This window comes from Serinus canaria, chromosome 1A, assembly GCF_022539315.1.
Source record: "Serinus canaria isolate serCan28SL12 chromosome 1A, serCan2020, whole genome shotgun sequence".
NCBI classification, from domain to species: domain Eukaryota; kingdom Metazoa; phylum Chordata; class Aves; order Passeriformes; family Fringillidae; genus Serinus; species Serinus canaria.
This window is the reverse complement of record NC_066314.1, coordinates 21106308-21178396: the sequence shown is the minus strand read 5'-3', so window position 1 is coordinate 21178396 and position 72089 is coordinate 21106308. Positions and strand designations below refer to the sequence as shown.

The window sequence follows — 72089 nt, the reverse complement described above, 5'->3', positions numbered from 1 at the left end:
ACAAGTTCTTTACACTGAGATGTAATAGTTTACCAGCCTGTGGTTTCTTCTTTTTTTTTTTTTTTTCCATGAATTTACAATAAATATGGTTTGAAGCTTTCAGACACATAGTCCTGCATTTCTGTGAGTGAAAACCCACCAGATGTTTGCACCAAGTTCATGAGCATTTGGGAAGTCTCCTGGGAAAGAACCTGAGATCTTTCTCAGCTGCACCTGAGCATATGTGGAGGACAGTACCTGAGCCCACATGATAGTGCAGTTTCATATTTGCATTGGAAAAAGTGGTTTATAAGGCCATTAAACCTAAGCTATGGGTTGTGTCAGGTCATCAGTATGGCACAGCAGGTCCTGAACCTTGCCCTAAAGAACTGGAAGATGAACAGAGCTGTAGTTCACCTTGACTTACAGGCTGATAGTTAACGTCAATATTTTAAGGGTGCAGCAGAGTTATTCAAGTGAGATCCCTTCAGTGCAAGTCCTGTCTGTAATCAGAACTAACCCCAGTGCAGACATCCAGTCAGACAGAGAAACTTGAAAAGCAGCCTACCAACCAGGTGGAAAAAGGCTTTCCTATGGTATCAGTTGAACAACAAGCAGGGTGTGAACTGTCAATATGATACAGTGGAAGCAGAGCCAATGTCACTTGGAGATGCACAACTGGAGATATCACATCACAGGCAATGGCATGAATAACCCTTCTTCATGTAGCACTAGACATCTCCCTCTGTCAAATTAGTTATGGTTCTGGGTGCTTCAGCTAGTGTGAAGGCAGTGATAACATGAAGAAAACTGAGTAGTGGCCAAAATGTTGAAAGGCAAGAAGAGAGACATGTCCAGAAGCACTACTAAGTGTTAATTAGTTTACTCATTGCAACTATAAATAACAGAATTAGTATTTCTTTTCTATAAAGCCAAATCGAAGAGAATTACTTAGGGTTACCCAGCAGTGGTACTGAAAAAATATGGGTAAGCTTGTACCTGCAAATATTAATGAGACTGATTTTCCCAGAAATAAGAACAAGTTACTGGGGAGAAATTAGGCCTAATGGAGAGAGGGGTCTTTGAATGAATTGTCAGAAATGTTACTGCCATGGCAAGAAACCAGTGAAGATGCCTTCTTTTGTTCTTATTGACCAAAATGTACCAAAAGCAGTTTATAACTAACTGAAACACATTGCAACAATTTTCTTCTTGCTCAGGATCACAGCTACTCATGAATATTTCTAGATCCAGTATTACAGTATGATTGGTCTTTTATAAAGCCTATGCCCTTATAATTGCATAGGCTCCCCTAGCATAAAAACTGACTTATGGTCAATCTCCCAAATGGAAGCTGGGCTTGGGGTCTTCTGAGGATGGAAGCAATAGTGGAATGCAGACTACATTCAGGAGTAGACCTGTGGCCCCAGACCTTGTACACAGAAGTTTGAGAAGGATGAGAAACATCCTGGATGTTTAATCAAGTGGCAAAAGCAGCTAAGCAGCTTCAATGGAAAATAAAAGGCAATGAGGAAACTCAGGGAAAGCATGATGGAGAGGATTTGGACAAGACAAGTAAACATTTTTAAAAAACAATACCATGCTTTTGAGAAAAGAAGTAGAGTGACAAGTGAGGGAACTGTATGAGAGGAGAAAAATTATCTAGAAAAAGGAGATTATAAAGAAGAAAACGACTAATGAAAAGTGTCAGATGATAGAAGAGAAAAATGTGAACAGAGAAAAAGCCTAGAAAAAAAGGAAGAGAGAAGAATTCATTTTTCAGGTTGGTAAGAGCTGCTGGAATTCCCCTTTTGCAGGAGAGGACAATGGGCACAGCTCCTATGAAGCCTTGTCCAGAGCTACTGCCAGTGGTGGTGCCAAGTGGCCATGAGCCCTGTCAGGGGTGAGCCCTGCTCCGAGGTGCTGCTCTGCACAGGAGCAGCACCACGCGCGGCTGGGGAAGCTCTGTGGCACGCTCCCTCCCCAGGTGTCAGGTGCTGTGCCTTAGCCAAAGTCCAGTCTGGGCAATTTCCTTCTGCCTGCACACAGTTCCCAGCAGTTTCCCTTGGAGGCATTTCAAGGCATGGCTCCTATTTGCAGAGCCACCAGGCATCCCCAAACACCTTGTTAAGGTTTTGATGCCCCACTGGAAGGAAAGCCAGTCCCCTTCCCTCCGGGGTGTCAGCTCTGCTGCTGGGGGTGCTGAGCTCCCTCACAGATGAGTCCAAGAAGCAATCTCTTCTCCATTCAAACAGGCAAGCAAGCACCCTATGACAAAGCACCCCAACCCCTCTGGGAGCTACTCTGTTGCCTTCCTGGACAGTAATATGGTTTAGCAGGAGCCAAGAGGTGCCCAGATGTGTTTCTGTCTTGGGAACAGGCACCTCTGGGGCCCAGGTCCTGCCTGTAAGCTCAGTTCATTTCTTTCTGCTCAAAAAGAGACAACTGATCTCTGCTGGAGGGCTGACTGCCTCTTGTTTGACCTGCAGGAAAGGTGTCAGCCCCGGCACATCCTGTGCTATGCTTCCATCAGTCGGACACGGGAGCCCCAGTCTGCAGGTTTGCTCCTCATTTGGACTCACGAGGCTCCTGCAGTGGGTGCCCATCCATTTTCTCTGAAAGACCAGTCAGAGAAAGAAACACATCAAAATCCATCATCTGCATGTTCTGTGTGTAACAGAGCACAATTCAGCACTGTGGGGCAGCACCTCAGCTCCTGTAGACCTCACTGCAGAAGGACACTGAGGGGCTGGATCGTGTCCAGAGGGGGACAACAACAGAGCTGGTGAAGAGTCTGGAGAGTGAGTCATATCAGGAGTGTCTGAGGGAGCTGGGTGTGCTCAGCCTGGGGACAAGGGAGGCCTTGTGGCTCTCTGGAACCATCTGGCAGAAGGCTGTAACCAGGTTGGGGTCAGGCTCCTCTCCCAGACAAAAAGTGACAGAACAAGAGGAAACACCCTCAAATTTCACCAGGGGAAGTTTAGACTGGTTATTAAAAAAACACTCTAGATAAATAATAAATAATAAATTTTCTTCAGCAAAATGGTGATCAAGTAATAGAATAGGCTGCCTAGGGAAGTGGTGGAAATGTCCCTGGAAGTGTAGGTGTGGTGCTTAGAGACCTGGTTTAGAGGTGAATCTGGCAGTGCTGGATTAAGAGTTAGACTCTATGATCTTAGAGGTTTTTTCCAACCTTAACAATTCTGTACTTCTACAAAAGAGCTGAAAGAACCAGAAATACCAGAGCCTGACTGCAACCTGTAAATCCAGTATGTCATCCCTTTAGGTCATGCCTCACCACCTAGGGAAATGGCTGAAATTATGGAAAGAAAAGGCATTCCTAAAAGAGCAAGGAATTATATTTTCACATCTTCTGGAAGTTTTGCTGCTTCCTTCTGAGTTCCCTGTGGATGTTCTGGACAGTGACCCACCTTGCTAGGGCTTGGATGAGCAGAGGGGATTCTTGCCCTGCAGAGGTGATTCCTTCCCACCAAACAGGGCAGGTGGCCATGGGGGCTCCTGCCAGGTGAATCCACATCCATTTCTGGAGGCCAAGTCTGTGCTGCACACAAGTGGGGAGCCAGAAGAGCTAGTGTGGGACAGTCCCTGCATGGCCTGGTGGGAGAATGGGTGTCCTGAGAGGCTGTGAGGCAGAGGAGTGGGAAGCTCCAAGGGCTCTCCCTTGCCCACATGGCAGCACAGCACAGTTATAGCTCTTGCAGAGCCCAGCAGAGGCTGTGAGCATTGCAGACTTCCATGCCACCACTCATGCATCTTTCTTGGATGTTTATCAGTTCAGGGGAAGTAATGATTAAGGCAGAGCAGCTCCACAGCCAAATTAGAGAGGGCTTGTCTGCAGGCTGTTTGGAGAGTGACACAAATGACCCCCATGAGTTAGCCATGAAGGGGGTACTTGCAATGCCTGGATGTAAGGGGAGAGGTAACTCCAAACTCCATTTTCACAGGTGCAGGCCCAAGTGAAACAGCATCTGGAAGGGTGTGTACAATTTCAGTAACTAACAGCCAGGAAAAATTGTTTTGAATTGGAAGCGAGACAGAAAATGGCTGGGATAATTGGGGAACTGAAGAGGCTGTCCTGTGAGAGAGATGAGAACAGGTGGTGGGATCAATCTAGCCAAACAAAGGCTCAAAGGGATTTCAGCTCATGTCTATAAATACTGCAACGTGGAAGGAGCTATGGGACATAGTTAGCAGTAGAAAAAAAAACCACCAGAAACTGTGCATGATTGCATTTGGATCAGAAATTAGAAGATATGTCCAACCTCTTAGAACAAGAAGGTGCTTGGAACAGACTTCCCATTAAAAAAGAATGGGCAAATTCTTACTGTTAAAATAATGCAAGAAGCTTATGAAAATAGTAGTATGGTTTGGTGTTTTCAGAAGCAGAAGCCTGAAACTGGTGACACAGAAGCTCTGCCATTATTAAATTAATGCTCTTAGATGTGATAACTCCGCAGGATCTGCAACCTGGAGTAGCACTGAAAGTTGTAAAAATCTACCACAATCTGTAGTAAGATGCTCTATTTTAAAATCCATGCAAGTAAGATGTTACTTTAGACAAAGACTATCACATAGAAACCAAAGTCTTCTGCTAGATTCTGGCTTAATACCATCCACACTTGTTGCCAGCAGGAAACCAATAATTTACTAGAGGGAGTAGAATTTTGTTCACATATTGATAAGCCCAGCACTGTGTGTACACTCTTTAGTTATGACAGATCTGTTTGTCCAATGCTGCACTTATGGCAGAATTAATTTTTTATTTATTCCTCAAAAGTTATAAAACAAGTTTACTTTGATTTACCAGTTCTATTACTGGATTTTGAATTTTAATTTCTTAAATAGGATAGTGATAATTTTGCCATGCACATAAGGAGATATACTGCATTCAGGAAAGAAAGCCTTACTTAGAAAAAATAATTGTGTGCCTGTATCATGGCTCTTTAGAATCCCCTGGGGATTTGTGGTGGCCCCTTTTATATAAGTAGCATGAGATGTTTTTCTTTTCACACATGTGAAATATCTGTCCACTCACAGTGTTTCAAGTTGGGCACTAAATGAATTTTCTGTTTGGGACTGTGATTTTTGCAGTATTTTAGAAATTTTATTTTATCTGACAGTTCTTTTGCTCTGGGAAGTACAGAGGACTCACGTTTAAGAGCTGATACTCAGAAAACACCATTATCAAGGGAAAACAGCTCAATATTCTACCTCTTGGTGGGACTCGAGCTTCCCAGTCCTCAGCCTCACCCTGAGCTGCCAAGAGCTGGAGCCAGAAAGGAGGAGGATTGGGGACAGGGGGTGCTGTCACAGCTTGGGTGGGCAAAGGGAAGGTGTGAATCTGGGCAAAGCAAGTGGGTGACTGGTAAGGATGGGGGAGCTCCCAGCATGGACTGACCATTTCACCCAGCTCCAGGCTGCTCCCTGCCTTGCCAGAGCTGTCCTGCAAGGGCAGCATGGGCTGCTGGGGGGGTGCAACCTTGTGCTGAAACTGGAAGGCAAAGGAGAGGGCACAACATTTGAGGGCTTTCTTTCTGTGTAGAGAGTGGAAAAATGGGGCAGTGTCATTGACGGGCTGCAGGGTAGCTGGGGCACTGTCAGGTCCAGATGTAACTGTTCTGTGTCAAAAGGATGTCCAAAAGAAGTCCAAAATAAAAATGGAGATATGAAAAAATTCTGTCATTGTGGAAAGAAAGAAAACAGTCTATCTGCCAAATGTATTCATTTCTATCTGTAAACTTTGACTACTTTTACCTTCAAATGAATATGAATTTTATGAAGCGTTTTTAATGGCAAAAAAAAATTAGTTATTTTCTATAACACAGGGAAAGATGCTTTTCTTTTATTAAAATACAGTCACAGTGAAAATTCTTATTGAGTGTATGGTAAGAGCCCAGACATGTTTCTCAAAGCCAAGACTGAGGGTTATATCCTGGGCTGTTTGTGTACTCTGGGGTATATTTTTTAATTTGTTATGTCTCTACTTTGCCTTGGAGACATCAGTACTGGTCCATCTCACAGTACTGCAAGGTTATGTTCACATAGACTGAAGTGTGCCCCAAGATCCTCAGGCATCAAGTGCTGTAGGATTCATTATTACTATATTTTTGCTAAGAGGAATAATTTAACTGGTGGAATATAAGTGAATATTTCTATATGGTCTATTTCTAAATGGTGAGAGAAGGACAGCCCATGATCCAATGCAGGAAATTTTTTAAATGCAGATGAGGCAAGCCATGAGGACAGGAGTCTCACAGCTGACCTGGCTGTGAAAGAATGCCTGTGAAAAGGAAGACACGCCATTTCTGCCATTCCCTCACTTGAGAAACAAGCATCTAAGGAACTGATAGTCAGAAATGCTTATGCACTCTGGGGAGGATAAATTTGGGATGATTCCCAGGAGTGGCCTAGAAGACATTTCACCAGACTAACCCAGTATAGCCTCCATGTATGAAGGTTATTTTTCTTGTGTGTATGCATAGCTGTATTTTTTAATTATCACACTCATCAATGTTCTTGAGGGCTGCCAATGAGCTACAGTTAGAGCAGTGAGTTTTGCAGGCACCTGAAGGAAGTGTTTATGTGTACACAGTGTGGGGTCACCCCTGTTGCTTGGTCTCAGCTTACTGCTCTCTAAATCTGCGACCCATGCATGTGTTGCTGTGTTTCACAAACAAGTTGGAAGGCAACAGTGCTCAGGTTTCATGTGCTCCTAATCACTTCTGCCAAATTCCAGCCCTTTGTTTTCCTCTTCACCAAGTGTGCCCAGGCTGTGGCAGGTCAGTCTCAGCTGTGAGGGTGGGCAGGTACAAGCAAACTCTGCCCATATTGTGAGTGGTGAGACAGGCACCAGCACCAGCACCAGCCCAGGTTTGTGACTGCACAGGCAGCACCCAGACAAATACTCCAGGGCAAATACTCCTGCCTTTCATCCCAGTTTAGCATGGTTTTGGGTGTGCCACAAGCCCTTGTTAGAAGATTTATGTCATCCCATGCCAGGATTATCTTCTGTCTAGCCACTCATGAGCTAAACTTTTCAGTCTCTGCTATAGTTTAAAGTGACTAAGATCAGTTTGAGATCCAATCACTCCAAGCATCCCAGTAGCTGGATTTTAGGTGCAACACCAGCTGGTGCAGCTTCAGGACAGTTTTTCAGCTCTGGATGTGCACTGCAGAAACAAAAAAAAAAAAAAATCAACCAACAAAAGGAAGACTGTTCCAGTTTGCTTCCCTAGACCTCTCACTGCAGCTTCAGAGCTGTGTTGCTGGTGCAAAGGACATGCTGGGAACCTCATAACTAGGAACAGAGGGAGGACAGTATTGGGCAGCATGGATTTAGCTTGGATATAGTTTTTCTGGATCAGTACCCTAAGCTCTTAGTGATACAGAGCCACAGATGTTGATAGTTGATAGGCCAGCACAGCTGAGCAGCCTGAATAGCCCCACCGTGCCACTGGCTCCCACTCTTGAATTCCCACTGCAGAGAATCCCACAGGTCACACGGAGAACTGAGCTCCCAGCTGGGTGTCAGACAGTCCTGAGCCCTAATCCTGCTCTGACAGCTCCCTGTTACAGGACATGGTGTTACCTCAAGGGCACTGAGCACGTTTCGTCAGCTTCCTGTCTGTAGAGCAGAAAAACTCCTCCAGACTGGCCTTTGCTCCAAGAAAACATCAAACATAATTAAACTGGCTCCTAAAAATACATAGGAGATGGGCCTCAAAGTCTCCCTAAACAATATCCATTGGGAAGTCTTATTTAGTTCTTTGTCATCTTCTTAGGTGAAAAGTAAGGTCATTGATATCAACCAGCTGGGCATGGAGGACCATTCACACTGGATAGCTCTTATTTGACTACCTCAGAGTGGCAATGAATGCCCTTATCTGTGAGTGACACAACAGCATGTCAATACTACAGCTTGCTGTGTCTCCTTCTAATGCCTTATTAAATGCAAGGTGAGCAGACCTGATCAAGGCAGGGGGCACTAGGTCCTCAGACAGCTGCCCTCAGGGCCCTCAGCTTCCTGCCCTGTCAGCCAGCTGTGATCCCACTACAGGCTGAGCCTGAAGCAGCCACACTGATCCTGGGGCAGTCACACTGATCCTGAAGCAGTCACACTGATCCTGGGGCAGTCACAATGATCCTGGGGCAGTCACAATGATCCTGGGGCAGTCACACTGATCCTGAAGCAGCCACACTGATCCTGGGGCAGTCACACTGATCCTGGAGCAGTCACACTGATCCTGGAGCAGTCACACTGATCCTGGGGCAGTCACAATGATCCTGGAGCAGTCACACTGATCCTGGGGCAGTCACAATGATCCTGGGGCAGTCACAATGATCCTGGGGCAGTCACAATGATCCTGAAGCAGCCACACTGATCCTGGAGCAGTCACACTGATCCTGGGGCAGTCACACTGATCCTGAGGCAGTCACACTGATCCTGGAGCAGTCACACTGATCCTGGAGCAGTCACACTGATCCTGAAGCAGCCACACTGATCCTGGGGCAGTCACACTGATCCTGGGGCAGTCACACTGATCCTGTGGCAGTCACACTGATCCTGAAGCAGTCACAATGATCCTGGAGCAGTCACACTGATCCTGGAGCAGCCACACTGATCCTGGGGCAGTCACAATGATCCTGGAGCAGTCACAATGATCCTGGAGCAGTCACACTGATCCTGGGGCAGTCACACTGATCCTGGGGCAGTCACAATGATCCTGGAGCAGTCACACTGATCCTGGAGCAGTCACACTGATCCTGGAGCAGTCACACTGATCCTGGAGCAGTCACAATGATCCTGGAGCAGTCACACTGATCCTGGGGCAGTCACACTGATCCTGGAGCAGTCACAATGATCCTGGAGCAGTCACACTGATCCTGGGGCAGTCAGCTTTCCCCCCTGCAGTGCCTTTCTCCTCAGCTTTGTTCCCCACCAGAGGAGATGTGGTGCTGAGTAACTGGGAATGTGTGGTCCTTATCCCATTTGGGGTTCTGCATGACCCAAGACTGCTCTCCCATCACCTGCTCTGCCTGTGGATTTTCTGGTACTGTCTCATCATTGCACTGACGTTAGCAGTGCCACCTGGGATAAAGTGGCAATGGGCTGATAGAGGCAGAGGTTTTTTCATCAGAGATGGGTCAGTTCATTACTTCCATTGTGGAATTTCTGGGGCTCCAGTGCTGCTGTTGGGGTGAGACTCACATACCTGAGATGGCTCAAAGCAAAGACCTGAATTTCACTGCCATAATTCAATGAATGTTTAAACACCTGCTTTCCAAATCAGCTTCTTTCCAAGATGATAAATATTTAACCCCTCCTCCAAATGGAGCAGTGCCCTCAAAAGATTTTCAATTTGACTATGGCTTTGTTTATAGGATATTTTCTTCTTTGAAATTCAAGGTTAATGAATCTCTTGGGCAGACTCAGGGTCTCTCATTTGATTTGAAATTAAGAAGTCTGGAGAGTTCATTACTTCTGGGGCAAATGGTAAAACTGCTCAGTTCTTCAACAAGCCATGAGGTGGAAAATTGCAGGGCCATTTGTTTCTATTGCTGGGTCTGGGGGAGCTGCAATGATCTGTGAAAAGAAGATTCAAATGTGTTCACCTTGCTCCAGTATTGGTCAGCAAAAGATGCAGCCTGCTGTCCTGAGGTCATGGGAGGTTTCCAGGGCCCTTCCTGGCATTTAAAAGCAAGCAGTGGGCTTGAGTAGTTATTTCTGACACAGAACACCATACTTTACAGCAGAACATCTGGTTTAGTTGAAACCAGCTGGGGATGACCTGAAGGCAAATCAGGAGCTGCATAGTTACACTTACCTTCTGAGTGAAATTAGGGATTTAGTCTGGAAATTCTGTTGAAGCTCTTGCTCTACTCTGATCTCCTGCCCCTTACACCAGTTACATTATAATCCTTCAAAATTCAAACACTGAGCTAACCAGTGCTGGCAGAATTTCCTTCACAGTATCTGTACAGCTGTTTTTGAGTTACACCCACACTGTGCTGCAGAGGGGAAGGCTGCATTCAAATAGGAGGAAGAAAAGGTGCTACACCCCAGCACAGTAAGGACATCTACCTTGAAATGAGTCCAGATGAGGCCATCAAGTTGATTAGAGGGATGGAGCACCTTTTCTATGTGAAAAGGCTAAGAGAAATGGGATTGTACAGCCTGGAATAAAGGTGGCTCGAGGTGACCTAATTGCACCCTTCCAGTACATGAAGGGAGCCTACAAGAAGGTCGGAGGGGACTTTTATAGATTAGGTAGTGACAGAACAAGAGGAATGGCTTCAAACTGAAAGACAGCAGATTTAGATTAGATATTAGGAATGGATTCTTTACTTTGAGGGTGTTGAAACACTGAACAGGTTGCTCAGAGAATTTGTGGATGTCCCATCCCTATAAATCTTTAAGGCCAGGTTGGATGGAGCTCTGAGAAACCTGGTCCAGTGCAAGGTGTCCCTGTCCATGCCAGGGGGCTGGAACTGAATGATCTTTAAGGTCCCTTCCAGTTGAGGCTCTATGACTCCATGGTTTTATTTGCCTTTCCCCCAAGTGGTGTGTGAAGGATCACCTTGCTGTGGGGCAGAGGTGAGCACCATTCTGCCAGTGATCTGACTTCTCACTTAAAGGGCTTTCTCACCAGCTTGGCCTCCATCCTGCATAGCACCAAAAAAGCTTGACTATGGCCAGTTTTTCCTTTTTATTTCCATATCTCTTGCCATTCCTCCAACAAACACTTTCAAAATATGGAGGAATGTGCTCCATCCCTTCCATTTTCTTCTGCTGACCCTTCCCTTCATTGCAGTGTTTGCATAGAAGGGGCTTGATTTTTTCCATGTTTGCTTTGGGTCTGTTTAATAACTCTCTCGGAGACAAAATCAGTGTGATTCAAATGTTATCAGCTCGGGCTCAGGGGCTCTCATCAGTGTCAATCCTTTCCTCACATCTCTCTCTGCTGAAGTCCACATTTTTATGTCAAAAGACACCCTGCAAATTTTTTTTCCCTCTTTAATCCTCACCTGGCATTGCTTGGGTAATGGGAGATGAAAGCACCTGAGGTAAGGAAAAGCCAAACCTAACCCATGAAGACAGTCTGAATCAAAGCTTCATCAAGCTGCTTTTTCCTTCCCACTGGCTCTGAACCAGAACAAAGAAGACATCTTTTCATCTTATGAAGAACATTCTCTCCTAGTAGATATCACACAATCCCTCGATTGACATCCCTCACTGTGTTTCAGGTAAAGGGTCATATCCTTGTGGTTATGATCTCAAGCCCCTCGAGATCTGAGCCCCCCAAAATTTGAATCAAACTGAAATTTTTTTGGTTGTTAATCAGTAGTTAGAGCTCGACAGTTGTGATTAAGCAATTGCGTTGTGAACATTGTGTGCTTGACTACTCAATCTTTCAAGGGAAAGGGAAGACAGTCCCAAGCTGAATGGGCTGTTTGGACAAGAGCCACCAGGAGTGAAGTCAGCAGAACTGAGCAGTAACTGGGGGAAAGGTACTTCCAGCAGTGGGAGATCCTGACCACCAGCCCACTGACCACCTCCTCAAAATGAGCCCAACTCAAATGGAGGGAAGAACTGTGCATGCAGACTAACAAGCATGAGAATGAGAGGTAAAACTTGGCAATAGGAGTTTCAGTATAATTAATGAAAAAGTTATGTAATCTATAACAAATGAATGCTGATGCCTTTGTTAAAATGTATAAATATGTTTTGATGATTGAAGAGCCAGCCTTTTTTGAGTTATGTCCCAGCTCCCTACTTTACACAAACTAAAATAAAAAATAGAAATCACACCTCATCTTGGTGTGAATTGGTGCTGTGCACCCGATAACAAGCCTGTGTTTGGGACAACAGCTGGAAATGTGATAAACATAAGTGAGAGACTTCCTTGGTATATAAAGATAAAACTGAAACTTCCACTGTGAATCTAAATAAATGTTCTTCATCATAAATTTCTCAAAAGCAAAAAATTCACAAAGCATTTTTAATATAGATTTGCTTCTATTCTGTATTCTAAAAATCTTTTTTACAATTTTATTGGAAAGCAGTTACATAATCACCGGCACCACATATAAAATATGTAATTGTATCTTGGAGGACAAAATAGGCTTGTTCTGGTAATAAAAATTGTCTATCAGAATTTTATAAATACAGTGCAGCATGCAGAATCAGCCTTTTTTTAAAAAGCCTTCTCCAGTACCACAGAGCTATGTCCTTTATATAGTCCCAGTCTCTGGTCAGCCCAACAATGACCCTGTTACTAACGCCAAATGCTTTGCCAGTTGTGGGAACTCAGCGCATCACCTCGGATGCTCTGAGTCCCAGGGAGACCCCTTGGGGGGCTCAGAAGTCCTGGAATGTAGCCAAGGGCACCTGGTGGCTTGATTTTGACCCTTCAAGGGTCGTGCTATCAAAGCATGAGGATATGGAAGTTTCAGAGGTTTGAATGGTGTAGGGCAGGTGTTTTTATAGAATAGAATATAGGTTTTAAGGTTTTGGTACAGGGGGGTCTAATGGAGGCAAGATGGAGGATTCAGGCCCGACCTCGTGGCTTTTCTCCTTCTTCTTGTCATCCATCTTCTCTGTGATGTGTGCATTTTAGATTGGTTCATACTAAAGGTGCACTGTTTAATAAAGGTGATGGGTATTGGAGAAAAATTGTAAATATCACATACGCAATTATCAGTATAAGAATGTGCGACCGCCCTAAAGGGGCAGAGAGTGCTTGTGGCTGCCTTGCTGGTCAGATCTCGGCTGGGCAGAACAAAAACCTTAGAGATAAGCTTTAATAAACAACCTGAAGACTGAACTATAGAGGAGTCCAGACTCGTCTGTTCATCGCGGGCTGCCTGCGAACCGTCCCACGCGAACCACCCCACGCATGTCCGACAGAGACACACAGCCGATCGGACAGCCAGTTTGCAAGAACCACCAAAACCGTAGCAGGAACTGTTGATACAACCTAGTACACACCAATATCCTTCTGTGCAATGGGGCACTGCTTCAGATAGCCTAGCAAACCCCTTCTGAACTCTGTAAACCCAGTCTTTGTCTCGCCCTGTGCATTCTGCCATACCCTCACATGCCACAGCAGAGAGAAGGGGGCTTTCTACACACTGCAGATTGCTTCAGATGCTCCCATCTGCAGTGTAAGCTTGTGTCTTGTGTATCAGCTACGTGCTTCTCTGAGCTAGCATGCACTTCAGAGGAGAAACAGTGATGAAACACAGACACAACCTCATGGCACAAGTCACCAGCAGGTACCTAGGGCACAGAAGAGCTGCTCAGTGGCCATTATGTAAACTAATCCTACAGAGACTCTCTCTCTGCAGACTAATAATTCCATTCCCGTGTTTGAAGTACCACACCAATTAAACACCTCTTCTCTGGGACTGAGACTGTTGCTAGGGCAGTACAACTGTACCTCTGCACCTGCTGCTGCAGAGCTCCCATCTTGGCTGTTTCCAGGACATCCCAACAGCATGGACATGCATGCACAGGACAACCAATATTTAAGCTAAGTGAAAAATTTGGTGTAAGTACCTCTATGAGCTTCTGCTCAGCAAGACCTTAAGAAATTGTGTAGGGCAGAAACATTTTGCCAGTTTCACTCAAGTTAGCAAGACAAAGGACAAAGGTTTTGTTCATTTTTTCCTTCTTTAATGCAACAATATAGATGCTGCTAAATAAGCACCCATCTTCATAGTCGTAAAACAGGAAGTCAGATTTTAAGAGCTGTGCTTGCCCTTGTGTTTCTTAGAAGCCTTCTCTGTCTCCATGTTGACAGTGCAGCTGTTAACTGAAAATTATGCAGAAAGATTAATAAAATCTTAGCTGGAATCTAAAAACGTATGGCAAGTCCAAAAGTTTTTTAAGCAAGCATGGATCATGTTCAGATGCAATAGCTGACACATTTTTACCTTATGGCTGTAGTAGTTATCAAATGCAAATTGCAAAAAAAAAGAATTTAGTAGAGGAAAGTAAATCAATCTGACTTCAGCCATATTCTGTCACAATTTCTCCTAATGTTCCATGATGATCCAAGAGGCTGGGAAATATAGTGTGACCACCATCCAGCAGCAAAAATATTATCACACACTTCAAAGCAACTGGCTGCCTTTCCTCTAACAAAGTCAGAGCTCTAACACGCACCCTGATGAAAACAGGATGGCCCCTTTCAAACTGAGATGACAGGGACAGACGAGGCAGTAAGATGAAACCAGCAGAAGCCAGCACACACAGAGCTGCAGTAAATCTAAGCCATAAACAGAATGCCTCCTGCACTTCAAATCCTCCAAGGGCCCTGCACTTTCTGAAAGCACAGCAGTAGCACTGCTGCACCTCTGACCTTGCAGACCTACAGGCACTCAGAGAAGCAGTGGTTCTGGTGATTTTAAAATGCCTCACACCCATGAAACTGCCGCTTTTCACAGGTTTGGGGGGACTGTGTGGCTGTCGGTGGGCAGGTGGGAGGCAGCCTGGTGCAGCCCAGGCACAGCCATACGATAGGGCTGCCCACACACTGCTGCAGCACTCCCTGTTCGGGATCAGTTAAGCTTCTGACACTGTCACTCACAGTGAAGTGCTCCTGATGGGAGCTGTGCTGCAAACCTGGCTTGTAAACCAGGGGATTAGCAACTAGGCTGTAGGTCCCAAACCTCATGTCTTTCACATAGTGTATTAAAACATTTTTAGTTTATTAAAACTAAATCCATGGGGAACTGCATGCTGTGGCTGGGTTTCCAAAATATTAAATCAAAAACCAGTTTGATGCAACACTAGAGCAATACCCAATATTGGCACACACAAGTAATCAAACTGCTCAGATTAACTGCTGTACAGACATGACTCATGTTGCTTTGGTTTTCATTTTAAGAGCTTAAAAATGGCTACTGATTCTGAAAACTAGACCTTGTAGAAATGAAGAAGTCTTACCTAATGTTCTTGTTCTGAGAACTGAGATAACTAAATTTGAACAAGGAAAACCACATTTAAAAATATTTTAAGTGTCACATGTCTGGACTGCAGTACATGTCTGGACTAGATGTATTTATATGCATTATGCTATTAGCACCATTAGACAAATGAGCAACTGAGGCACAGGGCAAAACAGATTTAGTTTCAGTTAAAACACCTGCATCTAAGTGTCTGAAGTGCAAGATGGCATCTGGTCAGTGTCTACACGCTGGTTACAGGGGGTAGAGATGAGCAAGGGTCAGAAGAGTGACTGAGTTGGACAAATGCAGGATTCCCCTTTGCTCCCTGATTGCTCAGTTACACATCACATATTTCTGAGAGAGCACAGCTACCCCTCCTGAAGGCAGGGCCACGGGCCTGGTGCATGGGACACAACCCCCACGCTGTTCTACTTTCTGTACACACCGCTGACATACCCTGTGCAGACAATCTGCCCTGATGGCCTGGAGACTCTTTGAAGTCACCTTCAAAAGAGCACCAACAGAGAGCCTGCTTGAGGTTAGACAAGATGCTTCTGTCACACACAGCAGCAGTTTCATTCAGGGCTCTGTCCTCCTGCTAACAACCTGAATTTGTTTCATGGCAAAGAATGGACAAGACAGCAAATGTACAGATAGCTTGACTTTTCTCTGTCTTTCAGAAGGCACTAGTTCTATCTAGGCAGAGGACTATTTGAAGAATGGGCCAAAGGCTAAGAGGCTTAGTGCTGAAAATGGCTTGGGGAAGGACAGAGGAAAGCATATAACCTAGTTTTGGTGGAAAGTCAGGAACTACAAAGATCTGTAATAGTTTCTTACTGTAATGATTTCATATTGCATCACTCTTCTGGAAGATTTTAGGACCAAGAGAAAGGCTGTTGTGACTGAACACACAAGAGTTGGAACTAACAACTTGATCTGTCACAGCATTTGATTTCAGTCAGGAGGTTGAAATTACAGCCTTTCAGAAAACAAAGATACCTTGTGTCTATAAGTAATACTGTGACAATTCACTTCTGCATGGCAGAATACACAGGTCTCACTAAATCTTCCCCACTGCAGGGTAGCTGAAGGTAACTCAGGTCAAACCTGTCATCCAGGGCACAAAGTACAAGGAATCTGCTCTGAACTGCCAATCCAGGTATCATCTCTAGAGTGCACAGGCAGCTTGACTGAAGATCCTATATATATGAAATGTCAGAATGATGATGATCAGCCTGTAGGGTTGCTGCCCAAGGTGTGCATGGTTTCCTGAGGTTCATAGCCAGCAGACTGAACACAAACAATGAACCAGGCAATGTGCCCACTACCAAAGAAAGACTGTAGTATTTTTTTGTTTTCTATGTCAGCAGTGATCTATGTTGGGTTGATTCCTGGAAGAATGCTTCTTGAATTACATCTATCCTTTAATCGGCCACCCACCTCTCACAGTGCTCTTGAGAGCAATCAGCATGATGTTTTCCCAACGGGTCATTTAGGATCTCTGTTGCTTTTCACTTTGATACATGAGTAAGACATTATTTTCCCAAAGAAAAATCCACTATAGGACAACCTCAGTTTCTTTGAAATGTGCTGAACAACAGCTGTGTGCTGTAAGCTGCTGAAGGTATTTGTGCTAACTGTATTTCTACCAGGAGGTTTAGGGGCATTGTTAGTGAAGACAAGAATGGCCAAGTAGTAAGGGCTGAGATGTGGTAACATCTGAATTATCCAGGACATTAGTGTAGTAAGAGTCAGAAGAATATCCCAGCTCCTGTAAGGCAAAGATAGAAGATACTACAGTACAAAAGTGATCCTTTAACATTACAAAATGATTTCATACTGTTTTTCTTCTATCAACTGCAGGCCTGAGCACTGTAAACACAACTGAGAGCAGAGAGGTTTGCTCTCCAAAAACTCCTACACTTCTTTCCTGACACAGCAGGTGCGTTTCACTAACATATTCTCTAGGGATTAAATACTAGTAGCTACTAGAGGTGAAAAAGACTACCACTAACTAGCAGATTTCTGCTTTAGCCTTTCTCATTCATACACAAGAGATAAAAACCACGTTTTATGTTAATTGGGTGTAGTCTGCTTTGTCCATTTCACTTTGAACTTAAGAATAAAGCCAGATTCTCTGCTGACAGTTGGAGAGCAGTAATTCTGAGTGACTTTATTCTGAGGATTACTTCTTCTCTTCATTATTAAATAAGCACTGCTTTGGTCCAAAGGACTACTACTCTGTAGTATTAGCCAGAAAAAAAATAGAACAGAAAATGTGCAAGCTTCTCAACAGTTTGTCAGTCCATGCTCCTTAAATCCCAAGCATCTGGAAATGACCCATCTACCAACAAAGTGCTCCAAATCCAGCTCAGATGCTCCAGCAGTTCCTTGATTTTGGCACCAACGTCCAGAAAGAGCCAATTCCCAATTCTCTGTTCCTGCCAATGTCATTTAAGCAAATACTTTGTGTCTGATAAATGATACAACCATTATCCTATTTCTTAAGCTTTAAACATCAGATTTCGTTGTGTTTCCAAAGTGGTACATACAAAAATGTAGTGGCTAGTAATGGCTGTTTTTAAGCAAAAACCCCAGATGGTAATGGCTGTTTTTCAAGCAAAACTTGCACTCTCTCATCTAGTCCTTAAGTAATAAATTCAGAATTCATACTGCACAAGTAACCAAACTCAAGATGATTAAGCTTCAGGGAGGAAAAAGCACACACATGAAGTAATGGCTCAAGAATTTCACTCTAGAGAAACTCCAAAAACCCTTTAGAACACAAGGAAAAAGGCCTTAAAGTATATTTGTTGATAATAATAGATCAAATTAAAAAAAACCAAAAAAAATCCAACCCCACAATAAATATAACATATAAAACTTCCTAATTTCAGGCACTGTTTATAAATGGGAAAGTCTTGCAGTTATTACTTAAAAGTATGTTAGAGAAAAATTTGAGTAACTGATAAATTACTAGTCTAATTTCTTTCAGCAGGTTACACCTGCAAATACTGTAAAATTCAGCATAAAATAAAATTTGTTAGAAAAACATCCCACTAATTATATTTGGGCAATTATACTATTCCTCAACATTTATCTGAATTGTTTACAAACCTGTGATTTCAAACAACCAATGTTTTATTTTTTTTCAAGCACAATGTAACAGACAAGCCATAGCAATTTGGCAATCAAAAAAAAAAAAAAAAAAAAAAACACCAAACCAAAAAGGCTCCTTCACAACGGGACAAACATCCTCAAACTTTCAAAGACTGTCAGACTTGTCAGGGTAGAGTCACTGACAAGGTAGTTAAAACAAAGTATTAAAGCTCCCCAGCTTACATTCTAGTTCTTACTACCCCAGCCTTTCCATCTTCTCACTCACAAGAAAATTCCAGGCAGGAAACAAATACATAGCAACAGGAGTCCTTACTGCAGTGCTCGAGGATAACACTGATCCTTTGAGAGACAAAGGCTGAGTATTGTCTAAGCTTCCCTAAACCATTTTCACTTTTCTATAAATAAAACTGCTTATCACTGTACTTAAGCTTCAGGAACTTTAATTAGACCAAGAATTCCTCTAATGATTAGATAAAGGCTGTTGCAGTGGACTGGTAACAGTCTTAAAAGCAATAGGATCTTTCCTCCCTTTTCCTCCTGACAAGAATCTTACTTGGGAAAGTAGCCACTATCAAATTTAAAAAAGCCTCCTTTCAAAAGCATATTTTATCCTTCAGCTTATGAAGTGGAAAAGAAATTATTACATACTTCAGCTCATCCCACAACGAACAAATCCAACTTTGCCCTGCACTTAATGCTGAGAAATCAGATATGCACTAAACCCCAAAACAAAGTGTACACCAGGTAACAGTTTGAAATGCTGGACTCTTCAGATGCTTTTGGAGAGAGAGGCAAACTTTTGAAGAATCCTGAACTCAGACTCTATAACATGCAGGACAAAGATTTACATCTGCATAATCCACTGAGAAGAGTTAATTATTTAGAACTTCTTCCAGAATGTTTATTAATGATCCCATGTTTGTTTGACCTTGAAATGTTGCTGGTTTATTGCACTTGCCTGCAGCAGTAACTGTTTCCAACGAGGCTGCTCAGCAGCGGTGAGATCTGCCAGGAGGACGGGGTGTCACATTCTTACTCATTGTGTTTACTCAACAGCACAATCCAACTTGCCAGAGACATGAAACTACTGCGATCTGACAGTGGCTATTTACTGCTTTGTGAACTTGGCCAGGTGGCCAAAGTCACTTTTAAAGTGTGTAATCAATCTACAGATCTATTTTAAAACCTGTGCCGCAATCAGCACTTAAAAACCACACAGTTTTACATTAGTTGGGTCAAATTAATTTTATTATGCTTCATGATGAATTGCCACCAGTGCAACATCCTATTCACTGTACATTTCAAAAATTCACATACTAAAAATTTCAGTTTGATAAATGGAAAACTGAATGATTGAGAAGTTCTTACGAATTTCATACGTACAAGTGGCTAGCTGATATTGTCTATGCACATAGAGTGTTGAGATACAAAAGCCTCATGCTAGTTTGTTAATTGCTAAGGCTATCTGGACAGTCAATTAACCAGAATATATAAGAGGCCTTCATTACAATGTTTAGCAACAATGCACCAGTATCAGGAATTGCTGTTTTCTGCTCGGAGCAAAAGTGGCAGAGTGCTGAAGCATGCAGCCATGACTAACTTAACTGCCATCGCAGTCTGTATGCCTGAAATTTATCATGAACAAACACTACTTGAAAGTAAATATTAACCTGGACACCACAGGTGTGAGTGTACTTTTATATAAAGAAATAGAAAACCCAAAAACTTTCTTTGGCCAGTATCTACAAATCAAAGTTTTATTCAATAATGCAACTTCAGAGCTCCCAAACTCCAGAAGAGAAATTTGATTAATGAACTGTGATGCTTAATTATTAACTATATTACAGAAATTCCAATCCTGGGAACATAACAGCTAAACATATCTAGTAAGTAGCATGTTAAGAAAACCTCTAGGCCTCATCTGCTTAATTTTAAAATGCCCTATATGCAATAAAAATAAGAGTGCAGTGCCGGAAGTTATATGAAAGCCGTACAAATATTTTCCTTATACACAAATTGCTAACTCCACTGCCATTAGCTACACCAGGCTGCACTTGCACTTGATCCAAAGCTCAAGCCATTACAGCAGCAAAGCTAGCAGGAAGTGTTTCCAGCAGCAGAGGCCAATGAGAAAGTTACTGCAAGAAAGTGAGACCACTTGGCAATATTTTTTCTCAAGTTATGTGCTTGAATTACTCTTGGAAGGAAGTTAGCATCCTCTGAATAATTTAACTACAACCTTACCTCTCCCACTACTTTTCAGCAACTTTCTTTTCTCCTCCTACATCTAAATTAATTTGCTAAAGACTAGGTTATAACTGGGTTAGAAATCCAAGCCGTATCATGCAGGTCCAGCCTGTCAAGATCAGGTCAACACCGGGTTTCAGTCAATACTTTTCTGATAACTTAAATTTCGTTTGATACCCTGACTACAGTCAAAGACCCAGGACACTATGCATTAACTACACTCCAAATGTAACTGACTTTAATGAACATTCTGTGTCCGATAATGTGGTTTTTAAAAAGATTTTCTACCTGAAAATTACAGTAAGTACAGTAATTAATGCTGCAGATATTAAATACCCACTTAGCCTAGATTAGTATTTCGTAATAGGCAGATGTGCCAATGTTTACTGCACTACAAAGTACAATGTATATAAATGTGCAAGCTGTGAAATGAAAATCCCATTTTCTGTCCACTTATTCAAATACTATTCTTGTGAATCAGGTTCTTGATCTTCATCACAACCCTTGGTCTTAAAGCCAACATATGAAGACAAAATACTGCCATAAAGTTCAGTACTTTACACTCCATAGTGTATAATTCTGATTTAATGAGACTTTCCAACCTACAGGATGTAGGATTGGTGTTTCAGCATCTGCTGTGTACCATAAAGCAAAGACTGCAAAGTAATACCACTTGTGTTTATTAGTACACCCATGTCCTACAAATTTTAAAAAGTAATTAAATGCTATTGAAGCAAGCCTTAAATGCAGCCCTTCAGCCTAAAAACCACAAAAAATTGATTTTAAAAATAGATCAAACTGTAGTGATTGCCAGCCTCCAGTACAGCCTCCAGTAATTTAAACATCTTCATGCTGAAAGTAAGAGCAGGGAAGAAAAAAAAAAAAAAAAACAAACCCAACCAACCAACAAAACCCAACCCCTCAAAAACCCTCCCTTAAAACCCCAAACCAAAACAAACCAACCAAAAGTTGAACTTGTTTTCATCAAAGTTGCCTTTGCCACTATGACAATACAGAGCCACCCTGTTTAACTTCAGATAGAGGTCCCCCATTGAAGAATTTAATTACTACTGCTGCTCAATAGCAGTCAGTACTATAGGTAGGGCAAGGTAGTTTTCACAACTAGCTGGGCATTTCTGCAGTGCTTTTGTGTTATGTAAAGCATACTGCTAAGATTTGACCTGCAATGCTTTGATGTATTTGAAACCATGCAATAGTATAAACCAGCTTCAACATTCATATAGCATTTCATTTGAAATCAAGGGGCTAAATAAACTAAGAGCTGCATCACTTAAAGAACATAGTGCTATACTAGGCTTTAATAAGAAAATTTAGATACAGAAAAAGTAGGGTATGAAAATAGTGTTTTCCTTCTTGCATTATAACTAAATTACATTAAGGTATTTGTCAGTCTCACATATTACATTTAAACTCCCTTATTGATGGAATGGAAAGTATTCACATGTACATTATCATCCAGGTGTAAACTTGCACACATTAACAGGGAGTAGCTTTGTAGAGGATTATGACAAACCTTTACAGATTAAATGAGGTATTGCACAGATTAATAAAAAAGCAAAAGGCAACAAAAATATACAGCAAATTGGTAGAACATTTACATGATAATTTTACAGAATCCATAGACAGAAAGCAGTGTTTAGTATATCATTCACCTTAAAAAATATATATATAATAATATATGATCAATCATCCCATTCGTCATCATCCTCAAAGTCTTCTTCATCATCTTCATCCTCATCTTCATCTGTAAAATAGGAAAAGCAAGTCACTTTCATGCACAGAATTAACATGATAAAAAGATTACTGTTTTCTATCACAATTTTCTGAAAAGAGAACTATCAGTTCAAGGTCGTCATGACAATACATTTAGTAATACTCTATTTTAAGATTGCTAGATATGACATCCAGTTCAGACAGTTACTAGCTGGAAATTAAATCTAATTTGTTTCTTTATTCACTCTTCATCATAATGGAAAAATATGCTTTTTTCTAGAGAAAAAGAATCAGAAATTCTTGTTTAACAGTTACTATTTATTACTGTTTTTTAAAGAATGTGCAAGTTGCCAGCTTCTTCCAGACTGGGTGTTAAATTTCAGGAACAGATTAATTTCTGGAATGTAAGAACTGCTTCCCCAGGTTTGTTACGTAATGGAATTTGTTTACTTTACAAGCAGGTAAAAAAACAGCCCTCTGAAAAAGGTCTGGTGAGCTAAAGACCGTGTGGATACTGGAATATTCAAAGCTGTGTAAATGAACATCAACTTCAAAGTCAATGCTTGTTGACTTTATTCAGCTTTCTCCTTTTTTTATATACATCATTTAAAAATGTACCCTGATAAAATTAAACTACTTTTTTGTTGGACAAAAGGATTTCCTTCCCATAGGAAAAAACTATAAGGGAGCATTTAGCTCCCTTCAGGTATTTAATTTATGTTAAGTACCAAAACTGGCAATTACATAGGGCAGCATATCATCAAACCATACTGCACTTGGTCAGATGTTCTGTAGACTGCATATCCAGTTCTGATATCAAGACAAGTTCCAGAAATGTATCAAAGCCTAAGCAGAACAGACGTACCCAAACAGCTGCATTGCAGCTACTGAACTACATTTATTACAAGCTGGTATTTGAGAAATGCAAATGCTCTTGAGGCCCTTATTTTTCCCAGTGCTTAAGCATGGGAAGTTGATTCAGTCCTGGTAGAAGCCTGGTCAAGTAACACTGCTCCTTATTCAGGAAGAGGCGGCCAAAGCCCACCAGAACTGACAGCACAGGAACTGAATAATGGCAAGAGATTTAGCATCACCAAACAGAAAGCATTAAAAACTTTCTTCCAAAATATTTTGACTGCTTATGTCATCAGACAGCTAGAAAACAAAAACAAGTCAGTTGCAACAAAAACAAAAATCTTCTAACGATATTAACTTTGCTTAGTAACTCAGTTGAGGATTACTGCGAGTTGCTAGACCCCAGGAATTCAAAGCCATGTGAAGGAATCATTCAGCCCATTGCCAGGGCACTACCGAGAGCAGTCTGCCCTGCACTATTTGCTGGAATCCATGCTTTTCTCCAGCAGCATTTTACAATACATAGAAGTGTTAACTCTCGAAAACCTGACACTGTGAGGTCAGAAAAATTCCATCAGACGCACCTGAAGAATGAATGGCTTTGCTCCTTTTCTGCATAACTTCCATTAATGCACCTACAATCCCTGAGGTGGGTGCAGGTGTAGGTGGTGCACTTTCCTGACCATCAGATACCTTGGAAAAAGGATTACAATAGAAAGATGCAATTAGTATAACAGAATCTCTGTATTTTGAGACAAACTTCCTTGTACTATTATTGAGTTTATTTTCCACCAGAAGAAAGTGTGGAACAGCTTGTTCCTTTAGCTCAAACTGCAAAATCTTTAGTAAAAAAAGACAACTTTTTTACTATATAACAGAACTGTAGTTACCTATACCCAAGTTTAAATATTTCAGCTCTGATGAAGTGAGTGCTCACCTAAATGAAAGCTTCCTAATATGGTTGTACAGGCATGACTTGTGTGGCTGCATAACCATTATTTATTTTATCTTTGGAATATACCACAAAATATTTTTCATTGCTTGGGTTTGTAAACTGAGTCTGCTTTGGGCTATTAATCCCTTCTGAAGTAATTAACTTTGATAATGCCTACCTCTAATGGCAAATAAATATTAACACACCCTTACACTTTTTACAGAAGCCTCAATTGCAGAGGAGTGGCAAAAAATAAGTATCAACAGGCAAAATAGTTTTCAAGAGATCATTTTTAAGATAATCAGTGGCATCAGTAAGAAACAGTAATAGCCTGTTCTGCAGCTGGGACAGCTACAGCATCTCTTATGGGCAGCACTTGTCAAAACACAAGCAGACACCTTGTTACAAGCCTCAATATTTGCAGAACCCAGGTCCATTCTAAGATGAACATAAAAACAAACTAATAAATCTAGTGTTTGCCTTCCAGTACTGTTACTCCTAAACTCATCTCCTGCAGTTTAGATTATTTAAACGAATAGTCAGGGAAGCAGCAATCTTTCATAATCCTTGCAAAAGTTCTGTACAGCCATGATACTATGGCATCATCATTGCAGGATTTACAGATTTTACTCAAAAGTGAGGACTGAGTTTGAAAGGGTAACTTCATGCACCAAAACTCATTGGTAGCAAATGTGTGTTCTTTGCATTTTCTTAGTACTACTGTTTAGTCATCGCTTCAGAAACTCTAAAACTTACAATCCAGCCCCCAAAGCAGAGCCACTTTTTACTCTTCACACTGCATTTGCAAGTCCCAAGAGAACCTGGATGAGAAACAGCTTTTACTCACAGATTTCAACTGTATACCCTGTCGTATCTGGTCTAGCAGTGCATCTCTTCCTGAGCAGGACACTGGTCGACTGTTCTGTTCTACCTTCTTTAACTGAGCTCCTTCTCTGATTTGATCCAAGAGTGCTGCTTTGTTTCCCGAAGGAACTGGAAGCTGGTGATCAACCTCTGAAGGAAGGCCTGGTGGTGGAGGTGGACCAGGAGGGGGTGGAGGAGGTGGAGGGGGCGGAGGAACAGATGACCCGCTTGCTGGTGGCGGTGGGGGCGGAGGAGGGCCGGATGGTGCGGATGAGGAATGCACGGGTGGTGGTGGAGGATACATCCGGTTGGGAGGAGGCGGGGGCACTGTTGCACCAGGTCTAGATGGAGGTGGGGGTGGAGGTGCTGCTGTGGGAGCCCTTGAAGGAGGTGGAGGTGGTGCCCCTCGGCCCCTAGCAGGGGGAGGAGGAGGGCCCGAGCTATGGGGAGGGGGAGGTGGAGGTGGAGGGGGTCCTCCTCTGCACGGTGGTGGTGGAGGTGGAGCTGAAATGAAACAAAACAACTTTGAATTACCTGCTACTCAATAACAGTAAGTCTTTCAGAGACCAGTAGAAAAAGAACTCAGACTGTGCCTTGCCTTTTGCAAGGATCTCTGTGCCTGTGCAAATTTTACCAATTCTGGATTAAAAATGGATACAGCTGAATATAAACTATGGCTATAGGGCAAACCAAGCCATAGACAAAGCCTATGTCAGGTGTATATTTTGTAAAAAAAATCAACCACTGCAGGAAGCAGGTGCAAGACTTAGAATGACTGATTAAAGCTCAGAAGAATCCTGTAAAATTTTGTTGAGCTAGGACAGAACAAAAGAGAAAAAACTTTTCAGAAAATACACTTAAAGTTAAATACAAAACTCCCACTTTCTAATCTATCCATTATTTTATTAACTACATCATCAAACATTTTTAAAGCAGTATTTTCTAGTAATACCCCCCTCCCTCTAACTAATGCATTATAATGCAGCATAAACTGACTCTTAGTCTCCTTTACTGAAAATTACTTCCAACAGTATCTTTATGGCAAGGGCTGTAAAAAGGAAACAACTTTAGGGCTACACACAGGATCATTTCTCTGTGAAGTGGCCTTGAAATGTACTTGCTCTGCTAATGGCATTTTAAGTAGCACTGTTTCATTTCCTCTTCCATTAAGCATCTAATGGCTCATGGTACTTTAGGTTGCGTGGTTGCTACACATAACTACTTAATAATCCAGGTGCCATCATATAACTAAGAAAATTCATGTTTGATTTCACATGCCTTTATAATAAAAAGGGTATTACACTCAAGATACTTCTTTACTTCTTCTATTACCCCTTTCATGTTACTGGCAAAGAAAGCAGGCTGGCTGCACTGGCATAGAGAAGGGAACATCCATAAAAATGGGATTTTGGGGAAGCAGGAGTCACTAGTACCTCAATGCCTCCTTCCCTGCTCATCTTTAGAAAAAGATACAACTCTTAAAAGGATGCATTATGTTCTTATGTTCCACAAGATGCTGGGTTTTTTCCTACCTCTTCACAAGAACAACGTAGAGAGAATGGCATCTGAAATGCCATGTTTTTTCGGCATACTGCTAACATTCTCGATTTTATAACCGGCCATTTTCGGCTGACACGGCTGTAGTTCCGCTTGGGCCCACCGGAGGGCGGTATTACCAAGTGCAACAACCCGCCAAGCACTGCTGACGGATTTTTGCAATACTGAGATAATCGGCGCGGTCGTGGCTCCAGTCTGTACTGTGCCTAGATTTCTAACACAAGGTCTAGGTTTTCCTGTAGGAAAATCGTTTATTCGCATTATAACTAGAGAGATATGCCACATCCAAGCTGTGGGAACAGCATTCTGCCTGTCTGCACTCAGCTGTAGTGAATTGTGGGAGGAGCAGCAAGGAGAGAGCACTATTAACTTATCCTCTCTCCCTTCCCCCTCAAACATATGGTACAAGCAAACCAAGAAAATAATTTTAGGTTTTTTTATAAATGCACACCAATCTGTACACCGATATTAACAACAAAGTTTGCATAATCATCTATAGATGGTACTATCACCAAAAAAATAACTACCAGTACCAAAACTATGGAAAGGGCAGGGAAAACAGGAAAATAACTTCCATCTCAGCAGAATGGCTTTTCTGCAGCTCTCTAATCAGCATGCTAGCAGGGTGAATATGTAAGCACAGAAATTCTTGCAATAAACACAGAAAAATGTTTTTCAGTTGAGAAAGAACACTTCAAACAGCAGTCAAGCCCATATATCAAATAACACAGTTGTGGATAAACCCACTGAAATACTGGAATATTTTATCAACCTCTATAAAAAAGCACAGAGGTAGATTATCATCATGCATATTACAAATGAGGCAGTTTTTCTTTTAATTGCACACATGCAAATGGTCATAATGTGAAGTTAACACATACAAAATAGAAAAATAGTCATTTTAAAAATATTTTACGCTAGTCATAAGACTACAAAGCAAGTCTCCTCAATTAAGCTTAGAAGTTAGCAATATGGGATCAACAACCTTGTGAACATTCAAACCAGAGTTAAGATTCTATAGAGAAGCTGACAGATTTCTTACTGAGAAAAAAATTCAGAGTTGGGAGTTTTGTTTGCAATTTAACTAAGAAGTTCGAACATAATTTTTAATATTGCATTCAAACAGGTGCAGACTAAGCTATCATCTAGGAAAGAAATCACACAACAGCATGGATACTTTGAAGCATATGCTTAGATGCCAGCTCAAGTACATACCACTCCATGGAGGGGGACCTAAGAAACAAATGTAACAAGTCATTGTACCCTGATTCTGTATCTCTTCAGTCACTGAAAAACTTAGTCACTGCTTTCAAACCGTTGTAATTTCCCCTTAGATAATTTTTCTCTTGAGAAGAGCTCTAAGCAAATTTTTCCAAGTTTGACATTGGCAGTGTAATTTTAAACTGACTTGCTATCTTCCAATAGATAATGCATCAGCTGAGGTCACATCTAAAGGTTCAGCAGGCAGCAGCTGATTTGAGAATTTTTTTCCAGCAGAAGCATGCTCAAAACTAGTATTTTTTATTTCAAATTAAAAAAAAAAAAGTTACTTTAAAAAATACAAAAATTGCAGGTGTATAGCTGTTTCAAGGTTCTCTATAGAGTTCTGCCAGGGTAAACAGGCAGCATCCATACCTGCCAGCCATCCACTACCACTACAGCTGACAACAGCATTATGTCTTTCAACATTTTCATTTATTTATAAGATTGAGATTATAAATAAATATTTAACATACACAGTCTGAAAAAGCTGTATCAAACATACTGTGTAGCTTTGCATTCAGACTAAGTGCTACTGGAAATTACTTAATTGGCATAAATATACTTCATCCTCAGGGACAAGTACTCTCATGGGTCATGCCTGAACGTTTTTCCATAGTGTATGGAAACATGATCCAGTGCAACTGCAGTGACATGAAGCCCAGAGAAGAGAATCAAAAACTGCTCACCATTGATAGTTTCTACTCTATTCCTTAAGGCAAGAAATAACCTGTTAATTTTTACATGGAAGTAAAAGGAATCCCACCTTGTCTGCGCAGCTCATTTTTAACAGCTTCCACACCTCCTGTTTTTTCAATGAAATCATATATGACCTTTGAAGTTTCTTTGTCTTTTAGTTGGGCCTCTGAAATTCCACATAGATCAAACAGATTTTTCAGTTCTGGGTCTAAGTTGTTCACCTGCAAGTGAGATACATTGGTTTTTAGTAGCTTGGAATGTGGAGATATTTTTACAATATCATTTGTATTAGGTGAAAAAAAAAAAAACCACAAATCATATAGTTAAAAGGAACAGCAAGGTGATATACACATCTCTGAGTTGACTTACCAAGTTGGAAAGTACTGCTTTAGGAGAAGTAAGTACCCTGCATGAAAAACTGAAAGTTTTGAATCTTTCCCCCACCCTCAGTCCCCCATGCCTATTCCCATCTATTCCAACATCTCTCTGTTTACATCACATCATAAAATCCCAATTTATAACTATTTAATGTACAGTTAACTTGTTCTTTAATGCAAATCTTTAATGCAAAAATTCTCTAAATCTTAAATCATTGTCTTCAGCACCTTATTAAATTACTTACATCAAAACCTGTGTTTGGATCCCAACCAACATGTCCAATGTGTCTACAAAAAAACAGAAAAGTCCATTTAGTCAGCATAAAAAGGCTCTTGTTAACTAAAATAAGAGGACACCAAATAACCAGAGATACCAGCTTCTAAGTAATTCTTATTCCTCAGCGCCCCACTTGAGAATGGAACAGTAAAATGTCTTTATTTTCACTTTTTGTCTCATGTCCATCAGACCAAGTGGAGAATTTCTCTCCTTAGGTTACAGTCTGTGGCAAAACACGAAGGCTTTATGCCACCCTGTGGTGCATATGGATAATGATGGAAGGACTGCTCAGAGATCAAGGAGAAGTTTAGCCTTTACACAGCAACTGGAGCTTGAGCTATTGCCAAATTTTTAAGTGCCATGCAGCTGGAATGCCTCATCCTTCCTGTCACCACTGCGTGTATCACCCCTTTCCCATTCACATCTTTCAAAGATAAGTCAGGACTGTTTTCAGCTGCCATCTTCCTAAGCTTCTAGCAGCCATTTATTATTTTATGTGATGCTATAATCAGTTAGAACACAGACGAGTTTTGTGCCCCTTCAAGCTACTTCACAATACTGCTATTGGATTTGGAAAAGAGAACCATAACATTACTGTGTTCTGTGATTCTTTTCACATACAGTGACTTCTAGAAGGAAGATACAGTTTTCAGGAAGTTCAGCTCAGAGTTATAAAAAATACCAGGTCAGCTGTTAGTAGTCTAGGCTAAACTTGATGAATTACTAAGACTGTTTGGCTGCTGTTAAACAGTGCCTTGCACAACAGACCTTGTATTCTTTCTTGGGTCTGATTTTATCAGCAGCACAAGTTTTTTTCATTAGAATACTGAAGTACAATGATCAGCTTTGGTTTTGGTGTAACGATGACTAGTTAACTACTTATTTTAGGAAGCAAGAAAAGTTAAAGGTTTGGTTTAAAGTGAAATTATGCCATAAAAAAGGAAAACCAATTAAGTCCCTGTTTTGCCTAATTTTTAAAATACCTTTAACTAACTACCAGAATACAAGATGATTTGTTTCCAGAATTCTGAATGCTAAGATACAGCTTGCTTCACATAAATTAGACACACATTTCCTAACAGGGTCTCACAGCCGATCACAATGTATTAACCTGGCATATGTAAACTGACATTAGTCTACCACTAACATAATCTTACTCACATATTTGTGCACATCTGTGTGACTTGGGATGCTCTTTTAAGAGGTTGTGAGCATACAGCCCAATTTAGTGCACTTAATTGACTCTGAAGTTTTATATGCCAAAGTTTTAGCATTTTTTTTTTCATTTTTCACCCTTCAAAGTAAGATAAATTACTTGTACACACTGACTATAACACATGTTTTTCAGATCTTTTCAATGCAAATACATACTTTTTAGATGGCCCCAAGTCTTTTCCTACTTAGAAGAATGTATACAGTAATAAGTTACATTCATTTTGAGTACAAACTGTTGTTTTTTTCTGAAAACACTGAAACTCCATATCTGTCTAACAGAAGGCATTCAAAATTTTATCTAGTGATTGAAACTTTGATCTGGCATAAGCAGTGACCATGTTGGTCTTCACAAGTATCATAGCATAAGCGATACAAGTTATCCTACTGGCTTATTTGCCTAACAATACCAAATACCAGTTTCCATATGTTTGTACAAAATCAGCAGTTAAAAGTATCTTACATAGTAAGATGACACATAGCTTTTGCACTCTACAGGAAACTTAAACGGACCTCAAGCAAAAAGGACTTTCAACAGACTTTTGTAAAGGTTCACCATTTACAATTTAATGTTACATTATATGATACTGAAACATATCTTCTGTTAGAATGTCATTTAATATTTTATCACCTTACTCTCAGCTTCTCTAAGTCACAATCTGACAGACATCATGAACAAAGTCTTAAAAGTAATTTTATACCTACGCTGCTGCACAACCCCTTCCACATATTCCTAAACGAGGTCTGACGAGGTAATGCAAATTTTTCCACATATGCTCAAGTCTGCATCAGTACAGTCACAACAGTGATCAGCTACCAAGCACTCTTCATTTTTGTTTCCCTCTCTCTTCTTTTCTGTATTTTCTGTTCAAGTGACACTAACAGATGCAGCACTTCACTGATAACTCAGATCAGTAAGAAAAAGGTTGATGCCTGAATTTTCTAAGCAGAGTTTGTTTAGGGAAGTATTTTAGCCCACCTCTTTTATGTTCCACCCACTATCCCATTCTACAGAGCACTGTCCCAAAACACTGTGCAGTAATATTACTGTAACTAGTAATGCCAACATTAATAGAATCGTATTCTGGAAAAACACATCAGTGTAATGATGCAACATACCACTTCAAAAGAATAAGATATTCACTTGGCATGTAAACTTCACACTGCTTTTCTCATGCTTCACAGAAAATGATCTCTCCTGTAACTAACTCAAGCTCTAAGTTCCTGTTGCTTCAGCAAATAAAGTACATTTATTTTAAAAGGCAGAAGATTATTACAACAACTGATGTTCAGGAAAGCAACAATTAATTGAGTAAAGTGACCAGAACCAAGTTTCATGAAAGTTAAGCCTAAAGTGGAACATCATAACTACTCCAAAAGATTAAAGATATGTAAGAAATGACAAAAGGAAAAATTTCTGAAGGATGTATGCTGTGCTTTCATCATAAGATACAGGTCCTAGCCTACACAACAGAAAGTCTGTAAACAGAAACCCAAAGATGAAATCATCGCAAGTAATTTCTGCAGTTATGACAAGTCAGGACACAAATGTGTATTACACATGACAATGCACAGCTAAATATGTGCAAGTGTAGGAAAGTGCAGGTATCACAGTGTTAAACAGTTGACCACTGAGGCTGAATATGAGTCTTCACTGAGCTGACAACTCCAATAAGGCACCTCTATGCAGCTGAAGTCTTTTCTCAGCTGATTTTCTATAGCAAGTTACTTTTTGTTCACAGCTGCAGGAAAATCCTCATCTGTGTATAGGCTAATCTTCTAAACCCCACAGCATTCCAGCTAGCATTTACTTAGTTCAGGTTACACAGATTCAAGAGTTGGCCATTTTCAAGTGTAACTGACACCAAAAAAAAAAAAAAATCAGAAAAGCAAAATGCCAACATGCCTCCCCACCACCCCAAGCAACAAAACTCCCACCCATCCAAACTCAAGAACATACTTACTGGAAATTAGATGGAGTTCCAATATCTGCCTTTGTCAATCTTCTCTTTTTAGTTTTTCCTTTCTTCTTTTCTTTGGTATATGAAATATTGTTGACTTGTGGAGTATAAAATCTGTTAGTTGTAATTTCAGGGTTTTTGATATCAACAGTTGCCATTGGCAGATTTGGGCCTGTGAAAGTGAAGTACAGGACTTTTACTACTGTGTTACACCAATGCCACGTTCAATCCACAAACTTTGGGAGTTGTTTTTTGACCTGTAGAATATTTGTACTCTAGCTGTAGCTCCACATGCCACATGTATCCAGATGGGTTCTGGATGTCAGATGCATAAACTAAGATATTTGATTTAAAAAAAAAAAATGTTGCTAGAGCAGAGCAACAGGAATATTTTCTGAACTACAACTTTTTTTTTGTCTACAACTTTGTTTCTTGTCTTAAAGAACAAGATTAAAAACTGCATTGAAACTGCATGAAAAAAATTCTAAAATCTTTTTTGCTAAGCAGAAATGCTTTCATCTAGAAATGTTTTGATCTAGACAACTGTCCTTTGAGAATACCAAAACATAAATTGACCATGTAAGACTACACAAAACAATTTGCATTGTTAAGAGTTTCACTTAAAATTAGCACTGAATTGACTAATCATAAAATATTATCAACTCTAAACTTAACAGTAAGTTCAGTAAAATCTTCAGAATGAATAGAAAATTATAGTCCTTATTTCCTTGGTACAAAATACAAAATACAAAGAGTTAATCTTCACTTTAATCACCTACTGCATTTTTGTTATAGTCTGTCCCTTTTTACCTATTACATTGGTATTTACAGTTTCAATAGCTGTATTGACATTTAAAAAAGAAACAGGTATCTCTATAATGCTAGTAAGTTGGTGATATTCTTCTCTCAGTTTCTAGCAGTCTTTGAAGTGCATCTTTCTGTATATAAAATCCTAAACTAACCAAACATGGTCAGCTGCCTGTAAAGCAGCAGCAATTTGCAAATGGAAGTTTAATTCAGCTGAGCTAAAATCAAGGACTGATAGCTTGATTCCTCGACAATAATATTCATACAAGAGGTCACACTAAAATTAAAGATGAAATTTTTTCTTACCATCTGATTTAGACCTTAGATGTCCGCGAGGGATAAAAGAACCTTGGAAAGAACTGTACTCTTCTAGAACTGCCATATTTATATCCAGTAAAATTTTTCCCATCATTACACATGCACCTTCCCCAGCAGGTGTAGACAGCTCAATAAATGAAGATGAGAGAGGCATATAGAGCTCATCATTAGGAAGTACCTGACAGTACAGTGGCCTTAAGCATCCACTGTTATCAGTATCTGTGACATCTTCAGAAGGGTCGCCAGAAAACGTTGTACAGAACATGTTGAAATGTTAATTCTAGTCTCTATTTCATTTAGAGCCTCTCTAGGTATCTGTCTCAGACTACAGACAGCTCTACAAGAAATGCAAACTGTTCTAGTTAACAGCTCAAACAAAATTCTGCCACATGGTTCCTCAAGATTCCCTCAAAACCTAATACTCTGAAAAATCCTCATTTCATCCAGTACTTCACTATGAGGTCAGTTCAACCACAATAACTCTTCTTTATTTGCATAAAGAGACCTAGCAATTACAAGTGAGTAGAACACAAATCCCAGGAAATTACAGACTAATACATTTTACATAACCGTTAATGCCAATTTGAGTTTAATCCTACAATTCTACAAAAAAAAAAAAACAAAAAAAAAAACCAAACCAAAAAAAAACCAACCAAAAAAAACCCTCCAAAAAACCCTTTAATCGCTATCACTGAAAACATTATACAAAAGACCAAGTGCTTTTTCCATGCAGCTTCAATGCAGAAAATCCAGACTAAAAAACCCCAGTAAAACAAAATTCCTCACAGTATTTCATCCATGGGTCATGTGAGTACAGAAATGTGTTCTCATTTTCCAGTTTTAGAGCTGGTAATGCATTAGCACAAAAACCACCAGCACAAAAAGCAGGTGTTCCATCTTTTCTTCCCAAAAGAATTTCTGAGAAGCAACTGCATATAGAGAGTAAAATAAAAAGCAGCTCTTATTATGATAGGCATGGTTTTTTTCATCCAGTTACATGCTGATAGTATGTATCTGCTCTAGTCTTAATTCCAAACACTCAAATGTGAAGTCTGAGTAGGGTGTAACAACCTGAGGCTATAATCCATGCCCTGACCACGTCTTATCTGTGACTGTTGAGGACATGGCCACACAACTTCTCACCAGCAGAGAAGCCAGGCAATTCCGAATTTGATAAAATAAGGAAAAGAAAATATTTTGACACGTTTTGAAAGAGTATGTGGATGTCCCAAGGAAACAGTTTATTAAAAAACAGATGTTGAAACCTGTATATAACCTGAAGTGATTATAAATCTGAAACACTGAACATAAACCCTGTGTCTTACACAGAACACTCAGTATAAATTCAGGGATAATGACTGCAAGTTTAGCATTAGAGATTTTTTTCTCAGAAAAATATTGTTAACATGAGTTATGGAGAGTATTTTTGCAGGCTTAGTTTTCTTAAATCTTCTTCTATTCAAGGATAGCAAACTAGATCAATAAATTGTGTTAGAGACAAGGGCTAAATTTTTTTTGTGGGAGGTGTTACTACATGATCACTGCTGCTGTAATTCCCATCTGCTCTGCAGACATTGCTATCAGGGATGTGCTGTTTAGGTAAGCAGAGCACTTAAAAGCCTCTGAAAGCTCAGAAAAGCTGGCAAAACCATCACATATGGTATTACTGTGAGTGTTTCAAAATTTAACAGCCCAGTCAAAGTTTAATCTGTACTAAAAATGCTTGACCTAAACTGATGATTGCCTGAATTTCCTCAAAATGTAAAGTTTGTGAAAAAAAGGAAAAGCAATTTTTTGAGAAGTATTCCATATGAGGGAGGTTTTATCTGGGTATATAAAAGGAATCATTAGTTCCCATAATTCAGGCTTAGTTATGAATTACTTGTTTTGGTGACCTACGGAGAAATGCTTGAATGACTTGATCAGAACAAATTTTAAGGCTACCACCTTAAACCATAAGCAGATTGCAGAAGATCAGTTGACTCTACCCTGGCTCAAGCAGCAAACTCACAGATACATGCTATGACCTATATGATCTGGATCACTGACAGAAATATGACAAGAGAAATCCCTTTTTAACTTCAGTGTGAATTCAGAAATCAAAAGCACCAAACTTGATACTCATTGTCATGCCTTTTTCATGATTTTAGAATGGATGGTAAAAAAGTTCTGTATCAAACTGATACATAGTTTGATTCCTTCCATCAAGTTAATAAGAGGATCTCCTGAGGAACCTGTATCTTCATGGTAATGAGACACATTCCTGAGAAGCAAGGAGATTCAAATAATTCTTCATTCAAAAGGACTTTAATATTGATGAACATATGACAAACCCAAAAGACTATGTTACATGGTTAGCTAGATATACCAAAATTGAAATATTATATTCTGTTAAATCCATCATTACTATACCTGCCATTACAACAAACGGACTAACTTTGTACTGTGATCCTATACATGCATATTCTGAAGATCAAGCAGCAAGTGCATGCTACAAAGCTTTCTCAGTTTAAGCTGAAGGGCCCTCTCTCCTACTTGCAACAAAACATGCTTCTCCAGAAACATTCTTTACAAATGCCAGCTAAGCCACAAAGTTTTCAAGCCACAGCAAATACCAAAGAACAGAAGCAAAAAGAATACTGTAACCCCCAGTTTACTGCTTTTGTCACTACATGACTATCCTAAACAAATCTGAAACAAAGTTATATATAAACAGTAAATGACAGCAGAAGGAAAAAATAAAATGCGGTGATTCATTCAAAAACACTTACCATTTGGTGGGTCTCGTCTTTTTTCTGTTGAAAAAGAAAAAGAGCCATTTAATTATAGGTATGACAGGAAAAATTAATTCTAAAGTTTAGTGTCTAGTGGAGCTTTTAATGACCTTGACCTCAAACTTAGGAATCTATCAAAATCCTTAAAGTCTATTTGTGCAGTTGAAAAAAAAGTATTTCAGAACAACAACAACAAAAAAAACCCAGTCTTATATAACAAGCACTGATTTCAAGTGTACAAACCAAGCAGGAGCATATAAGGCAATAGCTACTCACTTGGTTTCAGTCATTTCAACTATGAAGTAGAGTGAAATATTCAAAAATAATCTGTTTTAAATACAACCTATCAAAGTAAGATTTTTGAAGCATTATGCTTTCTGATGTCCACGGAATGAAACTGTTCTTTCATTTTTATCTGAGATGTAATTAGCACTTTTATAGAGTATTGTTCCCTCACAGAACCTAAAATTTAAATAATTTTTGCTTTATGCCTAAAAAATAGGACACACAGGGCTAAGACATTTCACCTATGTTATCCAAGTAACTGAACAATATGGAAAGAACTAGAATCTCCTTGATACTAATATGATATTCTATTCACAGCACCACAGTGTTTCACAGACGATGAAGAATTTGGCTTGATGATTTAAAATGTAAAGGTTTTACACCTCAATATTCTATAATAGTAATAAGTTCCCCTTCAAAGGAGAGTTCCCTCACTTGCTCTTAATTCCTATCCACCCCCAGTGCATATTTACACACAGTACATCTATACACACACTCTTAAGAAATTTGGATTGAGGAGCACCCATAAAGGCAAGCAGTTTATCATCTCATTACAACAAAAGCCACAGCTCTGTAAGGATTTGGAGTATCTGTAGTCTAACAGGGGCTCCCAAGAATTGTATAATAAGAATTCGTAACAATTCACTTTCCAGCAAGCCCAATAAAAACTGTTAAATTGTTATATTTTTTCTGACTTACAAACATAAGAATGGAGAGGGTGCCTCCACAGATGGTGCTGACCTTGTCCTAGGAATACTTATAACCCCAAAAATATACAATCGTAAGTATGCAAGGCAAGTCAGCCTCATGTGAGTCTGCTGATCTTCAGGAAGGAATAAAGGAATTCGTCAAGATCAAGCCTTCATGGGAAAGTGACCAAAAACCCATTGATGAACCCATTAACTTTTGATGAACAAGCCTTCCAAAGACAGTTGATTTTTAGGTCACAGAAGGTTAGTTTCAGGCATAGAGGTGGAAAACCTCTGCAAGGGTGCCACAGCATAAGGTATCAGGTCTGAGGTGAGAAAAAGAGAAAAGGCTCTTTGACTAAGTACCATGCTCTCTCCTCCTACATGATTCAGTTTAGAAAAACCACACCTTGTACTGTCCCCTAAAAAGAAATTTAAAAAAAAAAAAAAAAAAAAAAAAAAAAAAAAATCAACCTCCAACTCAACCTTTGGACCGTAATCAGAGTTCTAGTCAGCAACTCAGAGACAGCAAAGGAGAGTGCAGGACTGGATGCAACTCATCTGTCATAGGATGGGAAGATGGCAAAAGCAGGAAGCATTCATAGGAAGTGTCAGGTGGCCCTGAGTCAAATAATGGGAATCCTTTACAATTTTCATTATAATAAACAGTTCAAAAAAAGAAATAGTGAGAAACAACCCAAAATATTATATACACTTCCCGTAATTTTTACTGGCTAGATTAATTTGTGGCCCAAAGAGACTATCTCTGTTTTTCTGTGGTTACCACTGCTGACAAGAAAGTATGAACTTTTGTTCCTGAAGCACAGATGACCTGACGAGAGTGGCAGATTTTCCAGTTTTTGAAGATGAACATGCCTACTGATCTAAAACAGATGAATACCAGCAGCTGTCTATGTACAGAAAACACAGCTCCCTTCAATGAGCATTCCTGGAAATGAGAATAATCTCTGCCAAGACTTGAATCCAATACAAGCTGAACAGGTTAGAGATGCCCTTGTCACCCAGGCAGCAAAAACAAGAGCTGTGACCAAATATGAAAGAAAAAATCCAAAGCAATTAAAAAAAAATTCCCTCTCCATATGAAGTATCTACCTTGAAAGTTATGAAATCCATTATGAAGGTACTCAGAAGCTAAAAGCGTGTGAAGGAAAAAAGCACTTTCATGGAAGGTTAACAGAGCTCCCATCTATGAGCTACAAGCAGTACAGAAAAATTAGTCAAGAAGCCTCCTATTTCAGAAAAAACTACTTGCAGCTAAGAACAAGTGTCTGTTTCCCTTTTAGGGATGAGTGCTCAACATGTGGAGAAGGCACTTGTGTGTGTACACACATTAACACTACCGAGGCAAGAAAATAAAAATAAAAACTAACGGTATCTATGCACAATGCCCGAAGTGACAGTGTACTACAGTGACAAGCACTGAGAAGAGACACATTGTTCACCTGTTCACCCTGTTTACTGGGGGAAATATTTGAGATAGGTTTAAGAAGTAAATTGAGAGATTATTTAAGTAAAACTACAGACAAAATAATGAATTATATCAATTTCTTTCTAATGTAAGGTTAAGAATTTAATTGAGTTAAAAAAAAAAAGAAAAAACCCAACACCAAAAACCCAAAACCTCCAAAGCCCCTCAAATGAAAAGGCCAACCCAAAGCAGAGTTTAGTTAAATTAAATCCTGCACTATTATAAAGATTTAGACAAAAGATCAAAAATTCTTTCTCTACCTTCATCTCTCATTCCTGGTATTTTTTGTTCCTCACTCTACTTGATACTTGGTACATTTGCAAGCTTTTGTACATTCTCTGTTTGGAGTCAAAATTTCACCTCTCTGGAACTCCAGATGCACTTACTCAGGGGTTGTCTGTATACTGGAGTGCATTTCATGCTGAGTGAGGAAGAGCAGAACCCTCTTGTGTCTTCTCTTAGCTGTCAGACAGTATTTTGTGTACTAACCTCAGCACCAAGCCATAGCATTGTGAGCCAGAACTGCTGTTACTGCTACCTTTCAACAACATAAGTTTTCCGTAAGACTCCTGGAGAGGAGTCCTACATAAAAGGCAGCTAAATGATCACATGGAGTACTTAGTTGAGTTTAAAGCATCTCAAGTGGCACTGCTATGAAATGAAACATAGTTTGGAAGGCATGAAAGAAAAAAACCCACTAAAACAGAAAAGCATTAAAATTATCAGACTATTACGTCTGTGACTGAGTATTAATATTACAGATGATGTACAACTCTGGTATCATTTGTATATACATATATATTAAATATATATATATATATATATATGTAAATTAATATGTGTTTTATACAAGCATTTATAAATAAATAAAAACATAAACACCAACAGCAAATCAGCTTTGATTTGAACAGTGCAAAGCCTGTTATTTTAGGAGCACAATTAAACAGTCACAAGGACAAATAGAGAACTCCATCTGGTGGCTTGACTAAGGAATCTCGTAACAGTTTTAAATTCTTGGTTTGCAGCTCTTAACAAGGAAAAACCTGAAGTGTTTTGTTTTGAGGGTTATTTTTTGGTTTTCATTTCATTTTCTTATTTAAATGAAAGCTGTCTTGAAGTTACAAGTGTTTGGGGAGGTGGAGTTGTTTGTTAAAACAATATACAAAGTAACATGAGCTTTAGCATACAAACAAAGGTAATAGTTCAAAGAGTAAACAAGAAAAACTTAATCTGGTCCTGTGAAAAAAAATCATTTTGTGGAAGAAAAATTCTGTCAACAGAAGATTTGACGGAACTGCTATTTTCAAACATAGTTTGCTATGGCAAATAAGGCAAATATACTTCTTCCCACATCATGTCTGCTCATTGTACCATTGCGTTTCAGACGTAATAGAGTAAAACTTCGGGAACAGTAGATGCAAAATTACTTTTGCAATGTGAGTATGAGAAACTTTATAATTGCCATTTCTTAATGATCCCACTTCTTCTCATGAAACTTTACAAACTTGTTCTGTGCTGAGGGAATCTTAAAGAAGTCATTTAAGTTCCTGAAACAAGTGCTCTGCTCCTGAGTCACCATGCCTTGGTGAAATCCAAGTAACTACATACAGATAATGCACATTTGCAAGAGCACTTGCAAGGGCAACCCTCCAGGATGAAGGCTTCCTCCTTCTACAGAAGCTTACACTGCATTGCTAGTGCGATTCCAGAACGGATTACAAAAATGCATCCCGTAGCTCCACCCTACATCTTACAGCACGCCTGAACACATCTCCTTGCTCCAAGCCTGCATTTTGTATCATTTTATCCTTCACGGACATACGGCTGTCAAGACAGGAAAGTTGTTTATGGGTTCCCTGGAAAATGACCAAGACAAAATCTGTAGGAAGCCTGAACTGCCTCTAAAGCACTAACCACGTTCTCAAGGCATCTTGCAGCTGGCAAAAAGCATGCTGTGCTTCACTGGCTGTCCTGTGCTCCTAAGGATAGTATAGGCACATTATGTCTTCTGTTCTTGGCCTGAGCTAAGATCACTAGTTCTGAATAAAAGATACTTCTCTATTAACTGCTGGATCGATGCCAAAAATTCATGAACTACTGAACATACCAGATGGTAAAATTTTTGTTACAACCCGCTTGGGCTGAATTTAACAAATCAGTTATAAACAGCCCAGGGCTAAAAGAGGGTTTATTCAAATATGAAAACAACTTAGAGAAAGATTTCTAATTTTCTCAATGTCAGCTTACAATTTTTGTTTCCCCCAGTTTGTATTTTCAGATCACAACCTTGGGGTCTCAGCTTACACTTACAGAACAGAACACCAAGGTGACTTGTTTCAGGAAAGTACTAACTTTTGCACACTAGAGAAAGGAAAACGGTTTAATAGCATAATTACTTCAAAATATAAATGTGGCAGTAGTGCCTCCAGTGGCTTTCAGACATAGCAGTAGCTTCCTGACTCCCCCCCAAAATAACATAAACAAGCCTGAATTTAAGATTAATTTGAATATTTACCAGATTTTCTCTGCCGTCGTCCAAGTAAATCTGTTACTGTTTTGCGGAATAGTTTAGCTTCTTCTTCATTAGCAAAATTAAGACCAACTTGACATGTCTGAAAAACATTAATATTTCCCCCCACCATGACTAAGAAAATGTTTTAAAGGCTTTCTTCAATATTGTCTTACACCTTTCTAAAGGTATAATAAGAAAAAAATCACTGCAAATTAGGAACCAAGTCTTAGTGAAACACTGTATCTTAGCAATGTCTGTCTACTAATCAAGTTTCTAAAGATCACAGCTAATAGATATAAGCAAAATCTTGTAGCTTCAAATCAAAGAGGGGAGAGGAAAGGAAAACTTTTGCTTTAAGAATACATTATATGTCATAAATATCATCTGCAAGTCAAAATGTAATTTCATTAAAGAAAGTTGAAAATAAGAACCACATTTTATGCTTCTGTACTATATATTAAATTTTCTAGTTGAGATACCACAAAAATTCCTTTAAAAAATAAGCTTTCACAAATAATTCATAGAATTAATTAATAACCTCAGTTACAATAAAGAAATACTGTTCAAACCAAAGACATTTTAATACAGGTATTCAAAGACATTGAGACTCACATCTCCAGCAAAGGTATGAAAATATCCTCTAGGACTATTATATACAAAGTTATTGTACAGCTCCTGCTCCCACAATAATTTCCCATCCTGAAAAGAAGAAAACAAATAAAAAAGAAGACTATAAAACTTCAGATGAAATTGCAGAGTTTAACTTCTTTTAGAATAGAACCTATTAAGAATTGGACACAGCATAGCATTAGACATCTGCTTTGCTATTATATTAACCTAATGGATAAGTTCAATCAAAATCAAAGTACACCAGAGCTTGTAGAAGAGCTGTGAAGTTGGGTCACTGTGTTCTGCTCAAATTCCTGGACGCTTCCAAAAACTTCTTTCAAGTTCTATAATCCTGCAACAGTGATACTGAGAGCAGTAATAGTGACCAGTCACAAGAATACAGTGACAGAACTGCAACAAAGGAGACTTCCAGTCTCCTGTTCTTATCTCAGGCTTGCCTTGAAAACAGTTAACTAAAGAGAACAAAAATCTCATCTTTTTAAAAAGTCTCATGTATTTAAATGACATTATAGTTCAGCACCCAAGGAAGAGGTTTCTGACAGTGTCTTAACAATCAAGTGACCAAATCACAAAGTCAAATGCAACTGCCAACTGGCAATCCTGAACAAATCTGAGAGACTTCAAGCACTGAATGCTGACAGATAAGTAGCTGTTTCCTGGCTGCAGAGATAAATGGGAAGCTTTCCAAAGTCTCAGCACAGTCAGTAGGACTTAGGTTTCTCAGCATCATTTTTGTTACAAAAACACATCTTGGACGCTTTGTCTCTCAGTTCTCACTCTCTTGATCAGAATATTATAATAGGACAAAGATCGTCAGTGTGAGTCTATTTTTTGTGGAAGGAAAACGAAAGAAAAAAACACCCCCCCACCCCAGAAAGTCAGAACACACAACTTTTATCCTGCAATTTTCACATGCACCACACTGACCAAAAAGATTGTTTCAACCCATACATAAGATAGCATCTATTTCTTTAAACCATCCAAAGTACTGACACTGGCTAGAATTTTGATAGCTATCCATATCAGTGACACTATACTAATTTCCACTAATGTGACTAATCAGATCTGTAGAGGACAGCTTCTGAGAGCTGTAAGAATAACTGATTTTTATTTCATCCATTAAAGATGACATATATGATATTGTTTAAATTTAAAGTACCTGAAAAAGTTGCAATTACCTATTGATTACAACTGCAATTGTACAGCTTAAAGCACACCCACTTGAGAATTTCTATGAATGCATAGCTACAACCTATACTCACTGAATTCAAAATGGAGAATGAATACAACCAAACTTAAAGGCTATGAAAAAGAAAAAGGATGCTTACCTTAATGTCAAATATTCTGATAAAATACGACCTCTGTGGATTGTCCTTCACAAGGCAAGCTACACCACAGCACTTCTTTGACCACATGGCATTGCGATCTGCTGCGTATATCTGAACAACTGCTGAAGACATCGTCTAAAAAGAAAAGGTAGCTATTACTTTTAAGGAAAAAAAATCATAAATACCGTAACTGATCCTTTCCCAAAGCATCTCTTAGTTTTATTCCATGTTCTAGGCAGCAATTTTGCTGATTTCCCAGATAGTTAACACCATAAGGTTCAAATGATCCCAAATCACTCCTGCGCTTTAGATTTTCACATCTATGCAAGATTTAGACACCTTAAGAACCCAAATGAACTCACCATTCTTTTTCATGAAAAGCAGCAAAGAAATTTGCCTCTAAGAAGAAGATCAATAACTATGCTGGTCACACAAAGTAGCCCTTCTGTGCAAGGAAATGTCTGTTTAATACTTAAACTGAATACAAACACAATACTCAAGATGAAACTGTAAATTGCACAGTTTCTGGACACACTCCTGGGTACTGGAATGCAACTGGAAGACATTGCTTAATTGGTTAAGTGGACTCTGGCACAATTTTAACCCATGCCAACTAGCAAACTCTGAAAATTCCTGGGCAGTTTGAGAATTCACATGAGCTAGGCTCAATCCCAGCTGGTAACCAGAAATTGTCCAGTTTTCAAACAGAGAGATCTTAATAAGAGATGAAGATTATTCCAAACCAGACTGCTTCAGTCACTAGAACACTCTTGAGCATATTTTCTAGTATATATGTGTTTTACCTTAAGAGTCCCATAAGGACAGGAAAATGGAAGCCCTCAAAGAATATTTAACAGCTAAGTCATAAGGACATAAAGCTTAAACAATCTGCAATAGGCCAAATCAGAGGCTATCAAGCCTAGGATCTATGCTCCAGCAGCACCATCTGCCAAAAGAAGGTAAGAATACAAGAATATACCATTACAACTATGGAAGCATATCCCCAGGAACAACCAGGTTGGAGCTCAAAGCTCCGCAGGCCAGCAGCACATACTGTATTGCTCCTTTGTGAATTTGTCTATTCGCACTTCAGACCCATGTGAAATTCTGAGCATGATAACACTGCATAGGATTGTGTTTCACAGTGTTCTTATGTGCTGTGTGAATAATTAGCTGCTTTTAGCTAGACTTTTGCCACCTGCTAGTTTCAGTTGATTGTCCTTCCTTACTCTTACACTAAGAGAAGGTGTTGATGGCTTCACAGTTGTTCCTTTATGCTGCACATCCTTTTATAGATATTTGCCACACTTCTTTGGCCTCTACACTCTCTTTAGCAAGTTTAGGAAGCAACACTAGTTTTATATCACTCTTGTACCAAGAAAAAAAAATTATATTACACATTACCCTTGCCACTTTTACATGGATATTAACTAGTCCTACTATGTCCCTCATTGCATAGACATGAGACTTGTGCTGTATGAATCCAGTTTGTCAGCCCTTTGAACATAGGGTCACAATAATAGTTCTCTGCTTTGTTCTCTACTTATTTCACTATAAGATTATTTACTAAATGTCGTTGTCACCATAGTCATACTTTTCAAATGGCTTAAAACCCCAAAAGAATAACCCAAGTTTCATTGGATTTTTTTAAATCAAAAACCCTTCAGCTTTGTTAAAACAGAGTCAACATAATATAGTCAGACTGACAGCTACACCTTAGGGAGGCTATATAACCCTTGCCCAAGCACTGTGATGCTATCTTTCACAAACCAAGATATATTTCTGATTCTTTTTGCAGCCACTTTGTCAGAAGTTGTCAGACTGACTACTAATCTTCCTGGTAACCTACAGACGTTAAAGCATGATTGTCTGATGAAAAGAGTGTTTTGTAGCTGCTTCCTCAAATGCTCTACAACTAAGTGTGTAGTAAAACTTCTCTCCCTATAATCTGCAGAGTAATTTGAGTAATTTAACCACAACTGCAATTGTCAGATAAGTAAAAAGGGACCTGAGAATTACCCATACTACCACAACAAAACAGTTATATCTGCAACTTAATGTCATCTAAGAGATGCCATTTTCTCCTCTACGCTGCGAACAGGCAATGACCTAATTTTGGACACAGCCAGGCAGATTTTCTTCAAAATCTTTGCCTCTCTAACAGCCTCTCCCACTTATTTCTCCAATACTGTCTACCTGTTAAATTGATAACCTTAAAGACACAAGACAACACACTAGTGCAAAATGGGCCTTTCTACAGTTCACATTTAAGCACAGCAACTATCTCTCTATCTCTGCAAGAAATCTTCTCAATACTCCAAGACAAGTCCATTTCCACTAAACCCTACGCAACAAGACTTCTCACAGAAATGGGGGGTCTTGGTAGGAATTATACAACTTAAATTCAAGGCACAGGAGACAGTGACCTGTGTCAAGACATGGCTCCCTATACATTGCTTATTATCACATCTAACAACAAAAGCACCAACTGGAGTATCTGGGTAAACCAGTAACTGTTGTAACTTGGCAACTGCTTGTAAAACCTTGAACCAACGCCTACCACATGAGTACAAAGAGGAATACTACCCAGAGTGTGTCCTCATTCTGCATAGTCATAATATATTTAATATATACTCGGTTACCCTGTGAGTAGAGCTTGATTTAGAAGACAGAAAACAATTTCACTGAATCTAAAGTAGCTTTTGTTTTGAGGTCTACCAAGTTTAGAGTTCAATTGCATTTTAACTTACTCATTAGCATTGTACAAATTCTTAGTGTTGACAAACTGCAATGAGGCTTTTGCATATTAGAATGTAAAGTTACAAATTCTGCTGTCATACCACTCAGGTTTTTTTATTAAAAGGGCAATAAAGGAAAAAAACAGAAAATATATTTTGGTGGGCAGAGGGAGAAGGACAATCAAATTTAACTCCTTTTACTTCATCCCCTGTTCATTTTCATTATGTAGAACAGTGGTGCCAAGCTTTCTGCTATTCAGCTTCTGGAACAAAGACAGTAAAAGTAATGAGCCACACCATTTGGAAATTTACACAGACTCATGGCAAAATTTAAAACTTGAGAAAATAAAACTTAATCTATTTCTAAACAATATGAATCCTAGCCACATAAATTCAATTTTAAAAGTTCAAATTTAATTGCATAATTGCAGCATCTGAGAACATTAACACAAATATCATATTTGAATATTCTACTGCATTTACTGAGTATTTACTGTCTTTTTTGAAGCCAATTAATGTAGTTATTTTTTTCAGTTTCTCACAGAATTCTTGACAACAATCTTGCATTTAAAAGTATGGGTTCATTTATATGTAAATATTTCTTCAGAGTAGGTCAGACCACTGATTCAACATAATGATTGTATTTTTTTCTGACATGTAGTAGGTTACCTTGTTACTAGTGTATTTTCAGGAGGACTTTGAAGTTGTCCCTACTGCTTTTTTAAGAGCTTTGGTGAGGACCTTGTCCTTTTTATATAGCTGTATATCTAGAAAAGGTGCAAAGGGGAAAGAAGTAAAGTAGTCCACCAAAAACTGATGGGCTTTGGAGGTGAAAACCAACCCTGCTTAGCTCCCTCTACTATTTCCACAGTCCACCTCCAGCTGGAGGACATACCATTGATTCCAGGAACCTGTCACACCCTTCAAGCTGATGAGCTATGAAACAGCAAGTCTGTGTTGTAATCTGTACACTGGCTGTCTCACTGGAAGAGCTGGTCCTACCCTCGGACCCATACTGCAGGATATGTGGTATCAACAAAAGGCTCACAAAAACACCTTCTGCCTGCAAAATGTAGCCACAGCCAGTCATCACACATCTGCAGAATGCGATCACAACAGCCACTGACAGCTTCTGACTGGGCAGCAGATAGATGTGTGCTTTGATCGGCTTCTGGTGTGAACATTTGCTGCACTGGCCTGTCACATTAATGACTTGCTGTAACTCAAGTGTTTCTCAAGAAACAGTGAAGCGAGCCAACCCAGATGGTGGCACATCTCATTACAAAAAAGAATCATTACAATGCATGGCTTATGGCTGACGGACATTAAAACATAGTGGGCTAAAAGTCACCACAAAGAATGGCAGCAAGATTACAGCTTCAAGATATTCAGCCACCTCAGTATACAGCAGAACAGAAAGCAAGACCCATTTGAATGGTTTTTTCCAGTGTTTACATACAGCTAACAACAGGTTGTGGTGTAAAGATCAAAGGCTCATAAAATGACTTTGGTTGGATGTGACTTCTGTAAGTCTTCCAGGCCAAGCTTCTGCTCACAAAAAGGGTAATTAAAAGCCTAGAGTTTATTTGCTCAGGGTTCTGTCCAGTTAAGTTTAAGGGCTACAAAATCAGCTCTGTACTTAATAACTCCCATTTTGGTGCTTGTACAATGCATCTAGGTTTCATGCATTTCTCTAATGGCTCAGTATTGTTATATGGTACATGCTGACAGTACTACTGAAAACACACTAGCACTAACTTTCAATCTTTTCCTAATTTTAAGAGTGATGGGTTTTTTCCCCATAAAGGAGCAGAATCATGTATACACACAGAAGTTAATCATACAACTGGCTCATTTTTCTCAAGTTATCCTTCCCAGCCCCTAAAAGTGTCTTACAAATAAAACCAGGAAAAAAAATTTTTTAAAAAAAGAGAATACTTTGTCCTGTAATGCAAGAATGCAAATAGCAGCAGTTGCTTACAAGCAGAATAACGTCTTGAAAAAAACCCATGCCTATACAATGGCTGTAGCTTCTGCACTATATGTCAGTCTGAGGACTTTTGGCTCAATTAGCTACTTTTACATTTCTGTGGGGAAAAAAGCAAGCTATGGTGAATAGTTGTATGCAATCCAAACCCTGTAAGAACAGAAATCAGTATTTCTCTTCTCTTTTCCATTAAGCATGTATCTGGAAACGTTGTCCTCATCAATACTAGAGCTGATGAGAAGATACTATGGCAGGTATTTTTAAGAAATGCTATAGTAGAAATCTTCATTATAGCTACACCAACATGTTGCAGCCTGACCAGATGATGCTGGGTGCTCCTGGGTAACATATTTCTTCTTTGATACAAGACCAGGAAGATAGCCTGCAGTTTGCTTCTAGACTGTTCAAGAATGAAGAGCTGTTGCTATTCTCTGATACTACTACAGCTGTAATAGTTTTCCTCAGAGAGCAGGGTTCAGGAACACAGGCATGCTATCAAGTACCATTTCACTGCAGAAATACTTATGAAGGCCTAACTTTAATCTTGACCACAAGAACAGCAAGAAGCTTCAGTACCAAAGCAATCTCTAATAGCCTAGCATTAGCTGAGTCAGGAAAGAACATACAGAAACAATATCATTAAGATCTGTGAATGAGAAAGACAAGAAGCAGAAGTGAGACCAGGCTCTATAGAAAACTGACCTTCATTCACAGAAAATGAGGCAATTAGATAAAAATGTCAACCACTGAATTCTTTCTCCAGATGACAAATATTCTGAAGGAAAAAACAACCAAAATATAGCACTGACTAATGAAGCAGAGACAGCACTTGAAATCTTAGGTATTCTTCTAAAATAAGCTTAGGTTTTAGCAATTACAGTTTTAAATGTTGGTACTTAAATTAATTCATGTAATTCAATGCAAATGCAATTGTAATTAGACAGTGATAATAACTCCCTGTTGTTTTGCAATTGCCTTATCTTCAGTGTCATAAATACATCGAACTTCCAAAAATGTTTCTGTAGTGCTCAATACAGCTATGCATTTTGCCTTGTAACTCAATATAGAAACATAAAACCTGCTGTAGAGACAAGGCACCAGAACCTCCAACCCTTTCTCAAGGGAATATTTCAGTGCCCTACACAAGCAAGCTGCACAGTGGTCCTGTTTCAAAAATGTAGCTTTTTTTCTTGGCATTGAGGAGTCTCCTGTCATGTGGGAACAGTATGTTCCCTTCCTGCTAGGAAGGGCTGATAACCCACTTCCAGGGGGAACGTTCTCTCCACCATGCACTCCTACAGAAGGCATGCACTGCAATCTCTCCCAATCGTAATTTTAAACAGATTGACTAAGCCTGCCACTATTGAAATGACCCCAAAGTAATTAGGCCACATAAAAAACTTGCAAGCTTCCCTAACAATAGCAACATTTCAAGCAGCAGAGGTATTTGCTAGAGTAGACAAAAAGACTTCCTAGCACTTTAACAAAACTTAGAAGAGTTTAATTAGGTTCAGAATCCTGCAATATTTATAAGCCCTGAAGAGTAGGTAAGCCAACCTTCTTAAGCATGGGTGTCTAGTATGATGGTAGAGGGGCAATTCAGGCCTAACAGTGAGAAATATGAACGCAAATTAACATCACCACCAAATTTTAAAAAGCTTGGGAAATATTCACAAGCATCAACATGTAATTGCTTTTCAGTCAGAGATGGGAAAGGACTGAGAGGTGAAGAAACTGGAGAGAGTAAGGACGGGTGATGCTGAAGGTGGACTACTCTTGCTCACTGCTAACACCTTTAGCTGAAGGATGGCAAGGATTAGGGCCCCAGACAACAGAATGAGTACAGTAGATGCATCTGTCTTTTTAGGGTTTTCCCCTCTAAAAACAGTTCACCAGGCTATTTATGGTTACTGCATCTTGTACAAGAAGTGCAATGATACTGTCTTGATAGCATGCACACACATGCACGCTAAAAATACACTTCAAGGACTCCACAATATTTTTGCTACAAAATTAGCTTTTCTTCTGTCAGATTTTGCAATTCTCAGACTGGTTTATAATTTGTTTTCATACCAGGTTGCCTCCAGAATCTTCACAACTGAGTCTAAATGCGACAGCATTCATCCACTGGGGATTTGACTACTACTTTGTTTTTAATTTGGACAAACTGTGATTACTGCAATTTTTAAAGTTATTTCAGCTTCTGAAGATATATTTAGCAAATTCTTAAGAATCTTGTCTTTAAAGACAATTGTGTATTGCAAAAAAGTGAGCTTCAGATGTTACCAACATGATTTTAAACTAGTTTCCCACAGAAAAAAGACACACAGAACTTCAGAAGTTTGCTGGCAGATTTCAGGAAGTTAAGCAGCTAGAAACAATCTTCTAATTTTTATGCCCTTTACAGGATATTGTTTTCCAAAGACAACTGATTGCTCCAAAGACAGGAACACTAAACTAAAGCAAGACTTCACATTATTTGACAGAACTGACAAAAGAAAGCCTTTTGTAAATATCCAATCACATGAAATTGATAAATAAAATAAAACTTTATTTTGTGCAAATTCGAGAAACTACCCAGCTGAAAACAATGAGGCCTCACCAGTTTATTGCTTGTGAAATTATTTCCTACAATTACCAAGAGTTCAATTTTAAGCTTAAAGCTTGCTTTTCATTTAATTAATTTCCCGTGATTAACCATTGATTTAAAAATGCCATGTATATAGACACCAAGAAAATAGTAATTTTTTTTCCAAAAAGTTAGGCTATTAGAAATAAAGCTACTGTGTAAGAGATACTGCTTTTTCTTACTTGAAGGCAGAACGAAGAATGTTATTTCTGAAAAAATTTCTAAGCTACTTAAGATATTTCCTATCACTTCTGAAACATGAGAAGACAACTCCACATATTGCATAGTGTTATGTGGAAACATTTAAGAAATTAAGAGACCAAAAAGTTAACACTTATGAACAGATTCCCTGTCTTGCCTGTGCCCTGATAACCAGACAAGTCATCTGCAATATCCTCACTGAAGATATTTTATTGATGTGAAGAAGGTTCCAGTGATCATTAAGTGATGTTACAACAAAAAAAGGGATGAAACAAGGGACTGCTGTTTGACAAGTCTAAGCCATAAAAGTGCTTGTCTGAACTTAAGTCTGCTGTTGTCCAGTAAAGAGATCCTTCACTCCTAATCCTCAGTCAGCCAGTTACAGACAACTCACATTTTAATGAGTGTCTTCAGATAAAAATTCATTTGCCTTTCCAGTACCTCCCACAACCCCCCAGTTCAGTTAGAGCTGGCCAACTCCTTTTCAAAACATTGCTCAACTGTCGATCACAGAAAACCAACAATTAAGGTGTGGGCAAACAGCACAGTATATAAAGCCTAATCAAACAGCACATGATTAAGAGAGACATTCTTTATCAGACCCAGCATGAAGTTATTTTTAAATCATACAACCTCCACTCAGGACAACACATGGAAGACTTCAGCCTTCCTGAGATATGACATAACCATAACCACAAGCATGCTGCAGCAATTACAATATTCCAAGCTATCTCAGTCTAGCAGATCATTTACAAGCTGACATACACAACTTGGGGTTTCCACTGATGAGCAAACTTAACACTGTCACTTCCTGTTTACCTGCACAGCATCACTCACTGAGCTACACCTCACTGCTTAATGCCGCTGAAACCTTGGTTGGCCACAAAACAGCACACGCAGCAAAACATTTACCTGTGTTCTGGAGTTGTTCATATAGTTACTTTCAGAAATAGATAATATGCTGCATACAGCCTTTCCATAAATTTGTCACTGTCTACTGCCACAGAACAGAAATTCTCACTAAAGACAACATTCTGTCTTGCAGTTCCGCTGCCTCTCCAGCCTCCCAAGAAATACTCAGATTCAAAGCATGGAAGACTGTTCTTGCCAAAGCTCAGGGAATTTTTAGATGAAATGCTGAAGTCCACCTTTCAATTTTGATCCATTTTAAATTTATCAAGACTCCCAAGACTAGAATGAACTTTACATAACCATATAAGAGATTGTATAGATACATAGATTAACGAGTTCTCAAAACTATGTTTCATGGTCATACAGAGAAATTTCAGATTCAAGTCAAGAATCACAAGTTTCATGCAATGCACAGGATAAAATTTGAGTTCTCCTCTGTTTTGTCCTGTTCCACTGCCCATCCAGCTATAAGAAAACCTAGCCTTTTGTTCTCAACATTCCCTTCTCTTCTACAGCAGCTCACTGCCTTTATGTGCTAAGGTCCTCTTCCTTCACCCTTCAACCATTCCATTCCCTGCACAGTAACATTTTTATATACTAGTTGTATATTAAATGCAGATTCTTATAAGCAAATCCTCATACTCACTTTGAAGATATGAGAATGCTTTGAAAAAAACCATCAGAATTCAGGCCCATTATTTTAAATTTAGATCCACGCAGTTCTTTATCAACCCACTCAGTGATATAGGTATTATGAAGTTTACAAGTGAAAATCTGCAGAACAACAATAAATTGAGTAAGGAAAGGATGTGAAGCATAAACCTCAGGATTTCATGAATTATCCCAGCTCTGGAACACTCATTAATGAGCCCTTGAAAATGCTATTCAGCATCCACTTGGTACTCCCAGGCCCAGATTTAAAAAACAGATTAAAAAAATGAGTATGTGCTTTGCAGACATGATATTTAGGTGAACTTCACTTATGATCTTTACACTTGAAGACGGAAAATAATATGGAATTTTGACTTTTGATACTTAGGGAAGATTGAAATAAAGCAGCTTCATTTGTTTTAAAAGAACTCTTATAAAAGAGCACATTAATTACATGCCAACATAAAACAAAGAACTCCCTTCAAAACATTAAGAAATATGAGAAAAGGCTATTAAAAGTAAAACCTCTTCGAATAATAGCCAGCAACTGGTCTTGCAATTGTGTATACAACTTGTGTCCTGTCCTGTAAAGCAGACTCAATCCACTTACATAAAGGTACTTAGAGATGCAACCCCCCCTCACACTTTCACCATGCCACAATTCAACATGTATTATTTCCTCTTTGAGCAGTTCACATTTAAACAGAATAGTTATGGCAATTTAAGTCAGATACAAGAAAACATAACTGCATGTAAGATTTTTTTTTTTTAGATATATACCAGCAACTGACTTTGCTGTGAATAGTTATTCCCAGTGACAAGTCTTAAAAAGTTGATATACTATGGGGGAAAAAAAGGCATGAATATGTGTTAGTTCTATAATCCCTTGCCATATTCAAAGTTTACCGCAGAATAAAACATTAGACCCCAGCTGAATGCCCAGGAAACTGCTGGTTTTCATTTCATTCTGGCAATAAGAAGTTGCATTCAAGTGTTTGTTTGTCCCCTGTGCCTCAGTTTCCTCATCTGTAACACGTAAGGGAGACAATGACCACTAGCTCTGTAAAGTGCTTTGAGAACAACTGATGAAGAAGTATTATGCTGTCACAGACAGAAATTATTTTTGGAGGGTGTGAGATATGTGTCAACAGCTGCTAATAGGACAGTTAATTTCCACATATGTGGTGAGGAAATGGAGATATTCTTTCACCATGGGGGGGATGCCCATTGAGTCTAGTGACATTTATTACAGCTAACAGCTTCAATTAACTGCCCAAAGGGGCTCCTTCTTTGAAGATACCAGCACTACTTTTCCAACAAGAGGCCAAAAGCCACTTAAATTCACCTGCCTGTAAACAAACTTTAGTTTGGAAGCAGTGTCACAGAATGGTGGTCTTAGATGGCTGAGTGTACACAGATCTCAGGCTTACAATTTAAATCACCTATTTCTATTCTAGACTAACCATGGCTGCAAATTCTTTGTAACAAAATTACTAATGCTTTTTTAAGTTACCATCACACTTTTTTTACACAGTTCATTTAATTTGTGATTCTTAAGATGGAAGACTAAAGAGCACAATGCCTATGACTCAAAACTTCCCATGTACCTGGAATGTCTCAGTGGACTATTCCATGAAAACCCCTGAGCAATAATAATCCGTGAAGTCTCAGCATATTGGAAAAAATATAAAACAACACACCAAAAAAAGAGTAGTTTTGAAAACTAGGCACTCTAGCCTAGTTCTGACACAGCCCTTCAATAAGGGCAATCTCCCCATCCCCATATATCTAGGTTCATATACAAAAGATTCAGGCTACATTGAAAAATGCTAGGGAGAGATTACTTTAGCTTTTGACATGGCTACTTGGTCCCCTTAACTCCCCTAGGAGCTGAAAACTCCACTGTAGCATGGCCTTTGCAGCTCAAGATTTGTGTTTAAACTCTCAGGTCAGGTATTACAAACCTTTAATTTCTACTACTAAAAAAAAGCCTCCATCAAAAAATAATTTGTGTTTTTATTACACTCTCCCCCTTGACTGTCTAACTAAGTAGTACAATGGCAATTTAGTGTAGTTTATTCAAGGGAAAAAACACCCATCCTTAAGGAAAGAATTGCTGAGTCTGCAATATTCAATCTCCAGGGTGAAAAAAGAAATACAACTGAGCTCTACCAAGCTGAGACTTAATAAAAAGTCCAGATTAAGAATTATTTTGAAATTCAGATAATAAGAATGGAGTTGACAATTTACTTTCTGAACTTCCTACCCACTATCTGAAAATAAATGCAGAGGGCTGCTGAATGGGAAAGCTCCTTCCCTGAAGCCAAAATTCTTCTGTAACTCCTTATGTTGCCAGAATATTTCTTATAATGAAGTTGCCTGCTTTACTGAACACACCTGGAAGAGCAAAAACTGTAAAGAATCTACTATTTAAAGTTAATGAAAAAGTGTTTATTTATACAGGTCAAATGTTGTAGAAAGAGAGCAGCAGGATGTTATTTTTCCACTGCACTTAATACTACAGTGTCCATATCCAGTCACCAGTCTCCAGTTTAAGAAAAAAAAATGAAAATATCATGCAATACTTATTTTTTCTTTCAGTGCAGACTGGTAGTACAAGTTCCCATAGCAAAGGGGAGGAACAGATACAGTGATACTGTTCTCAATCTTAACTCTTAATGTCTGGATGATCAGAACAAAATCATACTCATCCTCATTTGAAGATAGTTAGCTCCCCACAACTACTGTGTTCTTGTTTGTAACTTGTGAACATTGTTCAACAGCAGTAATATATATGCTACGTGAAAAGTTATGTGTACCCATCTGATTTTACAAGTAATATAAAAATTATTTCACTCTACTTACAACAGTACTAGTAGTACTAGACTCATGTGAGAAACAAAGCTTACAATAAAGGAAATCAGTATTTATTACACCAATTTTAATATTTTAGAATCCACAAAGTCACACCAATATAATTAACATAGACAGGGTAAAGATATTTTAACAACTCTTAGGACAGAAAACAGTTGTTTCAAAGAACAGCTAAAAGAAACATCTAGTCTGAAACTGACCTTTAAGCTTTTTGGTGAGTATTGGCTGAATTAATATTGAGCCAAAATATAAACTTAAATCAAAAAGAACTTAAGATAGCTTTGCTTGTGATCACAGTGAAATTGTAACACTGACAACTACCAATCTGTACTGAAATGCAGTCCAATTAATCCGTATTATTATCCTAATCAAGCATCATATTTGAAGGATTACATGCTTCAGTTTCTGAACTACTTTTCTGCAAGTCTTCAAGTCTGTTCTGGAGCTGAAAGAGGCTAACATGCACAACGTTACTGGCTCCTGCTGTTCGGGAAAACTGGCAACTGCTTTCTTATCAGGTCAAGCATTTGTCACTCTTCTGAAAACCTCAACTCATGCAATAAATTACAGTGCTTTTTTGACAGTATAAAATCAGCAGGTAAATTGTTATACCATACTAACATAAAAATGTACATGATAAATGTTATGCTAGTTACAATCATTGAACAGATAAAAGTAATTTGTGACATTATGACTACTTTTTTCAGATGTATAACACTTTTGGAAACAAGATATTCTCTGTGAGGGCAATGATACACCTTAAATCCCAATGGATGAAAGAAGGTACCCTTTGTCAAAGCAGACTTTAGATTTCCAATTTTTTTGTGGATATTCCCTTCCTTTTTGATCAACTACTTCAGTAACTCTAAGCACCTGAACAGCCTCAATCTGTTAATATAGAAACAGAAAACTCTTGATGTTGAGTGTATGAAAGATAATATCACTCCCATGAGTTCACAGTTTAGACAAAAAAAGCTGGTTACCTCCCTAAAAGAGAATTCAAGAAAAATTACATCCTCAAGAGACTTTACATGAATATAGAAATAGGATACCTCTCCCAGTCTCCTGCAATAAATTATTACTGGTGTGGTACCTACATAATAACAATGCATTGCTAGAAGTTCAGTATAGCTGATTGTATGGTTGGTATGTATCAGATTTAAGTCTGTATAACTGGGTCCTCAAAAGACTAGGAGGTAAATCGCCAGAAGCTTTAAGACTGTGGTACAAGCACTTCCTATAGGAAGATGGTAATGGAGAGTGCCAATAACACAGCTGGATCTTGAGAAAGCCTTGCAGGGGGATAAAGGGTCTGAGGTTAATAATAATTAAAAAAAAAAAATCTTGATTTCCTGATAGTCTTGTATCCATTCCTGGGCACACAGGGCAGATTTACAGAATAAACTGAAAGCTAGTCAGTCTCCTCAATGGAAGTGTCCCACTGAACATCTGTTGCTCAAAAGTGCATTCTTCAGAATGTCACTGCCATCCACCAGGTGCAATATTATACACAGCTTGTTTTTTACTAGATTATGTGGAACTAACATCTCTAAATCTGTCAATCCCTACATAAAAGCTTCTGTTCTGCAACAAATGCAACAGTCCTCAGCAGAATTCCAGACTCCAAGAAGTAACACGTCAGTCAGCTCACTCCAGCACTAGGTTACTCTCACAAACCAGGCACCATGCTGCACATAAAAGTGCCCAGAGCACCTGAATTAAAAACAGCCTTGATAATGCATGGTAGACATCTGTATTCAAGGCTGATTTGTTTATCTGGAGTAAGCCAACTATGTAACACCCCTAGCTAATCCAGACTTGCATCATAGTGATGTTTTTTTGTATGTGGTGTCCTTGGAGAAGTTATTTCCAGTCAAATGGATATTGGTACTGCATCATCTCATTGCTAAAACAATTACTGCAGCCAGAATTGACATGCAAGTCACCATCCTGAAATAAAGCCTAAAACCACTCAGCTACTCTGAACCAAATGCTACCTCTTGTAGGAGAAAACTGCTTGCACAGCACCAAGCCTCATCAGGGGACCAGTTCTTGCCAATGCTGACTTATAAAAGTGACATCGGGAAAAAAATATGGCCTGAAGGGAGAGAGGGAATAACCAGACACTCAAGGGGAAAAAATGATAAAATAAAAACTTGAGAGAAGTGTTTGCAGAACTGAGGCATGCAAACACTATCTAGTAGATCTTGTGGACACAGAAGACAGAAGAAACTGAAAAATTTCCTGAGCTCATACCTTTATAGCCCAGACAGAACCAACGACTAAGGTGAGATATCAGCACAGACAGAATATGTGATGATTAAACTATCACTAATTACCCTACCTGACACCCTAGAACAGTTCTCTGGAGCTCAATCAGGAAACAAATTACTGCATCTGAGGTGATGGGAAACTGCTACAACACTCCAAAATGCAGTTAAGATTCTAAGAGAACTAAGCACATACCTGGAGGCTCTGAAGATGCACAGAACTTTTCTTAAATTACTTACAAACTACTCATCAGAAAAGAAACCTTCAGACAGGATACATTTTCTTAGGCCACTGCTATGCAAACAAGAAGTGAAGTAAAAGAAATGCAGCATCCTTTAAGGTCATCTTTGCTGTACCACATGCACTCTGTAGAAGCACAGCCACATCTCCTTACCAGAAGGCAAAAATCTTTTTCCTCCTGGAATCAGGGATCAGAAACCTTATGAGCTCATGTTCACCATATCAGTATCAAACAGACTTGATAATTTGTCCACTGGAGCAGGTGATTACATGAACAGGCACACTTTTGTCTGCTGTAAACTTCTAGGCACCTACATTTTCTCTGGTTTCCAAAAGAAATTTCTAGGAGCAGAAAGACAATATTGAATTTGGCTCCTGGCAGGAAAAACAGGTTTGACTTGAACTTAATGTCAAAGCAGACAGTTATGTGCACAGCAGCAGAGCTGACACTTATTGTGTGATCTACATGCTACTGACAACGCTAGAAGAGACAGTTCACATCTCCCCATCCCCAGAACGGCTTTTGTCTCCTTGCAGATTTCCCTGGTTGTGCAAATATGAATTACTAAGACCTGGGCCACTTTCAGGATATGATGGGAAATGGTGAAAAATGCATGTATGTATAGAGGAACAAACTCTCTTCCCAAAACAACACAAATTGGATAGTGATGGCCCTACCCCATATGATGTACCAGGAGCTGTTTACACCGCTCTAATCTCAAAAGCACACGCATACTAATTTGAGCAACTACGAGGCTAGCACTCAAAACTGTGCCAGGAAGTGGTACCAACAAACTGAACACCATGGATGGTCATGGAACAGTGCCTGAGTTCATGCTACTGCCCCACTTAGGTTTGTTAGCAAAGCTGGCTGACACACCACAGGTGAGAAAAGACAAGATGCATCCTTCTGCCACCAAGCTTAAATGTCATCAGCAAAATAAAGGTATGGTCCAGACAGGTATGTTCAGTGTGAGAGATGGACTCCTTTGTATCACAGTGTGAAGCCTGGAGTAGCAACATGAACACTTCTTCGATAGACAAATTTCCATAAACAATATGAAAAGAGGATGGAGAAACAAACAGGATTTTTTCTGTCATTTACAGGCAAAAAAAACCAGAGGTGTTCAAGGAGGCTGTAAAGAAAAAGCCTCAATGACGAAGTGAAGCATTCAAAGCAAGACCTTCTAAATGAAATAAAAAGATGAAGTTAAAACCATGACATGGAGTGAGATCTACATATCCCAGCAAAACTTTTAGCACCAAATCCATCTCTGTGCATCCTATCAAACAAAACTGTAACACAACCATAGGTATGTTGCACCTAGATGCTTGAATTAAGGCAAGGAAGGTCATGACCTCAGCAGAGGCAACAGCTGTATTATCAGCCTCTCAGGTATAGAAATAGTGGCACCTGAATATGATATGGACAAATCTCTTAAAGACAAAACTATTCTTTAAAATAAAGAAATATTGTATTGAATTGCTGAGTTCTAGACACCATGCAAAACCAGCACTTTCTGTCACAATCACACTTTAAATTTAAAGCCATACAAGATTTTAAAGTTCCAGCTACACAAACTGAGCACAGCACTAACAGTACAGTGCAACACAAAGAGGCCAACATTGTTTAAGAAAGGTCAAAATTACAACACTATTGTATGGCTAAAAGATATTGGTTCACGTAACATCCCACAAAATTAAGCCAAACCCTGAATTTTAAAAAACTTAATTATCAGGTTGATAAAAATATAAATGCTAATAAATCCATATCCAGTTATAAAATGATTTTCATACCTGAGACACTCTTAACTAAAACCTAAAGCAAATAAAGAAAAAAACAACCCTGCATTTGTTAGAAACTACTGCTTCCTTTTCTGCAAATGCAAGGGGAAGCTTTTGCCTGTGGTATTGCACAGAACACACACCACTACAGGATGTTCATAGTTTTCTTCCTCTTTTCAGTTAACCACAAAAATCAAGCGCAGTTTTAGAGAGGGAAGCTTATTTGGATGCCTTTGTGTATATTTAGTGTCATAAGCCAAGTGATGTTTCTGTTTGCTTTGGCTGACTCAGGGGGAGTAAAGGGAAAAAATGTCTGCTTAGAAAGAATGACCACATCTTAGCTGTGCTCAGAGAGAGCTGTCACATGGTTAGAGGAGCAGGAAATAACTTACAGTTCAGTCGAACCAGGACTAGGCAATTCTGTGGTTTCAAATCTGAGCCTGTAGAGTTGCTGAAGCTGTATCTTCCAGTATACAGTTTCTTAATATAGCAGCTTACAAACTGGAGAGTCCAGTCCTGCCTGGAAAAGCAGCACTGAAGGGTGGAATAGTGCAAGAAGCCTGAGGAATACCATACTCCTGTTTCTGTGTACCCTTCTCATATCCACTAAAAGTTCTCTTCCCTATAACAACATTAACAATGACTTTGGCCAGTGAAGACAAAAATAGGTGAGAAACGTGTAACGGCCAAGTCTCAGGCTCCAGCGCACTCCGTATCTGCAGCAGCAAAAGCTGCCTGGCATAGACACTGCCTCCTCTCCTCATGACTTTTCTTGTACAGTGCTCTGCTGAGCTACAATACACGCCATGTCTACTCCAGCACTGAGTATGGGTAGGACTACACATCTCACGGGACACAAATCAGGTCCTTCCTTGTTCATCCTTAAGAACAAAAGAGCTGAGGAAGTGAGAAGGGGGAATAGGGAGTGGAGGGGAGAACGGCAAGAAAGAGAGTCAGTCCTACCTGGAGAACTTTGCACAGATTATGGATGCAGGACTGAAGGCAGAAAGGAAAATTCTGGAAGCACTTGAGGTGCAAGAGGAAAACAGGAAAGGAGGAAACCCTGTTATTGGGACAGGGCAGAAAACTTACTAAAAACATAAAAATCATGTGTGTTAAGAGTACAGGGAGAACATGATGAAAGCAGAGACACAAGATTTGGAGGGCAGAGGTCACGATGCAGGACTTCAAGGTACATCAGCAGGATGGGGCTTTCAAAATAAATAGTGGTTAAATTGATTCCTAAAATAGAAAATTCTTTTAAAGTCAATAAATTATTGCTTCTGTTACAAAATGTACTAGGGAGGTTGTAAAAAAGTCTGTCACTTCTCTTTATCCCCAACACATAAAAATATTAATCCAACAAATTAATACTAATTTCTTATCCACAAATCACACACAGGTAAATTGGCTGTCGCCTTGAGAGGGGAGAAAACATTTAAAATTTACTGCCAAATTCCCACTTCCAACTATTCTTGTTCTTCAGCCTAGACAGCAAGACAAGTACTAGGGCTCGTTACCTAATCTCAGCAAGTGCTGGCTAACTTTTGGGACAGCCATTATCATCAGTAATACTTGAAGTAAACACATTGTTTAGAAGAACTTATAATCTCAGAGGCAAGAGTTACCTTTGCATAATTGAGAGTTCAAATAATGAAAAAGTCTTCTAAGCTGTTCAAAAAGGCAAAAGTCACACTTTCTTTTGCTAGGTTAGTGTTTCTCAAATTGCAGGCACAGTACCTTCACATACAAAATGTGCTCATATAGGAGCATATCTGTGTCCACTAAATACACCCCCCTTATGCTGCAGAGTGGCTAATGAACAAGGGGAGATAAAGCCAAAATAACATATTTGCATTAAAGGTAAAGGAGATGAATGCAGGGAAATTCTGAATTACATGATGCTCTGCAGGGGAAAATGATGTGTGAAACTGTCTTACAGAAATGGAAACACAACCTTAGTGTGATCTTTCAGCTTTAAACTCGACACACTGGAGAACTGAAAAATGTATTAACACTGTTTCTCAGAAAACCTAAACAGAAAATGCTGCCTTAAGAGTGAGGATTTTAAGGACAGCTAAATAAACAGTAGAGGGAAAACAGCCTCACATAGGTGGGGATGCATGTATGAAAGCAAGTGCCTGAAGTGAGAAGCAATCTGCAAATGTGTCTGGAGCTCTGCAGCCAGCAACAGTTTCCTTGCCAGCAATGATCATCTCCACAGAACATTATGTCTAGAGGAATTGAGTAATTCATTTAATGAACTTATTACAGAATCATATATTCTTAACACAGACATTCTAATTAGAGATACGTAAAGTGTCATTTACTGCACAAAGAGGCATCAGCTAAACTGGCTACCTTTAACTCAGAAGTGTCTGAGAAAACACTACTAAATTTTAAGAATTAAGCAAGTGAGAAGCTTTCTAATAAAGTGTCCCTATGACTGTTTGAAGTGAATCTTTCCTTTTTTTATTTGGACTTTTGAGAACACTGCTCCTGTCATGTGACGATCACAGTACACTTCAGGATCTTCAAATTTAACTACAATTGAGCTGAAGGCCACAGCTACTATTCCCATTTTATTGGATATCCAGGCACCAACAACACGTCTGGAAGCCACAAAAGATAGCGTGGCAGTGTACCCAGGGAAATATCCTGAGAAACTAAACTATCTTGTACAGCATCTGAGTCACCTCCCAGTAGAGTGGACTGTTTAAAACCACCCATGAAGATACACTTCTAGTCCTACTAAATCCACTCTGTAAGATTTACTGTTACAAGGAGAACAAACTAGTCAATAAAAAAAATATCTCTGTGCTAAGTAATACAATGTCAGCTTTTCTTCAAGAAACTCTACCCTAACCTCCTAACCTACCAATAAGCAACTCTGTCTAATGTGCCTGTGACACATTTTTGTTACCTCCGGTATTTTATTATCTAGGTATTAGGTAATGAGACCATAAGTCTCCTGTACACTAAGTTTTATTTCTGTACTACAAAGATTCCTCAAGAGACAAGCCTATGAAACACACTCACTAGAGGAGAGGACACTATAAATCTTACCACACAGCTTCAAGTCAACGGCAAATTTTCTCAGCAAACTGAGCATTTAGAGCTCTACAAACCCCATGTACAGACAGTTCTGCCTATAAAAAGTCAATGACAGGATCAGGCCTGTTTTCACGTTGGTTAATGAACTAGTACAAAGTTCCTAGGTGGCACTCACTCATCACATACAAATATCTTCAATGCTTCACTCCATCCATTCCACCACTAAGCTAGAAGCTGTCAGTGGCAATTGCTGGCACTGCTGGCACCTGCAGCCACCATCAATGAAAGCAGTAGATGAGTTCTTAATGCTGGCACAAAGTAGAGCAATAGGGGTCATAGAAAGTTCTAAAGAAAAAACAGGTGAGTTTTTTCATGCAGAAGTACCAGAACTCTTTCAAAAAAAAGTAATTCAAGATCTAAAATTAGAGCATTCCCCATCCTCACGTTTTTAGCCCGAAATTGCATGGTTCTTACAAGATGGATCTTACACTCCTCACTTGCGACAAATTTGGCTAGTACTACATCTTTCAGAACCCCAGAAGAAATAAGCAGAGAGAAAAACAGCCTAGTGATAAAAAATTCAAAACAATATTTACAAGCAGATAATGGCAAGAAATCACATCAATCTTCCATTAAAGGAAGAACAAAGTAGTCTTTACATTTAAAAATTTGCATGAAATAGCAAACTCAATGCTTATCTTCTAACAAGAACCTAACTCTTCCTTGGGTGCTCTTCTAAGCAAGGATTAATTGAACATTTTGGTCAAAAACTTGCAGTCAAAACTTGACTGTTCATCTGAATCCTAAATTAAAACTCTGCCCTTTTCTAAATTCCTTAACATGACTCTTAGCTGTGAAAAACCAGTAAGTTTCAACACAACAGCTTGTGACTACAAATTGTTTTCATCCTGTTGTGTATGTATACCATAGGATTCCAGAGCACTTATCAGGAGCATGAGCGGCATACTTGACCATCTGATTAACCACACAGATGCTGAGAGACTTTTGGCACTTGACTGCCTCCAAGACAGATAAAATATATCTACAAAGATACTCAGAAGAGCTTAAAGCTAAAGCCTTAACAGAGTGAAGTACAGGTACCAGGTCTGTCTTAGTAGATCACCCTTCATTCAGCAGTACATAATGCTTCACAACTGACACACAGTGACTGAAACTTGTAGCAGGACTCACTCCTCATATCAAGACACAATTTGTCTAGCACATGAGGTACAAGAACAGCCAGGAGAGATATAACCGCTACAGTCACTGAACAGAAAAACTTCTGATAGCTGAGTTTCTATCTTAAAGTCAGTTGAATAAGAGATTTAGATAACTGACAGTGAGGTTTATTGACAATTAGGGGATTTTAAACCTAAATTTCTGTCTTTTTCTCCTTCACCATATCCCACACTTTGTGAATTGGTGCTTTGTCTCAAATACATACAGCTACGAGATGCAGTGCCTTCTAGACTGTTCCCAAGCAGTCTCAAAACATTTCTCATCCATGAGTAAATAAGCCAAGGCAATGAACTATGCTGTAAAGACATTAATAGCAAGCTGTGAGCATGACAATGATTGTACCACTTGCTCTACAGAGTCTGATATGATCCATTACTGTGAAAATCAGTTTTGTAGGCAGAGATTTGGTTCAAAAGAACTGTCAAAACCCCACTGTCTTTCTCTCTACAATGGAAGATTATCACTGATCAGTTGTTCAGAGAACTCACTCAAGTGGATACTAGTGAGGTGTCTAAAGATGCTACATGTCTTTTGCAGAACAGGGGAAATCTCAAAAGAAATCCAGGTGTAATTCTCAATACTCTTCTTTTCCACAGGACCCCATTCTTTACACTTTATCTTTTCCCTCCATATCTCATTTAAAAACAAAAGCAAAGATGAGAGAATCACCACTGACTTAATGACTCAGTTCTCCCTACTTTTACAGGGCTAAGACTTTTTTTAAACTGCAATGTCAATCTTCTTTGGATGTACAGACTGCAGCCTAAACTCAAACTGAGGAGTCCCAACACTTCTCAGACACGTGAAGCAGCCCATAACTCAGACCTGTAGTCTAACTTTGAGTCCTAGTTCATGCTGTTTTCATAAGCACAAGTAATCTTACAAGTCCCTTCCTGATAAAACATTTAATTCTTATCAATTAAGAGCTATAACAGCCATTCAAGTTTTTATTTAGTTTTATCTCAGCTATTACTGCAATTTGTTCCTTGGCTCTGATATACAAACTTATTCTGGTCACATGCACTTTTAAAAGCAGCCAAAACAGTTTTCTTAGAAGTGACACTACTGTGTCACTTCTCTTTCTGCATCCTTCACCAGTTCCTGTTTACCATATGAAGCATGGCGAGATCTTACAAAGAACAACATATTCCCTGCCTTATTCATTGCACCTTATCCATGTGTTGAGTCGCACTTCTAAGCAGCATAAAATATCATCTCCATTCTACCTACTTCTAATGCTACTAAGTACATACTTCTCATGGTTTGTTTCTTAAAAATTATTTCCACAGAATAAACTAGTTTTTAATTACTGACATCTCTGACCAATATTATTAATTCAAATTATAAAAGTTACTTCTTTCTTACATATTATAAAATGGATACCTAGCATTTATTTTTTCTTACAAAACTCATTATTATTTAAAGTAATGATTAATAACTAACCAGAACTTATGCAAAAACTTTTAAGCCGGGCATAACCACAAAAAATCATTAATGTGCACAAAACTAATCTCATAGCTCCACTTAGTATAAGTGTACATAAAATTTTATTTCCACATTATTATTAGAAAGTTATGGAAAACTTTTTACAGAGAGCAAATTTTATACCTGGCCTAGATAACAAAGGTCATAAACCTGAATGAAAATTAGTTACATGCCTAAACAATGGAAGTCCTAAAGGGCTTTATGCTGGATATATTCTGTAAATAGTTCTACATCTGGATTAATATTTCAGCCAAATTAACTATAGCTACAGCTTTGACTATTAGCCAGTGGCTTGTTTGAAAGCCTGATCCATCATGGGCAAAGGTATTTTAATTGCTTGTAGATTCAGATAAACGTTTTACAGCTCAGCAAGTAGAGGGGGAAAAAAAAGAGTAGAGAAAAAAATCAATTACCCTATGTATGTACACTTGCCTACTAGTGAGTTTCTCAAAGTACCAGTCGTAGTGTGCAGAATTGTATCAACCTCAGCAACACACAGAGGGATGGCTCTTCACCATTTCCCCCTCTCACAGGAAATTTTTCTGTCAGGGATCATTACTTAAGATGCCATTGGAACTATGTCCATTTCCGAGTTCACAGACTGTGAGTACTCAGTCAAAGTTATATTGCTTGATATTTTCCTTTGCTTTTTCATAGAATAAAAATCAGATAGTTGAATCCTCAATATTATTTCAAAATAGCTGCCTTGTTACCAGTCAGAAAAAAAGGAAAGACTGAAATAAATCAGATTCAGAGCACCATATGCTTTCTTAACTAAGCCCTTCGGGCCTGATAGCAGCACTATGGCGTCCATTAAGAACTCTATAAATTATTACTACAAAGAGTATCTTAGGAGCATAGTTTAATGTCTCAACTTTCCTCTGGTGTTCCTTGCAGTAGTGATCTAAACACGAGGTCTAGTCAAACAAAACCTAAAATTATGTCAGTGTGGCTGATACATCCAATAGCCTCTCCATGCCCCAGAGTGACGGAAACATCGGGGCTGCCTTCCTGCTGCAGGTGGTGTTTCAGGGAGCAAGCATTTAGCATACTATAGAACTCACAAAATTTTCCTTTATTAAAAAGGAGCACTTACAGTCTGAAACTTCACTAATGAGCAATTCAAACATGGATATTATGAGATCAGATATCATGAACATTACAGCAAAAAGGCTTTTATCAGCACAGCATGTTGAGTCAAGCTAGAAGGTCAAGAGTGCCAAGAGTCCTACTAGGCTCCAACAGATACTGTGGTTTCAAGTTAGACAGCTGTTACCATCTAAAGGTACCCATTCAATTTCTCTGCTTAAGACAGAGCCCTCCAAGGGGAAGATTATTCAATCTGTTCACTTGTTTCTGAATTTCTGGCTCATGCCACACAGTAAGCCAAAAAAGCCCTGTTAAATACCTCTAGATCTTCAATGCTTAAGTCCTCAAGATTGAGCAGAGAACCCCAACTTTACTAAAATAAGCCCATTATTAACTCAGACAGCACAAAGGGCTGGGAAAAGAGGAAACAACAGACAACTATTTTAAGAACCTCCATTGGAAAGTCACCCAATATTCAGTGTAAATGTGTAATTTCGAGCAAGAAGTAAATCCCATGACACCCAGATCCTGTTAAGATATTTACCTTCACTCTGCTTTCAACATACTACTTATGCAGAAAATTTGGGAGCTTAACTAGGTGAGTTTTACAGCTGAGTATAACAGAAATTAAAAGTGTGTTCACCTGACAAGAAAAAAAAATCAAATTATAGAAAAGCAAACTGAAAATCAATTTACACACAAATTCATGCACTATTTTTTTATATTTAGAGAAAAGTTGATACTGGTTTTTTATTTCTTAGCAAAGAAGCTGAAGATACGAAATGTTGCCTGAAATTAACTGAGACATTTCTACAATTCTATACTTTTCAAAACATATTTTTGGGTTTTATTTTTTCTGACACACAACTTAGTTACTGTGACAGCATCTTATCTAACCCACCCCAGTGTACATATTCTCTACTTCCTGTTCCGTTGCTGCATCTTATATTTTCCTCGCAGCAGTCTGATCAACAATACCATTTCAAAGTCCAGAGAGTTATGTGGAATCAGTATGACTACACGGATATCCTGCTTTAAGCCACATTTTAAGTTCATTAAACACCCTCCATAGCTTTACAGCAAGTGCCTAACAGTATTTTAGGTACGGGGGACAATGCACCACTCATTCCTTTGAAAAATACAATTTTTAAAAAAGAAGCTTATTTTCCAGTGAGAGCGGTTATCTTTTGAAGCTTTCAAATAGTTCTTTAGTACAGATAAGTAGTTTTAGTACAGTTTTACGTTACATGCAAGAAGGTATTCTGAAACTGAACTTACTGATATAGAAACAGGAAAATATGTAGAATTTCAGTACACGAACTTGTTGTTTACGCTAAGAAAAGGACAGACTAAACCCAAGGCAGGCCTAGCACTGATACGAGCCTTCCTACAACTTCGTCCAACACTGCTTTGTTGTACCGCCGGTGCACCTGGGGTCCGTCCCAGCCTCGTCGAGCAATGGAACTTTTACGCCCCTGGAGCCCCGCGGCTGCTCCTTTGCGGCCGGCTTCCCCTGCAGAGCACGGGTCGGCTGCAGGGCAGCGGGAGTCCCACCAGCCCCCGGGAGCTCCATATGCCGACGGACAGCGAGGCGCGGAAGGACGGCGCCCACACCGCTGCCCCAGGCGGTCTCGGAGCCGCCCGGCGCGCCCGGCTTCGAAGGGAGCGAGGCCGAGCCCGGCGCTCAGGGCCGGCAGCCCCGCCGGACCGGGCCGGCCGAGGGGCCGCTGCCGCCGCCGTTCATCGCTGCCCGCCCTGCGCTGCGGGCGAGCCGGGCAGGCAGCGAGGCCTGCGAGGGCCGCCCCCTCCCGACGCCGGGACGGGGCAGTGGAGCAGGATGAAACTTCCGCAGCCTCAACTTCCCAGCGCCCGGCCGGGCTGTCCTCACACGCCCCCGCCCGCCCCGGACCCGACCCGCCGCACCCTGGAGGGGCGGCTGGGGGTGCCCCAGTCCCCTCGCCCCCCTGGTCGGGACTTACCACGCATTTCTTGCCGAGGAAGCCGAAGAGGCTCTCATTCTCCTGCGGGGTGAGCAGCAGCGAGCCCACGTTAGTGACCCGCCGCGGGGGCTGCTGCTGCGGGGCGCCGCTCATGGCCGGGGCCGGCCCGGCGCTGCCCTCGCCGCCCTGCGACCGATGGCGCCCGCGGCCCCTTCCTCCCCTTCCTCCTCCGCCGCCGCTGCCGGGGCCTCACAGCAGCCGCATCGCAGAGCCTCTTCGCGGGGCCGAGGAAGGAAGGAGGAGAAGAGGAGCGGCGGGGAGGGGGGCGGTCGGGAAAGGGGGTGCCGGGCAGCAGTGCAGCCGCGCCGGAGCCGCTGCGCGCCGGGGCCGCTCCCGATCGCTCCCGCCCCTAAACTTCCAACTCCGGCCCGGCCCCGGCGGCCGCGCGATCCAACATGGCAGCGGGGGCGGGCGAGACCACGGCGCGCGGCAGCCAAGGGGGAGCCCAGCGAGCGCGCGGCCGCCGCGACCATGCGCCGTGCGGGGGGAGGGGAGGGCGTCGCCTTCCGCGCCCGCCCCCTCGGTACCTGCCGGGCCGGGCGGTGCCGGGCAGGGGCGGCCCGCGGGGGCGAGAGGGGGAGGAGAGGGGTGAACAGAGCATGAAGAAGAAGAAAGACAAGAAGATGACGAAAAGGAGGAGCGGTCGCTGCCTCGGGACGCGGTCGCTGTCCCGGAGCCGTGGGAACGGCCGGGGCGCTGTGAGGGGCAGTGCTGCCCGGTGCTCCGGGCTGAGGTCCTGGGGAGCTCGGGTCCGTGGGAGAATCGCCCGGAGCGCGAAGGGGCCTCCACACCATCGCCTGAGCGCGGGGTATCCGGGCCGCCCGCGGGCGTGCGGGAACCAGCGTGTGCTGGAAGCCCTCCAGCTGTCCGTGGAACCCGGTGTAGTTCGTAACCCAAAAGCCTTTTCACGTTTTGTGGCAGAAAGGGAGCTTGTTGCCCAGCCGGCGTGTCGCTGTGCGCAGCCAGCGGGGAGGCCGGGCGGGGGTGTCACCCACCCACGGCCAAACGCTGCCTGTCACAGTCCGAGGTGAATAGTAGGTATTTCGCGCTCTCCAGGAGCCAGCTGCTAAGGAGAAATCACGTATACAGTTAACAGCCTTTGTCAGCCAGATTTCTCTTCCCCCTGCTTCTCTCCGTGTGACAGCAACCAGCTGCGATGAAGGCTGAAGACATTTCAAAACCCCAAGACCCAAAGCACTGCTGCTTATACTCAGCCTTCAGCTGCACGAAAGAAATGTTCACGTTTCTTATGTGCAAAGGTGAAAAACAGATCTCAAAGTGAGCACCTTGCTAGTTTTCTGCGGTTTTAGGTGAAGAGTGTGTCTCATCGTCTCATAAATTAATTGTCTGTGTGGAAGGTGCTAGGTGAAAGGGAGAAGGTCCCCCACTGTAAATGTACTATACAATGTACAAAAGAACTGCAGTGCAAGAGCAAACAAACCGGGGAAGACAGGAGAAAAACCTGGGAACACAAGTCTTTACATGATGCTAACGTATGATGCTGTACTGACTTCGTATCTTCCAAAAGATCAGGTGGGGACAAGATGGCAGCCCCTTCTGCTCTACTTACAGGCCCTTTTTCGTGTACTTAAGAGCTTGTAACTGTATCCAAAAGAAGGGAGAATATGGAAGTCCTGATTTTACACCATAAAAATAGTTTGAAATGCATGCATATACAAGACTCCTCAATCTGCAGGTCTCTCAGAAGGGACTTGAGTCTTACTGTAAAGGAAAACCAGTAGGAACCATGTGTTTCTAAAGTACTTCTCAGCAATCCTAGGTTCTTCAGTTTTACATACTTTCTGTAAAGTACACACTTTTCTGTGTAAGCATGTAAGCATTTTACTGGGAAATGCTTAAGCTATAAAATATTGGCAGCATTTCTTTCATTGCAAATGTATGTAAAAAGATAAAACACTTGGAAGCACTTTACAAGACCGTATTTTGTGGGTTTTATTTTTTTTTTGAGATTTGTTTGGGGATTTTTTATTTCATGAGTGAAACAATTATTGTCTAGCTGAAGTCATTTTGGTGAAATTTACATGCCTCCCTAGCTGGTGGTGTAAATAACAAATATAGTACACCTTCAATGGGTATATGCTGGTATTGTCCTCCTCTTCTAGTCACTTGTATTCTTTGATTTTTTTTTTTCTCTCTCTAAAAACTTTTGATATTTGTTCCTGTATAAATCTTGCCATACTGCCTGGATGTTACAGGTGATGCATTTTGCTTCATACTGTTCTTTTCAGACCAGCTGGCTGGTAGATATTCTTAAGGGCCTTTTAACCTTCAGGCTCTATTGTTAGGATTTTGTTTGCTTTTTTAATAAGGGAAGGCAGGAAAGAGAAGAAAAGAGGTCTATTTTCAGTCCCTGAGTTTCATTAATTATTCAAAAGCTGATTCTGTTTTCATATCATAGCTAAGCAGTGAGTCCTGAAGGGAAGGGGAAATACCAACATGTCGATACATCCATGGGATCCACTGAAAAATAGATTTTTGCTTTGATATATACATTTGCAGTCATTTCAGCAAAAACCTGCTGTTTCTGCATAAAACATCCAATTTGAAGCAAAGTTCTTTCAAGGAAAGCCACCAAGTAGAGTTACCTGTCTGTGTTTTGAAGATGTAGGAGTGCTCTTGCTGACTTAGGGCAATTGCTGTTTTTTGGAGGCTGTCCTCTAAATTTCTCACTGTGCTCCTTAGGGTTCAAATTGTGCTACCCATTGGTAATGTCTATGAGCTTCTTGAGAAGCTGCTCTTTCATATTTTTCCATTTCAGGATGCCAGCTCATAGCACCAAGGTACTGACATACATTGGAAATTGCATAATGTGTATCAATATAAGGAAATGTCTTGATTTTGAAGATCTGTATTATAAATACTTATTTAATAAATAGATTATATTATCCTTGCCAGAGTTACCTTTGACAGAAAATTGAATTTTGTCTTTAAATGGGAACCTCTACAGTAATAGTTCATACTTAGAGTTTCACAGTTTAAATATTCCCACAATTTCAGGAGTAACATTCTACAATTGAAGATGGAGTAAAAATGTGAGGAAAATTTGCTACCTAATTTTTCTAGTACTATGAATCATACTTTAAAGGTTTTATTAATGGCTGAACTATATAAGTGAAAAACAAAAACAAGTTGTCCAATGATTTATTATTTTGTTGGTAGCATCACTGCATTTCCCAGGTTTTGATCTTGTCACAGTCCTGGTTTTAGGTCATGGTTTGGTTTTCTGGTTTTCCATAAAATGAAGAGAGAGTTGATTACATTAAAGAACAAGCAAGGGTAACAGGGAATATGCCTTTCCATGAGAAAAAAATTCCTGCTATCTCTTCCATCTCATGTTATTTGCAGTGACAAGTGGTATGGTCTGGGACCAGTGCAAACCTCGCTGCAGCGACCACAAGAGCAGGACTGGGGGAGATCAGGAGTGAGAGCATTTGATTACTGTGACCACGCAGGAGGGCAGCCTGGGAATGAACAAAAGTGAAGCAAGCTGCCTTTCCCTCAATACCCTTTTTGGCTGGGCCTGTAGAAAACACCAGTTTGCTCACTGCAAAACCGCTTTTGGTAAGTGAAAATGAGGAACTGTCTTTATGATTGGAAGTGGGTTTGCAGCTGTGAAGACACAAATTTTCTTTTTTGAGTAAATCATGTTTTTCTCAACAGACACGCCATTGAAGAGGATTGGGTTTGCACTGCTTCTGAATTAATGTCAAATAACATATTAGTTACTTTACTGATAATAGACTTATTCCCTTCTGCTCTCTGTGTTCTGAGCCTTTGAAGTTGAGGAATCGCAGCCCTGAGAAGTACCCCCCAGAGGTAACTAAATCATCTATTAAGTTAGGGTTCATTTCAGATTCAGTCACTGTATTTCCTTTCTCAGAAATTTTGCATTATCTGTTTCAAGTGAGGAATAGTCTGGAAGAAAGAAGATCAAACCTATGGTGTTTTATTTGCTTTATATTGAATTTGTATGCTGTAGGTTTCAATAACAGAATGACATGCTTTAGGAACAAAAGTTGCCAGAGATGACGG

At 39.8% G+C, this 72089-nt stretch overlaps 2 protein-coding genes across 2 annotated transcripts in view; one reads left to right on the top strand and one right to left on the bottom strand.

Moving 5' to 3' along the window:
• Positions 1 to 14, top strand: part of LMOD2 (leiomodin 2) — a 6138-nt gene extending 6124 nt beyond the window's left edge. The window contains exon 3 of the mRNA XM_030237667.2: positions 1 to 14. This exon is cut by the window's left edge and continues 321 nt beyond it. The gene's annotated coding sequence lies outside the window, so the exon portion shown is untranslated.
• Positions 15 to 19298: 19284 nt separating this feature from the next.
• WASL (WASP like actin nucleation promoting factor) lies at positions 19299 to 68151 on the bottom strand. Its single transcript, XM_030238028.2, has 11 exons — positions 68016 to 68151; positions 42882 to 43016; positions 41536 to 41622; positions 40927 to 41023; positions 35946 to 35969; positions 32053 to 32221; positions 28845 to 28887; positions 28290 to 28443; positions 24690 to 25210; positions 23493 to 23601; positions 19299 to 22084 (listed from the first exon to the last, which is right to left on the bottom strand). Exons 1-11 carry the CDS (start codon positions 68127 to 68129, stop codon positions 22023 to 22025), a joined length of 1515 nt encoding a protein of 504 aa, XP_030093888.2. The 5' UTR covers positions 68130 to 68151; the 3' UTR covers positions 19299 to 22022.
• Between the last annotated feature and the right edge of the window lie 3938 nt (positions 68152 to 72089).

Coding starts and splice junctions, on each gene's coding strand:
- WASL (XM_030238028.2), bottom strand. CDS start 68,129: ATGAGCGGCGCCCCGCAGCAGCAGCCCCCGCGGCGGGTCACTAACGTG. Junction 43,017..68,015: donor TCCTCGGCAAGAAATGCGTG/GTAAGTCCCGAC, acceptor TTTTCTTTTTAG/ACGATGTCTTCAGCAGTTGT. Junction 41,024..41,535: donor TTCATACCTTTGCTGGAGAT/GTGAGTCTCAAT, acceptor AATGTTTTTCAG/ACATGTCAAGTTGGTCTTAA.